This window comes from Aotus nancymaae, unplaced genomic scaffold (assembly GCF_030222135.1).
Source record: "Aotus nancymaae isolate 86718 unplaced genomic scaffold, 86718_ANA_hifiasm-v0.15.2.pri h1tg000007l, whole genome shotgun sequence".
Classification (NCBI taxonomy): domain Eukaryota; kingdom Metazoa; phylum Chordata; class Mammalia; order Primates; family Aotidae; genus Aotus; species Aotus nancymaae.
In genome coordinates, this window is record NW_026988418.1 from 36,355,899 (window position 1) to 36,427,987 (window position 72,089).

At 34.4% G+C, this 72,089-nt stretch overlaps 2 long non-coding RNA genes across 4 annotated transcripts; one reads left to right on the forward strand and one right to left on the reverse strand.

Moving 5' to 3' along the window:
* The first annotated feature begins 8,680 nt into the window (after positions 1 to 8,680).
* Positions 8,681 to 37,483, forward strand: LOC105710464 (uncharacterized). Of its 3 annotated transcripts, none has more exons than XR_010341213.1 (6): positions 8,681 to 8,979; positions 25,195 to 25,591; positions 28,289 to 28,498; positions 29,785 to 29,885; positions 32,317 to 32,406; positions 34,247 to 37,483. It is a non-coding gene; the product is annotated as an uncharacterized LOC105710464 (long non-coding RNA). The 3 variants fall into 3 exon arrangements; XR_002478025.2 differs by having other exon boundaries at positions 25,195 to 25,378; XR_002478026.2 differs by lacking the exon at positions 32,317 to 32,406.
* LOC135273417 (uncharacterized) lies at positions 20,458 to 41,733 on the reverse strand. The gene is made up of 3 exons (XR_010341214.1): positions 41,662 to 41,733; positions 25,482 to 25,610; positions 20,458 to 20,522 (listed from the first exon to the last, which is right to left on the reverse strand). It is a non-coding gene; the product is annotated as an uncharacterized LOC135273417 (long non-coding RNA).
* Positions 41,734 to 72,089: the final 30,356 nt, after the last annotated feature.

The window sequence follows — 72,089 nt, forward strand, 5'->3', positions numbered from 1 at the left end:
GATAAAGTTCTATTTCTTGAGCTGGGTATTATATAAATAAATGTTGACTTTGTAGAAATCTATCAACTAAACACTTTTAATGTATACATCCTTAGGTATGCTCCACATTAGTCCCTAAAAAAGAGATCTATAAAGAAAAAATGAATACAGAATGGATCATCAATATGCATTGTTTTAAGTGCAGAATAATTTTAATACATATATGGTTAAAACTGTATATTCAACAATGTCATAATCTTAGTTTTAATGGTTCTGAAATGGCTATATTCTCAATTAATCTTTTCCTGAAGTTTTTCAGTCCTGTTATAATTTTTCTCTTTTTTCAGTCCTGTTTCAATTTGTATTCCATTTCTTTTTCCAAATATGGCAAAAAATAAGAAAAAAAATGTAGTATAACTGCAGCTAAATTTTTAACAAAACATCACCACTTCTGTGATTAAAATACACTCTTATTTATATATTTTTAAGTACCAATTAGCACTATTGCCTTTCCATTTCAACTTTGCCAACAATATCGATGATTTTGGAAATGGCTCAAGGAAACTTTATGTGATAAAGAGTAGTTGCTCTATGTGGTTGGCTCTGAATACATTTTTCCCATTCCCTTTTGAAAGCTTCACTAACAAGATATAAATTCTCTATTTTCGACATCTTACTGGCTAGTGTTGTGTTTTTGTTACTGAATATACTACATTTTATACATGATGTAACACATTCAGTACTAGTGTTAATTTTCTAATATTGAGTATTTTCCCTTCACTTTCCTGTGTTTTAAATAAATGTACTGTATTCTGGAAATCAATATTTTTATGCTGTCTTACAATCTATGATGATCACAAATCTGAAATTTGAATAGACATCTTTTAGATCTTGGTCATTTTCAGACAATAAAGCATGTTAGCAATCATTTGTCTTTACAAACTATTTTGTCTATAGCAAAATTGAGATCAAATCAATGGTAGGAAACCTGCTTAAAAATGTCCTGCTCTTGCCGGGCGCGGGGGCTCAAGCCTGTAATCCCAACACTTTGGGAGGCCGAGGTGAGTGGATCACGAGGTCAAGTGATTGAGACCATCCTGGTCAACATGGTGAAACCCCCGTCTCTACTAAAAATAGAATAATTAGCTGGGCATGGTGGCTTACGCCTTTGGTCCCAGCTACTCGGGAGGTTGAGGCAGGAGAATTGCTTGAACCCAGGAGGTGCGGGTTGTGGTGAGCCAAGATCGTGCCATTGCAACTCCAGCCTGGGTAACAAGAGCGAAACTCCATCTAAAAAAAAAAAAAAAAGTCCTGCTCTTCACACTAATTTGAACGTATCATCAGTTTTTACTAACAGATTTAATGTGATGGTAAAGAAAGATATTAAAAGACAAGATAAATTGAAATGTGTACATTAGCAGATGTTTGTTTATCAAATTGCCAGTAATTTCTAAAATTAAATTACTTATTTTCAAATAATTCCAAGAGATGCATATTATTTCTTTTAAATAATTAGAAATAATTTTTTTTAGCAGGGTGTGGTATCTCACGCCTGTAATCCCAGCACTTTGGGAGGCTGAGACAGGCATATCACCTGAGGTCGGGAGTTCGAGACCAGCCTGACCAACATGGAGAAATCCCATCTCTACTAAAAATATGATAAATTAGCTGGGAGTGGTGGCACCTGCCTGTTATCCCAGCTACTTGGGAGGCTAAGGTAGGAGAATCCCTTGATCCTGGGAGGCGGAGATTGTGGTGAGCCAAGATTGAGCCATTGCACTCCAGTCTGGGCAACAAGAGCAAACTCTGTCTCAAAAAAATTGTTTTTGACTGACAAATTATGATTATATACATCTATGGCATAAAATGTGATTTTACTACATGTATACAACGTGGAATGAATAAATCAAGCTAACCAAAACATATATCACCTTGTTTACCTTTGACTTTTTTATGGTGAGACATTTGAAATTTACTCTGGGTTATTTTGAAATATATAGCACATTATTATAGTACACTATAGTACTCTGCTGTGAAATATATCTCAAAATCTGTTTCACCTGTTACACCTTTTTTTCAACAACTTCTCTTCCTTTATTGATAATCCCCCAGCCTTGGCTAACAATCATTCTACTTTATACTTCTATGAGTTTATTAGATTCCACAAATAAATGAGATTATGCAATATTTGTCTTTCTGTTCTTATCTTATACTTAGCATAATGTCCTCCAGATTCTTTCATTTCATCACAATTGATAAAATATTTCCCTTTCTTAAGGCTGAATAGTATCCTAGCATGTATATGCATCACATTTTCTTTTTTATTGAGATAGTCTTGCTCTGTCGCCAGGCGCCAGCCTGAAGTGCAGTGGTGCAATCTCGGCTCACTGCAACCTCCACTTCCTGGGTTCAAGCAATTCTCCTGCCTCGGCCTCCTGAGTAGCTGGAACTACAGGCATATTTTTGTATTTCAGTAGAGATGGGGTTTCACCATGTTGGTCAGGATGGTCTCGATCTCTTGACCTCATGATCTGCCTGCCTTGGCCTCCCAGAGTGCTGGGATTACAGGCGTGAGCCACTGCGTCAGACCTATGCATCACATTTTTAATCCATTTATTCACTGATGGACACTTAAGTTGATTCTATATTTTGAGTCATGTGAATAATGCTGTAATGAACATGGGAAATCAAATATACCTTCAACCTAAGATATCAGTTCCTTTAGATAGGTGTCCAAAAGTGGAATTACTGGAACATAGGGTACTTTTGCTTTCACTTTTTTGAGAAAGCTTCATATCATTTTTCATAATGACTTATTCATTTATATTGTCACCAACAATATATGAGAGTTTTTCTCATATCCTCTCCAATATTTGTTATCTTTCATCTTTTGGATAACGGCCATTCTAACAGGTATGAAGTTATAGCTTGTGAATTTAGTTTGCATTTCCTGAATGATTAGTGATGCAAAGCACTTTTTTATGTAACTATTTGACAATTATATGTCTTCTTTTGAGAAATGTCTGTCCAGATTTTTTGCCATTTTTCAATTTTTTTCTTACTATTGAGATTTTTCAGTTCCTGTGATAAGCTGTTCTTGTGTTGCTCTAAAGAAATAACTGAAACTCAGTAATTTATATTAAAAAAAGTTTAATTGGCTCATGGTTCTGCAGGCTAGACAGGAAATACAGTACTATAAATTTAACAAAATATAAATATGAATTTATATAATATAAATTTATCTAGTTTTAGCATATATACCTTTAGGAACAGAAAGATTCCCATTCTTAGTAATTTCAAGAAAGAAACTTGGATTGGAGGAATGTAGAAGAATTCAGGATCTAATCCAGTGACAGGTAGATAACAGGTGTTATAACTTTTCTTTAGAAACATATTTTTTTTCTCCATAGTCATCCTGATTGCTACCAAAGATAATCAGAGTAAGACAAATTTGTTTGTAAAATTAGTTTAGTCTCATCAATTTTTTTCTTATTTACATAAGTGCAGTCAGAATAGCAATTTGCCACATCATAATTTTAGTTAAAATCTCCTTGAGGATAGGCAGCAAAACCAAGACAGAATTCAGATTTTACCCACCATCATGAGGATTCTGTACCTGCTAGGAAGTGATAATTACTTACTATAAGGCTGTGAAATATGAAAATGTTTCTATGAACATTCTCAAATATGATATATGTATCGAAGCTTTGGTAATATAATCAATGTTTTTAATTTTATTCTATTATAAAGAAAGGGTAAATTTTTATTGAACATACACAAATAACTAAATTGCCATTAAAATAAAGTATACTCATGAATAGTTTCCAGGTTGGGGAGAAATAAAGTAAAATGTACACGTTTTCACATTTGCTCATAAAAGTTTACTTTACCAAATTGCTATTAAACTATGGAAAGTTTAAGAGAAAATGTCTTTTATTTCCTAAATGTGGAAAACAGAACATCTAAGTGAAAAACTAAAATGTTTCTAATAAAAGTTATGAAACACTGTTTTTATTAGATACTTAATATCTTGTGATTAATTTTCCCTGTTCTATCTTGATTAGTAATTTAATGAATTCATCGGTTTCATCATTAGAGTTCTGAAACATATTTATTTAGTTCATTAATATTAAAGTTATTGGAAACCTGTATTTTTAAGAGCACTTCTTAGAGTCTTTTTCCATGAATCTGGTTGCAAGTGCTTTCAAAGAACTATCAAAAGAGTATGCAGCAGAGACAGAATAGTCATGGTTAAGAATGTGATAAAAGTTTATTATAACCAAAAACTGACAAGGAAATTTGACTATTTTTGTGACATAAAAAATAGTGAACAAAATTATGACTAGTAACTATAAGATTTTTAGAAATTTTATGCAATTTTTGAACATTCATTTTTAACTTACCCATAAATCTAAGTGAAAGACCTAACATCATCTATTACTTGACAATGATTTACATATTACTCAACATCTAAAATAAGCCATTTTTGTTTTGTTTTGTTTTGTTTTGTTTTTCTGGAGGGAGTCTTGCTCTGTCACCAGGCCGGAGTGTAGTCGCAAGATCTCGGCTCACTGCTATCTCCACCTCCCAGGTGCAAGCTATTCTCCTGCCTCAGCCTCCTGAGTAGCTGAGATTACAGGTGCCCACCACCATACTGGGCTAAGTTTTGTATTTTTAGTAGAGATGGGTTTTCACCCTGTTGGCCAGGCTCATCTCGATCTCCTGACCTCGTAATCTGCCTGCCTTGGCCTCACAAAGGGCTGAAATTAAAGGTGTGAGCCACTGCACCGGCCTACAACAAGCCTATTTTAGCAGAGTATCTCTATTTTAGAAAACTTTGAGAAGGTCCAAGGCTTCCTGGATTTTCCTTTTGGGAAGAAATCCCAAAGTTACTTTAAGGTCAAGAATACTTAATTGAGAATTTTATTCTGAGGAATTTCACTAAATATGTCAAAGAGTTCAAAACATATGATCAAAATAGGATTCACAGGTCACTGTGATATAACAGTAATGCCGTTAACCAGAGTGATAATCAAAGACTTGAAAAAGAATAATATGCTACATAGATGTAACAAACAAACAAAAAACCACAAAAGTTTAATTCTTTTTTTTTTAAGGATTTATGGATGTTTTTTCTTTTTTTTTCTTTTTAATTGCATTTTAGGTTTTGGGGTACATGTGAAGAACATGCAAGATTGTTGCATAGGTACACACATGGCAGTGTGATTTGCTGCCTTCCTCCCCATCACCTATATCTGGCATTTCTCCCCATGCTATCTCTCCCCAACTCCCCACACCCCACTGTCCCTCCCCTATTTTCCCCCAACAGACCCCAGTGTGTGATGCTCCCCTCCCTGTGTCCATGTGTTCTCATTGTTCAACACCCACCTATGAGTGAGAACATGCGGTGTTTGATTTTCTGTTCTTGTGTCAGTTTGCTGAGAATGATGGTTTCCAGGTTCATCCATGTCCCTACAAAGTATAATTCTTTAAAAGCTTATTTTTTTCTAAGTAATCAAAAACTCTAATAAACAAAAGAAGAAATTGCCTGTATAAAATGTAAAATATATGTTTCCTTGACCAGTTACAAAAAATGTAAAGAAAAACTTTCTGAAGTGTAATTGTTTCTCCTAATAAAAAATCCATTTAGATAACCTGGAAGTCAAACTTGATGAAATGTACTTGAATTTAATCAAGACACAGGAGCAGTTTGTGTCCCATGTTATGAATGTCCATAATAGAAGAATGAATGTAAACACAAAAACTAGTACCTTGAACAGAGGAATACATGGCTTTTATAACACCAGAGGAAGATTTCTAGTTACATGAAACAACAAATCAACAAAAATCAAGAGTAAAAAATAAAATTATTCTGAAGGGAAAATTTTTTCCAGTCCATTAAAAAAGAACATTTTAGTGTCAGGCCCTAACTACAGAGTTGGAACTGAAGAAAATAGTTACAGTAGCTGACAAAAAAAAGTTGAAACATCACTCCAAACCAAGAAAATATGTGTACCCTTGAGGAGAGGAGGACCTGAGACAATGATGCATGACTCACAAATTACATGCTGTGAGATATGGCAAAGGTTGAACTTCTAAGATATGAAGCTGAGAAGTTTCAAGAGCAAAACCTTACCTTGATAAACAAAATCATCATTCCAAATGAAGAAAATAACACTTCTGACCAGGAACTGGGGAGACTAAATGGAGACTGTAAAAGAGAAGAAAAAAAAAATGCTGGTTTAGAAGATGGTTGAACAATTAAAGAAACTGATTTCAGAATTAAATCAAAACCTCTTGCAAAATTTACTAAGAGCAAATCTATAATTTAAGGAAACCTTGTTGTTCTAACACAAACCTCTAGTTTTATATTAGTGTATTCTTAACATTAAAGCTCAATATTAAAAAAAACTTATAGACTTCCCTCCTAATTATACTCAGCTTGATCAAACACAACATTTTTTTCATAAATTCATCCTTCACAAACCTTTCATGACTTAGACCATTCACAACATACTTAGATCCTATGCTTTGTCCTATATTTCCTCCTTCTTTAATAACCAGTCATTTTACATTTGAACAAAATGTACTTTCTTTTTCCCTTGTCATTTCCAGAAAAAAGGAAAATAGATTTACTTTTTACATTTTAACTTTCATTAACCCAAATGCATCTTCATACTTACAACTCACTCTCTCTCTTTCTCTCTCTCTCTCGATAGAGTGAGTTACATATAAAGTAAGTTATTTGTATCTTGTTTCTATTTCTTTTCTAAGTTTACTTTTTGAAATGGCTTTTAAATAATGATATGGTTTAGGTGTGTCCCCACTCAAACTTCATCCTGATTTTCTCTCATGTTGTGGTAGGGAGCCAGTGGGAGGTAATTGAATCATGGGGGCAGGCCTCTCCCATGCTATTCTTGTGATAGTGAATAAGTCTCAGGAGATATAATGGTTATAAAAAGGGGAATTTGCCTGCACGAGTGCTTCTCTTTTTGCCTGCTGCCATCCATGTAAGATGTGACTTGCTCCTCCTTGCCTTCTACCATGATTTTGAGGCTTCCCCAACCATGTGAAACTGTAAGTCAAATTAAACCTCTTCCTTTTGTAAATTGCCAAAGCTCAGGTGTGTTGTTATCAGCAGCATGAAAATGGACTAATACAGTAAATTGTTACCAATACAGTGGGGCACTGCTGAAAAGATACCCAAATATGTGAAGGCAACTTTGAAACTGTGTAACAAGCAGAGGTTGGAACATTTTGGAGGGTTCAGGAGACAGGAAAATGTGGGAAAGTTTGGAACTTCCTAGAGACTTGTTGAATGGCTTTAACCAAAAGCCTGATAGCAATATGGACAATAAAGTCAAGGCTGAGGTGTTCTTAAATGGAAATGAAGGACTTGTTAGGAACTGAAACACAGGTGACCCTTGTTATGTTTTGGCAAAGAGACTGGAGGCATTTTGCTCTTTCCCTGGAGATTTGTGGAACTTTGAACTTGAGACAGATGATTTAAGGTATCTGGCAGAAGAAATTTGTAAGTAGCAAAGTATTCATGAGGTGACTTTTCTACTGTTAAAGGAATTCAGATTTAGAGGGAAGCAGAACATAAAAGTTTGGAAAATTTGCAGCCTGACAATGGAATTGAAAAGAGAATCTCATTTTCTGAGAAATTCAAGCCAGTGGCAGAAATTTGCATAAGTAATGGGGAACTGAATGTTAATCTCAAAGACAACCGGAAAAATGTCTCCAGGACATGTCAAAGGTCTTCATGGAAGCCCCTCGCATCACAGGGCCAGACACCTAGGAGGAAAACGTGTTTTTGTGGGTCAGGCCTAGGGTCTCCCTGCTGTGCGCACACTAGGGACTTGGTGCTCTGCCTCCCAGCCACTCCAGCCATGTCTGAAAGTGGGCAATGTAGAGCTTGAGCCGTGACTTCAGAGGATGCAAGCCTCAAGCCTTGGCAGCTTCCAAATGTGGTTGAATATGAAGGTATACGGAAGTCAATAACTGAGGTTTGGGAACCTCTGTCAAGATTTCAGAGGATGTATAGAAATGCCTGGAAGTCCAGGCAGAAGGTTCCTGCAAGGGTAGGCTCTCATGGAGAACCTCTGCTAGGGTAGTGCAGAGGGAAATGTGGGGTCAGAACCCCCACAGAGTCCCTACTGGGGCATGACTTAGTGAAGCTGTGAGAAAAGGGACATCATCCTCTAGATTTCCAAATGTTAGATCCGCTGACACCTTGCATCATGCACATGGAAAAGTCACAGACACTAAATGCCAGCCTGTGAAAGCAGCCAGGAGGGAGGCTCTACTCTGCAAACCCATGGGGGCATAGCTGTCCAAGACCATGGGAAACTATCTCTTGCATCAGCATGACCTGCATTTGAGACATGAAGTCAAAGGTGATCATTTTGGAACTTTAAGATATGACTGCCCTGCTAGACTTTGGACTTGCATGGGGCCTGTAAGCCCCTTTGTTTTGGCCAAATTCTCCCATTTGGAATGGCTGTATTTACCCAATGCCTGTATATGAACTGTATCTATAAAGTAACTAACCTGCTTTTGATTTTACAGGCTTATAGGCAAAAGGGACTTGCCATGTCTTGAATGAGACTTTGGACTGTTGACTTTTGAGTTAATATTAAATGAGTTAAGACATTGGGGGACTATCGGGCACACATAACTTGTTATGAAATGTGAGGACATGAGAGTTTGGAGGGTCCAGGGGATGCATGACATGGTTTGACTCTGTGACCCCACCCAAATCTGATCTTGAATTCCTATGTGTTGTGAGAGGGACCTGGTGGGAGGTAATTATGGGGGCAGGTATTTCCCGTGCTGTTCTCATGATAGTGACTAAGTCTCATGAGATATGATGATTGTAAAAAGTGGAGTTTGCCTGCACAAGTGCTCCTCTCTTTTCCTGCTACCATTCATGAAAATGTTACCTGCTCCTCCTTGCCTTCTGCAATGATCATGAGGCTTCCTCAGCCATGTGGAACTGTAAGTTCAATTAAACCTTTTTCTTTTGTAAATTCCCCAGTCTTGGGTATGTCTTTATCAGCAGCATGAAGATAGACTAATACAAATAATCTCAAATTTAGAATTTTTAAAAAAAATTTTTAATAGAGAACACATTTTTATGTATTTCTTATAGTTTTTCTTATTAAAAGGTATATCTTAATTTTTGGTACTCTTTTAATACAGAATTATATACCATTTATAATTTCAACTCTTAGTAACCTACTTTCTAGTGATAACCTAGAAAATAAGAAATTTTAAACTGATTTGCTACAAACTGGTATTTTCTACATGGTAATCTTCTAGGTGTTTTTAATTTTGAGAAACATCATTTGCCCTACCATGATTTTATGAGTATCAATAGACCTGAACGTATTTACTCTTCTGTAAAATTTAAGAAACCAAAAACAAACTTATGTTTATATTCATTAGTAGTTCAATGTTTTTTCTTATTTGAAAATAAACCAGACATTTATTTGAGTATCTATCACTTATATAAATTTAAAATTTCAAATTGCGTGCAAAGCTTATTTTTAAAATTTATCCCACTTATATTAACCTAATGTATTTACTTTTATGAATTGTACCAAGATTACTTATAAAAACTGAGACAGAAAAAGCTAGTCATCATTTCAAGTTATGTTCTTGTTACCCACTTTTAGAGCATGTAAATATCAGATGTTCACTTACATAAGCTAAATATGTGAGTATTTTGTCAATAACTGAGAAGAAGATGTAACTGTTTTAAGTAAACCAAAAATGATAATCTTATTATTCAAATAGTTACACAAACAAAGATCACTTTTTTTAAGTACTAATTCATGATACTGGTAAACCTGGTATTTTATTTCAGACGGAAGAGGAATTTAACCACACACTTCTCAACATTTACAGAAACATATCCTAAATGTGAGTTTTTAAATATTAGGGCTGATATAAAAAGCAGTATATTTTCTTTGTAAATGTAAATTAAATATGACGTAGGAAGCCATTTTGGTTTCAGGATGAAATTTGCTTTTTTAAAAAATACTTGAAGAAAAAAATCAAAAGAAAAATATAATCATGTATTCAATTAATATTTATTAAACTCCTACTAAGAGACAGGCACAGAACTAGACACTGAGAAAAAGTTTGAGGAAACGTAAGCAAAGTATCTGCTTCATGCTTCCGTACTTTAGGAAAATGAAAAATTTAGTTAAGTTGCTATAGCACATATGTCTCAATATCTACATTGGATAGATAGTGAAAAATTACACTTTCATAGTACATTTAAAAAATAAAAGAAAGAAAGAAAAGAACAAGTCTTTAAATATCAATATTGGGGGCCGAGTGGAAAGTAGCAATGGCTGACTGTGACCACCGGTCGGGAGTCATAGAGAAAGCTAGCCTTCAGGAAAATTTAAGGCAACTATCAACTAAATTAAAGCCTCCAAGGTCATAATTTTTGGTAATCATATAAAAAAATGGATGAATTTTAGAAGTATTAAAAAATCCAAATAAAGAAAAAATTGATTTTTGCATACAAGTAAAAGCAGTTTATAAGCCTTGAAGAAAAATTATCCCAAATCATCTTTGTATAATGCTTAAAAAATATATGGCAAACCCACAACTTGGTTATTTCATTGATTTTGTTCCCAATAAATTGTTGTGAAATGCCTAGACTTTATAATTGAAATACAGTTGAAGATTACTCTTGATAGGGCTACTGTTTTCTTCCGTCCTGCCTTAAACAATTTCAGTATTACAAGCTTCAAGCCATTTTACAATGAGGCAAAAGACAACACCTAAACACATAGGACACAGGCAGAGGTCTTGGTTTTTTATAATAAATTTGAGTTACCACAGACCTGACCTCATTTTCTTAAAATTGCTTGATAATGTGAGAAAAAGAAAAAGAAAAAACTTGTAAAAGTTTACGGCTTTTTTCTTTATGACTTCTAACCATACACTGTGCAAGAATAGCATCATGTATGGTTGATGTGTTCCATTTCAGAGATATCTTTTTCACCCTTCTTACATGTGAAGTGATACAAGCTCTCTCTAATATCCCAGGAAACGTTGGTATGAAAATTTGCCTGTCGAGCAAATCTGCTTTAACCTTGATTCATGAAAAATATATGGAGAGATAAATGCATATTTGTTTAGTTCGTGAGCAGAGAATCCACTACATTGGATGACCGAAGTCGTGATATAATAGCAGAATAGATGATTGAGTAAATAATATATAAATATATGAGAAATAAAGATTTCAAAATATTATATAGATGTTTTATTACATAAACTTTTTAGAATGATACTTGTAACATCCAGTGCATGTACATTTTAGTTCCATGCACTGGGTGGTACATTGCAGAATGTAGGTTTTGTATCCTGGCTGATCAGGTACTAAGTAGCACATGCACAGAATGGTACAATGCAGTATATAGATTTTGTATCCTGGCCGGCCTTTTTGCATCCTGGTTGGCCTTTTTGCATCCTGGCTGGCCATGTACTAAATAGCACGTGCACTGAATGGAAAAATGTAGTGCATAGGTAGGTATTATATCCTGGCTGGCCTAGTTTGCAATCTTTCATCAATTGTCTACTTGAAAAGTTTTATCTACCTCATTTTCTCATTTGTAAAATGAGGGTAAGTCCTGTTTCAGAAGCGGAACATAGAAAAAACATGTAACAGAAAATTACTGTCATTTTAACTTAGAACCTAGTAAATGTTTGTACTGGATTTTTCCCTTCATAAAAAAAATAAATTCTCACAAAATAAAATTATATATCATAACTATTATGAAGATTCACTGAAGAAAATTTCATGTGTTGTATATTTTAGATCAATAAACCACATTCCCTATCACCCCAGAATCTTTCTGTACCTGTTAAAGCCCTGTAAATAGCAGACATGGAAGGACTTGTACTGACTAGATACACAGAATACGGAGCAAATCAAATGTATTTAAACAGTAAATTATCATATTATTATAAATAAAAATTTACATTGCATGTCACTTGAATATATATTTTTCAACATTTACAAATGCTGTTGCTTAGTATACTTAAAAGCTGCATAATTGTTTTTATTTGAATTTCAATCCCTTGAGTTTGAGTGTGAAGACTTTAATATTAATTAGTCAGAGATTAAGCTGAATATGTGTTAAGTCTCAATGTTCTATCTTTCTAACCATGTCAGTCATGGTCTTGTGATGTTACACAGAAAATCTCTTTAAGCAGAAAAGCCAAGTGGAATTCAATAAGAGAAACCATGGCAACAAACATAATAAAAATTTTGATTCTCTTTGCTCAGGATGTTCAGTGAAGGCTCAGACCAATGAATGTACGTAATGTTGGGTTTAAAGTACTGGGTTCACAAAGACCTACAAAAGATTGACTTATTTGAAGTTGCATGGGATGGGATAGATACAGGGAGACAAACTAAAAGAGATATTATAATTTCATTCACTGTCACTTAAAAGTAGAATGATTTGTATGTGTTCTTGTGGTTGATATATATAAAAACTATTATACATCATATCAAACTAAGTAAAAAAATAAGTACAGATACAGATTAGGTTCTCAACATGTATTTAGTGACATAGCTACAGAGGGTGAAAAGTGGGGTAAAACAAAATACAGCTTGCTATTAGGTTCCAAAGGAAATGAAGACTGACTCATATCCAGAGTGATTATGGAAGGCTTTGCAGAGGACATTGAATTTGTTTGATAGTGAAGACTGGCTACTCTTTTAAAAGATAGTTGGAGGAGAAAAATATAACTCTTCCAGATTATATTTTATATTTTCAGAGAAAGATCCATTTCCCCGTTGGTCTCTTCTAGAAAATTCTTATTTCACATTGTAACTTGAATATCACACACACACACACACACACAGGCATGCATGTACAAACAGACACACGCACTTATGGCACCAGTGTATTCTGCAAAACTGAAGTGCCTTGTTTTTTTCAAGAGTTAAAAACAAAGCATATTCAATTGATGATTTTTTTTAAAAAGACTTTTAGTCTCATGTTTAAGATGCAGATTCTGTGACCCCATAGAACTCATTTGAATATAGGCTTCAGGCTTTGTAACATGATAAGTATGAGACATTGAACTAGTTCTGTAATTATTATGTAAAACAGTTTCCTCATCTGTAATATGGGATTGTTTTAAGGGTTACATGAAAAAAGAATATAAAACTTTTAGTGCTGCATTTGGCACATGGGTAACAATATATAAATCTGAGTTCATGCTATTATTTCTTGTAATTATATCAGAAGAAAACATCTTTCTATATTTTCCAATCTATGTTTGGAATGTTTCCTTAATGTTTGGAATTTTATTTGGTTAGTAATATTCCATGTTAAAAGTATGAAGCAAGCATTGTAAAATGGAAGCAGGTATCTAGAAGGAGATAATTCTATATCCTCTGTGAAATAGCTGATTAAAATTAGGATTGAAAGACGTGTGTGCACACGAGTGTGGCTGTGAGTGTGTGTGTGTGTGTGTGTAGAAAGGGACGGAGAGAGAGAGACAGATACAATGATAACCAAATTTTATGTTATTAAAACCTGAACATACTGAATATTAGTTTCTTTATTCCTTCCTTCAAAAAATAATCATAGGTCCTATTATTATGCAAATTAGCACCTTAATCTAAACAACATCTCTTAGATATTTTATTCAGTTATAAAGTACAAAAATACCCAAAGAATATAATAAAATATGGGTAGTACTTTTAAAACCTAGTTTTTTTTTTAAAAATAAAATTATTTCTATTGTAGTAGAAACATCTAGGCAACTGCATTTGATCTACTGAAACAAGTTAAAGTCTCATGATAAGTGAACTATTTTTTAGGCCTTAGAATGGGTTTATGACTATTTTCTTGGACCTAAATTTTTAAGGGAATATCTATTTGCCCTCATTGTATCTAGAATTAAGCAAAGAACTTAGCAGGGGTTCAATAAATATGGGAACAAAATTAAGGTGTAAAGAAAACAATACTTCAAAACATGAATCTTATAGATTTTCATTTTTGTAGTGCAAGTCACATTTCTGGCAACCATTTTTATATTATGACTCTATAAAGAGACAGGAGGGCTAACACTATCACACAAAAAATAGAAATAATATAGGCAGTATTTTCCAGACAGTTAAAGAAAGACTTTCTGATTGATAACGAGTTGTAGGAAGAAGAGCTGGTTTTTAAAGTGAAAATGATCCAACTCTTTGATTTGCTTCTGCATCTAACCTTCAAATACTTCAGGGTGATGGAAGAGAAGGGACAGAAGTAGAGAGTAGAACACCTTTTGTCTGGCTTTCTGCTTGGCAATATTTGACAAAGAATTTTTTTTAATTTTTAATTTTGCGTTTTCTACATTCAATAGAATTACTTGGGCATTTGTTTTTTAAAAAATAAATTTCTAGGTTCTATTCTTACCATACTAGATCAGAAGGTATTACCTTTACTATATCTGTAGATGATTCGGATGCACTGTCTCTGTTTGGGAACAAACAGTCAAATAAGATATTAAATAATGTGCAAAAGGATTGCTCTCTTTGAATCTTTGCTGATCACTGTCAGTTACACGTTACATGGATTATGGGCATGGATATCAGAAGTCATTGTACTTCTAAACATGTTTACTTTGTTTTTTCTAAAAAAATAAGAGAATGTGAATATTTAATTTTTAAAATAACAAATGCAACAATTGACAAATGCAACTTTAGTTCTTAGAACTTTATATTAGAACCTACTCTAAATGAAATATATATTTGGTAACTTACAAATTGATATATATTTTACACAATATATATGAATCTTTAAGCTGTGTTCTGACAGTCATTTGTGTAAAATAGATGTATTTTTGATGAAATAATTCTATGGCAAAAGATTTTGAGGAAATACCACAGACCAATCCACCTTCTGCATAGTCCTATTGCAAATGAGCGTAGCACAGTCTCTGTGATTTCCTTCACTTAACAAAACAAACAAAAACTTTAAAAATATGTATGAATTTCTTTTTTATCTTCATGCCAATAAAATTTTATTTTAAGTAGTCTCAAATTTTGTCCACAACACACTTTCAGATATACTGGCTTAGAACAATCATTTTCAAACCATGTTCGAAAGAACATTAGGACTCTGTGAGGCATTTCTTTGGTTTTCAGGGCAGAAAGTACAATCACTATCTTCATATTTAATTTATATCTGATCTGTCACCTTAGACTATGTCTCAATACCACCACAGAAGTTGAAGTTCTAAGGCATAAAATATTTCCCGGCAGGGTTTCCAAATTCCAAGTTTAAAAAGCACTGGGCAGAAGATGAAAGCTAGAAATCTGAGTGCTAATTTCAGCTCTGCCACCGACTGTGCAATCTGCAATAACTAACTTATTTTCCTTGTGATTTTGTATATTTATAAGTAAGCTAAGAAAAGGACTGTTATTCCACTATCTTACAAATAAAGTTTATTGACATGTACTGAGTGAATGATTGTGTATGTTAAAGAAATATTACATTTAAAATAAATGATTGCAAAACACTTGATAAAGGAAAACCATTATAGATACACATATTAGGTCATTACATACAAGGAGAGAAATGAGCATGGAAGCATTTTATGATAAGAAAAAACAAGTAAAAATCTGAGATGGTCACATATTTCATAGTTAAAGAAAAAAATATGTATGGGCAACTTTATTTAATGCCTGCCTAAGTAAAACATTAAACGACTTTTTAAAGAGTCATTCATTTACCTAGCTTTTAGATAAAGTACATTTGGCCTTCTAATGGAAAATAATAAAGCTAAAGGTAATCATATGCTACATTTACATAATACATTTATTCTACTGTGCTGGAAGTATTTTTACAACACTGATAGTATTCATCTTTTGATGACACTGCTGTGTGTTATACAAGTACCTGTAACAGTAATAGACGTAAAATATAGACAAGGGAGCAGGGCAGATAATCAAAAGAGAAGAAAGATGTTTATCAATACAAAAAAGGACTAACTTATAGTCATCTTACTTTAGAAACACAGTAAAAAAATTATTTTACAAATTTAAGGTGGCAGATTTTTTTCCCAGCACTTATGTGAACTATGTGTTTAATTTTTGTTTATGTACTCTTGCTCTATGATATAAATATTTTCCATAGTATATTGCTTTTGTAGTCAGCATTTTACGTGTTCATAATTACGTATAAATTTCAAACTATAATCATTGATATTTGGGCTTCTCAAGTCTTTATAAATTAATTGCATTCATTATTTCTGATCATGGTAGATATCTTAAGTTTATACTGTGAATATCCCTCTGATCTGTAAACACACAGCACAAATAAAAAAAATAATGAGATGTTCACGTTCAAAAACCAGGCAAAGGTTTTTATGGGACATTGCAGAAAAGAAAAATATTATAGTAGCAGGTGATGGTGCTTCCAACTTTTGAGCCTCCAGATGTGTCTAGTATACAGTCATATATCCTTTGAGAAGCAAAGTACCAGAGCCACATTTATTGACTGACATCAGAAAATTTTGCGAGGTTCTACTGCCATAAAAATAATTTGATTAAAACTGGTGAAACACTCTCAGGAGGAGATAAGGCTTTTTTTGTTGTTGTTGTTTTTTGTTTTTTTTGAGACGGAGTTTCACCCTGTTGCCCAGGCTGGACAGCAATGGCATGATCGTGGCTCACTGCAACCTCCACCTCCTAGATTCAATTGATTCTCCTGCCTCAGCATCCTAAATAGATGGGATTACAGGCGACTGCCACCACGCCCAGCAATTTTTGTATTTTTAGTGGAGACAGGTTTTACCGTGTTGGCCAGTGGTCTTGAACTGCTGACCTTGTGATCCATCCACCTCAGCCTCCCAAAGTGCTGGGATTACAGGCTTGAGCCACTGTGCCTGGCATTAAGAGCTAAGTTTTAATAAAGCTTTATACTCGGAGAAGGTGGATCAGTGTTTTTCAAACTACAAGTTGCAACCATTACTGGATTTGAAATCAATCTAGACTGACATAGCAAGTATTTTTTATAAAAATAAATTAGAATGTAATAAAGAATATTGCAGTGCATAACAAGTAAACCTGCACGTTTTATTCTTAAAGGTTTCTTTTCCTAATATGTACATACGCACATTAGGAAATGAAAAAATTGAATTTTTTTTCTGTTGATATACATCGAATTATTTGAAAGAAAGTAAATAACAGTAAGTAGAAAACATTTGAAAGAAATCCAGAAAATACAACTTCTTCTAGTAGGGATACCTATGAGATCAACAGTATCACTGTAGGATAAGAATTCTAATTGCTGTCATATATTTGATTCTGGACTGGGAGCCTGGGGAGCCTCAAGGACAGAACATTCATCTTGAAAGTAGCATGGGGAGTGTAGAGGAGAACAAGAAGAAACAAACAAAAATAACACAAGCTCCCACTGAACATTACACTATTAATGAATAAAAATTCAAATTGCAAGAGAAGAGCCAAAACTAAGAAAGATAACAACAAAAAACTGTAACTAAGATGTAATCTGATTTCAATCTGATCAACACAATAGAAGAAGATAAGAATGGTCTTAAAATAAGGATGTTGCAGAAGAATGGTGTGCACTAGAAATGTGGCAGTCCAAACACAGCTCCCAATTCTTATCTCAACTCCAAGCAACAGTCTTTATGAGCCAAGTAGCATATGAGACAATAGGCAGGTAAGTTCAAGAGAGGTTCTAACCTCTAATGGGTTTCCAACAGAAAAATATAATGAAGGTTTTCATCTCCAGATTTTCCCATTTGGCCCTCCTACCCTCTTATTCCCTACTTAACTCTACCACCTCCAGCCACTCCAAGGGAGACTACAATCCAGCTTAGTTAGTTATGAGCCTAGGAGAAGATCAGAAAGTATCAAGTCCTCGAGGACTTGGTACCCAGAGGTGTTTGGAGCTCTGGAATAAGATGTGAATGAACTTTACATCTCCCTAGCCTTCTAGAGTCTAAGAAAGAGCTAGAAAGATATATTGAGTCTTCCATGCTACTGAAGCTTGAAAAATACACAACAATTTTGGAGCAGAGGTGTTTGTTTTACGGGCCAGGCACTATGTCCTAGGCTGTGATAGCAGATATTGTTTTGCTTTTCACCATTTGCTATACTTTAATAACCAATCTTGATCCAAAAAAGCATAAAGCCCTGCAGTCATAGAGAAGGGCAAAGACGAAAGGGAGAGAGAAAAAGAGAAATTGCAAATTGTGAAATAAAGCTTCAGAGGAATGGAAATGACATTATGAACAAATAATAATAATATGTGTATTTTCTGAAATTCAGGAGAAAAATTCACAAAAATAATTATAGAGGAATTAAAGGAAGAGAACAGTTGCTATTGAGACTCAGTTTTGTAACCTATAAAATCTCTGGTGAATGAGAATCACTTTGAAATACAGGATAACATAAATATAGGAGAATCAAAGGCAAAAGATAATAGATTTTGAAGAGTGATCAAGAGACCAATTATATAAACAACAGCTATTCCAGGGAGATATGAAATAGAAGGAAAAGAGGTAATACTTTAACCATGATAGAACATGCTTTGTTGATTTGGAGACAAAGTATGCAGAGGGAAAAATAACTAATTTATCATGTGTCATATGAGATAAAACTAATGCCTACCCTTGTGTGCTCACACATTGGTGAATTATTGAACTCTTCTGACAAACAAAAAATTCTTATATGTTTCCAGCCAAAAGGAACATGTTATCTCTCAGATTATATTCAAATTGATATTGGACTTTTCATCTGTGCCACTGGAAGCTAGAAGATGGTGGAATACCTTCGGCAGAACACTAAACAGCAACATAAGAACCACACTCAGTCAAGAATTCATTCCTTGCTAAGAATAAGAAAAACGATTTCAGATTATGTAATAATTTAGAGAATATATTATTAGTTATTTATTACTATGGAAATAACTTGAGCGCCTACATAAAAGTCATTCACATCCATTCTTATTTTTCTGCCTGAAACATAGAGGCTATAAGAGCTAAGAACTCAATTCATCAGTTTCTCTAGTAGGTAATGATGTTTGTATTACATGGTTCTAACTAATAATATTTAGCAGAAATATGCTGGTGCTGTGTATCAAAAACTATTTTTTCTCTTGTTTCAGGCTTAGAATATAAACTGAAACCCTGAAGAAGTGACCATCTTGGCATCAACACTTTATTCTAAGAATAACAGAGATAAATGATTTAAGGATCTCGGTTTCTTAATGACATTTTTGAGCCCTAAACTATCTTCTAGCAGATATTTTATTGCATGAAATAAATAACCTTTAGTTGTTTAAAATATTTTTCAGAGTTTCTATTTTGTAGGCAAGTATATTGTTAACTTACACAATGCACAGTTTTATAAGTTATGTAGACCTGGAATTGTGCACAAAACAGAACCTAAAACATAGAATTGGAAATGTAAGAGGTAGGTATATTAGGGAATGAGAGTACTGCCACTATAGGCTAGAAAGTTGATGAGTCTTGTTTCACAGTAGTGGGGCGTGTATCCCATTTGACATATGCTGTATCTTGGGATGCAAATCACATACCTTGTGCAGTGAGTAGTGGGATGACTTCAGAATGTTGGAATGTTCTGTTTACTCAAGGGGATGATCATCTGATATAGTAGTGCCTTTGGACTGTGGAAAGCCAAAGCATACAGTAGTAGAGGGCCAGGCCACAAAAGTAAATTTTTCTTAAAAATCTAGTTTCCATGTAAGTGGTTGTTTCATTGGAACTTAATACATCATTAAATTACAAACAACTACAGTTAGATAATAGAAAATATTTTATTATTATACCAGACTCATAAGAATGGGATATTTTACTCAGTATCAAACATTTCTAAAATCTTAATAATTTAATTTTTTTATCACAAAACACCTATAAAAAAATCCAAATACCTTTCAACTGCTTAATGCACTGTTCTATCTATTCAATACTATTCAATGATAAAAAGGAAAAAAATACAGATGCATGAAACAAAATGGATGAATATCCATAGCATTGTGATAGATGAAAGGAGCCAAACTCAAAAGATCACATACTTTATGATTCTCATAAATGACATCCTGAAAAAGACAAAACCTTAGGGAAAGGAAAGAAATCAATAGTTAGAAAGGGCTGGAGGTTGTAATGGGTATTGGCTACACAGTAGCAGTACAAGGAAATTTTTTAATTTAACAGATGTTATAGATTAAATTGTGCCCCTCTTACCAAAAAAAATCATATGTCAAGTCTTAATCCTCAGTACTTATACTGTGACCTTATTTGGAGATAGGGTCTTTTGATTATAGAAGTAATCAAGTTAAAATATGGTCATTAAGTTGGGCTCTAATACAATTGTATTAGTCTGTTCTCACATTGCTAATAAAGGCATACTCAAGACTGGGTAATTTATAAATGAAAGAGGTTTAATTGACTCACAGTTCCACATGGCTGGGGAGGCCTCACACTTATGGCAGAAAGTGAATGAGGAGCACAGTCATGTCCTACAGGGCAGCAGACGAGAGCATGTATAGTGGAACTTTCCTTTATAAAACCATCAGAGCTCATGAGACTTAATCACTATCACAGGAACAGCATTGGAAAGACTCACTCCCATGATTCAATTACCCTCCATCAGGTCTCTCTCTCCCATGACATGTGGGAATTGTGGGAGCTACAGTTCAAGATGAGATTTGGGTGGAGACATAGCCAAACCATATTAACAACGTAACTGCAGATCTAATCTGATAAAAAGAGAAATTTGGTTAGTGGGATATGCAGAGAGGGAAGACAAGATACAGAGACACAGGAAGGAGATGGCCAGATACAAGCCAGCGAGAGAGACCTGGAACAGGTTATTCCTCCAGCCTCAGAAAGAATCAATCCTGCTGTCATTTTGATTTTGAACTTCTACTTTCAAAAGCCATGAGATAATGCAGTTTTGTTGTATTAGGGTTAGGATTAGGGTTAACCACCTAGTATGTAGTTCTTGATTAGGGTAGTCCAAGCAAATTAATACAATGGGACTTTTCCGTATCTTGATTGTGATAATTATTTGAGTGCATGCATTAGAAAAAATTTAAATAACTGTACACAAAGTGTGCATTTACTGTGTGTTTGGTTAAACATGAATGAAAAACACAGTTTACGAAAAATTATTTTTTGTTATCTCAAAAATATGACATTGCAATATAAAAAAGATGGGAAATTTAAAACAATACTTCACAAAGACGATATACAGATCGTCAGCAAGTGCATGAAAAGATGGTCAACATTGTTAGTCATCAAGGAGATTCTAAGTAAAACCACAAGAAGATATCATTGCATATTCATTATAATGGCTAAAATTTAAAAGTTTCACCATACTGAAGTATTGATGAGAATGTGGAGTAACTGAACTCTCTTTCAGCTGTGTGGCTTTTGGGAATGTAAAGTGGTACAATCAATTTGCAAAAGTTTGACAATTTCTTAAAGTCTTTAACATCTGATTACTATAAAATACGAGAAATCCACTTTTATTTACCAAATATCTATGTAACAATCGTACACATTCTGCACATTTACCCCAGAACTTAAAATATAATTAAAAAAGAGGAAAGTGGATAAACAAATGTGATATATTCATACAACAAAGTACTATTTCACAATAAAAAGTGAGGAATTATAGATACATGTGATAACATGAATGCATCCCAAACCATTATGCTAAGAATCCAAACAAAAGAGAGAATATGTGATATGATTTCAGATGTATATGTAATCCAATATGATATGTAGGTAATCTAATAGACCATAAGGACAACATATAGCAAATATATATTGACATAAAGCAAAGCAGTGATTGTCTGGTTCTGGGTGTTATGGCTATTGAGAAGGAAAACTTTTGGAGTGGTGGAAATATTCTATATCTCCTTTGTAGTGTTAGGTGTACAGGTGTATATATGTATACACTTGTTAAATTCACATATAATGAGAATGTGTTTTATAGCATATAAATTATACCTTACTGAATTTTATAAAACGTTTATTACATATAGTGTCCTTTCTTCAATCAAATTTAAATTTGTCAGTTTTCTAATTGTAATGGAAATTAATGTGTTTCCATCATATAGTAAAAGATGTCATAACACAAAGTATAATAGTTGGTAAAGGGGAAAAATTTGCCAGGATCATCCACTTGGGAAATTTCATATGCTAATTAATAAGCTTGTTCTAGACTTCAGATTACTTTTCACAGGCAATTTCTGTAAAGGCCAGTATTGAGTTGTTAAGTAGTCAAGTTTAATATCAGACAAAAACGTATTCAAAGTTTACCTCTAGTACATACCATGTTGGGGGAGGGTGGTTTGGGGAAATTGCCTAACCTTTCTAAACCTATAAATTCATTGTTCTTCATTTGGGTTATTTTATGATATATTAAGTAATAAGTGGAGCACTTTCTCACGATGATTGGCACGTTAGGCTAAATAAATACATACTGTATAGATAAGTCAATGAATGAATAAAATAAAAAATGAATAGTAAATTCATTATAATAAATATGCTCTGACTGCCCCAGTATTTATTTAGCTGGCAGTCTGTGTTAAGTGAATAATACAGGAGGATGAATGACTCCATGATTATAGGAAGACATGATACTTGGTGGTAGAGGTCACAGGGGTTATCGCATGCTTGACTTTAAACATATAGATAAAGTCAGGTAAAAAAAAAACCTTGTCTCTCTCATTTTCCATCTGATATTGATGGATACAATTTTATCTCTTGCACTATGAGCTTGAATATTTTTATTTATTACATCTTAACTGTGTGAGAAAACATTTTAAATGATCTATCTTCAAGGCATGATAAATCAGCACTGGCAGCCAGCCAGCCTGCAGATGTAACAAACCACAGGGCTCAGGCTCCTAGAAAGTCATAAGTGAACAGAATGTAGAGGAGGGGTCAGTCCATAAAAGGGAAGAAAGTTTTTTTATTGGGAAATTGAAACTTAAGCAGGGAAGGGGGTGGGGTACAACCTTATAAGGGGGATAATGAAACTTAGGCAACATCCGGGAAGATTGTAACCACATAGCACTCATCAATGAGGAACTGGGGGAGGGACCTGTGTGATAGGAAATAAATTAGCTGCTGTAACTGCTACACGTGTGCCTGCCTACCAGACACTTGCTCTTGCAAGACTGCCATTAAAAGTCTCCCTTCCTCTGTCCTTTGTGTCTCCCAGTCCATTCTTTGGGTTTGGCTAGGTGAATGTGGGTTTCTCACAACTGGAAACAAGTTGTTTCCTTCTCTCTCTTTAAAATGCGAAATAAGAGCTTAGAAGGACAAAGGGCAATTTCTTGTTGTTCTCCCATACATTTTGTCATGCTGAAGAACTATAGAATTCTCTTATGCAGCTTAGAGACCCTTGGTCATTCTTTTTAAAATCCATACCGTCTACCATTGTGCACTCCCCTGTATAACATAAGTAAAGCTTAAGTAGACATTTGTGAGACTCCTATCATTAGGGCAGAGCAGAGTATTCACCCAAAAAAGTCATATTTTAATGTTTTCCATGTGCATTTATCTTACATCCTAAGTAAGTGACTTTCATTTCTACACAGATTGAGCATCTAAAATGCTCTATACTTTTATCTTAAAAAATATGTTCTTCATTAGAAATCAAACTACATTATAATATTGAGCAAATCTAAAGCCAAAATCAATATCTACATCAAAAATTATTAAGAAAATTTAGACGACTTTGGCTTTTGAAAAAGATGAAATAACAGGAACAAATTTACCAGTCCCCCTAAACAGCTAAAGTATAAAATATGAAAAATGAAACCACAGTTTTAAAGATGTTAGACAGCAAGTAATGAAGGACATTGATACCTGAGAAATTGAAAATGAAAGAGGCAAGTCCTATAGTTTTCTTAGCTACCACCAGGTTAGAGTTCTCAGAATGTAGTGTGGAGAATGGGAATCCTGACAGAACCCAGAAGTTTCTCTAAGTTGAGGAAATGAGACTCAGAGTCTAGGAGAGAAAGGCCAAGTTGGCTAGGGTTTATAGGAAATTGACCAGAGACATTAGTGCTATCAAGGGAAACAGAGAGGGAGAGAGACCCAGAAAGAGATAGAGAGGGAGAGTGAGATTGAGTGTGAGAGAAAAAGAGACAGAAGGAATATCCAATGTCATGCAGAAAGTAGTCCTGAAGGCTTCAGCTGAGTTCTGATAAGTGTATTTATGTGAGGAAACTACCATGTCTATGAACAAAAACACAGAAAAAAAATTGTGAAAACAATTCTTAGAACTCACACAGGGCTAGGAGAAGTAATTCCTGATCTCAACAGACAGAGTGGAAAACCACTTAAGTCATGACATATGAAGTAAGGTACTCTGAATTATTTTGCCTCAGTAATGGAAGAAAATTCTCCATAGACTAAAGGCTGCTATGAACCCTCCTGAGAAAATTTAAAAGCAAGAACTGAAAGTATCAATGTTTTCAATCAACAGACTGCTCAAGAAAAACACTAAAGAGTATTTATAGAAATAAAAAAAAATTCAACAGCAACCAAGCATGGCTATATCTAATAAAAAGTTACCACTCATGGAAAAAAAAGCTGAAAAACAGACCCCATATAAGGAGGAAAAACAACCAATCAAAATTGAACCAGAAATGACACCAGTGAGGGAATTAATAAGAGCAGCCATTATTAGGTACTCAATAGGTTAAAAAAGTAGAAGAAATATGGAGTATGTTAGCAGACACATGGAAGATATTTTAAAAGAGGCACAATGTAACTTCCATAGATGATAACTGCAATGTCTGAGATAAGAAATACACTGGATGGGATTAACAGCAGATTCAACAATGAAAAGTTAAAGGTTGGCGAAGAGCTAGAAGAGAGAATCTCTAAAACGAATGAGAGAAAAAATGCATAGAGCATCAATGAGTGTGTAGTATTATAACACATAAAGTGCAAAGACAAGAATTGCATGAAAAAATAGATGAATTCACATGAAATTTCAAAATTTACCTCTTAATAATTGATAGAAAAGTAGAAATTTTTTTTTAAATGATAGAACTCATAAGGGAAGTGAATTATACTACCAACCAAATTGATCTAATTGATGTTTATAGAACTTTGTGCCCAACAGCAGGTTTTTTATTTTTTGTCTCAATGCGTTTTTTTCAGATACATGTAAAACATTTACCAAAATTGATCATCATCTTGGCCATGAAACAAGTCTCTATGTTACCTGAGAAAATTAGAATCAATGAGAAATTAATACTACAAGATCTCTGGAAATCAATTACAGAAAATCGCATTTCCTGGCGCCGTGGCTCACGCCTGTAATCCAGAACTTTGGGAGACCGAGGTGGGGAGATTACAAGGTCAAAAACTCCAGACCATCCTGGCTACCATGGTGAAATCTTGTCTCTACTAAAAATACAAAAAATTAGCTGGGTGTGGTGGCTTACCTGTAGTCCCAGCTACTCGGGATGCTGAAGCAGGAGAATCACTTGAACCCGGGAGACAGAGGTTGCAGTGAGCCGAGATCGCGCCACTGCACTCCAGTCTGGTGACAAAGGTAGACTCCGTCTCAAAAACTAAAAAAAAAAAAAAAAAAAAAAAAAAAAAACAAACTCTGGAAAATTCCCAAATATTTGTTAGTTTAGCAAGAATGCAGAATTCAAGATAGATAAAAAAGGATCAAAGTATTTCCACGTATCAGCACCAATACTCACAAATTAACATTTTAAATTTTAAATTAAAATATGATTTATAATGGCATTAAAAATAAAATGGTCAGAAATAAATCTGACATGAAGATATTGTTAAGGTATCGATTATCTCCAACTTTATTTCTGTATTCAATCAATATAATACCAATCAAAAGCTCATATGCTTTTTGGTAGAATTTATCAAGCCTTAGTCTAAAATTAATATGGCAATAAAAGGACCTAGAATCACCAAAAACAACTTTGAAGAAAAAAAGCAAGCTTGGATATCAATAATTACTATAAAGCTAAGCCATCATGCATCATCAAGTAGAGATAGACTACTAGGCTCATGGAAAAAAAACTGAGAGTCTAGAAATAGACACACACATATATGGTAATTTGATTTTTAACAAAGGAGTTGTGATGGTTAATTTTACCTTTCAACTTGGCTGTCGTCACTGAGGGCCTAAGTTGGTCAAATATTATTTTGGTCAAAATATTTGACTAAACTATATTTGATCAAGCATTCTTCTGGATGTTTCTGCAAGGGTGTTTTGGGATAAGATTAACACTTAAATTGATGAACATTGAATAAAGTAGTTTCCTCTCCCTGATGCAGATGTGTCTCATTCAAGCAGTTGAAGACGTGAATAGAACAAAAAGGCCAGTCTTCCTTGAGGAAGAGAGAATTCTACAGTAGAACATTATCAGACTCAAACTAAAGCATTGGTTTTCCTGGGTCTCCCGCCTGCTGGTTTACCCTAAACATTTTGAACTTGCTGGCCTCCATAATTACATGAACCAATTCCTTATGGTAAATCTATACACACACACACACACACACACACACACAGACACACACACACTCTCTATTATTTTTGTTTCTTGGAAAACTCTGGAGAATTCTGATTAATATAGGTGCTAAGTCAGTGGAAGCATGATAATCTTTTAAACAGATAGTGATTGAGTTGAATATCCAGTAAAACAAGACTTAATCTATACTTTGCACCATATAAGAATATTAACAAAAAATACATCATAGACCTAAATGTAAACCTAAAACCACAAAAATTCTAGAAAAAATATAAAATAAGTTATCTATAACCTAAGTTAGGCAAAGCTCTCTTTGATATGACACAAAGAGCAAAATAAATAAAACAAAAAATTGATCAATTAGAATTTTGTTAAAATTAATATTTTATGATCTGCAAAAGATACTGTTAAGAGAATGAAAAGACAAGCTTACAATTGAAAAAATCTTGAAAATCTAAGAGTTTAATAAATAATTTCTATCTGGAATATATATAAAACATCAAGACTCAATTATTTAAAAAATCAAACTCCCCAAAATGAACAAAGTATTTTAATGGATGCTTCACCAAGAAGATATCTAGATGGCAAATAAGCAATGAACATATGCTAAACATCATGATTCATTAAAGTAATGCAAATTATAACTACAAAGTTATACAACTACATGTTTATTAGTTTGTCTAAAATTAAAAAACAAGTGTTGCAAGGATGTGGAAGAACTGCTTGTGGGCTTATAAAATGCAACGGTTTGAAAACTCTTATATTCTTAAAACATTAAATATGTAGCTACCATATGACCCAACAATTCTGCTTCTAGGTTTTTACTGCACAAGGGACCTGAAAGCAAAGAGACGCATACAAAATGTTGCACATTAAGGTTCATCACAGGTGTACATGCAATAGCACAAAATTAGAAACAACTTAAATATTAGTCAAGAGGTGAATGCATGAACAAATTTTAGTATAGATCTATAATCTGTAATGGAATGTTGCCCAGCAATAAGTTTTCTTATTCTTTATTGTAACCCTGTCCAACCCACTTAACTCCTCATCCTCAGGACAACCACTGATTTTCTTTCCTGTCAGTACATATTAGTTTCTTGATATGAGCAACAACATGGATAAATCTCAAATTAATTATACTGAAAATGCAGTATGTACATTTTTGGGAGACCTAGCTTTTTTTACTCAAATGATTAATTTAAGATTTATCCATATTGTTGCTCATATCAAGAATTCATCTATTTTTTTTGCTTCTTCTTTCCTTTCTTCTTTACTTCTTTCCTTCTCCATTTTTTTCTGCTTTACTTTCTATCTTGCTTTATTTCTTTTTCCCTCCCTCCCTCCCTCTCTCTCTGTTTCTTTCTTTCTTTCTGTCTTTCTTTCCTTAATTGTGTTACTTAATTTTTTTCTTTTAATTTATGTCTTCCTGCTTTTCTTTCCATTTGGCCTGCTCTGTCTTTTTCGATTTTGTTCAATAGTGAGAAGATGAATACCTGCATATAGTAAGTGCTCCCTTGTTACCTGTCTTGCTAGGATTTAAAATGGAATGTTTAGCAATAAGTATGAAATCATTTTTATGCTTCCATTATGTCGATTGCCATTGCGATGACTATATGGTTTTTAATTGGTTAATACATGAATTATATTAATAAATTATGTGTGTTGTTACCATACATTACCTGGGAAAATCTTCATTTTTTTGCTATATTATTATTTTGCTTTTGTTTCTTTTAACTTACATTTTACAGAGAAATAAAATTACACAAAGTGAAGTACAGAGTGAAATATGGCTAAAAAAGAAAAAGAAAAAAAAACTTGGCCTTATTGAACAGAGTGACAACATCAAGCAATTTATACATAGTTATGTTTGAAATTCCAGGAAGAGAGAAAGAAGAGGAATAGAAATAAAATTGAAAAAATGGATACAGATTTATCGTGAAAACTATACATCTACAAAAGTAAGAAGCTCAAGAATCTTTTTATTGTGTTTACTGAGTATCTCCTGGCTTCAATTAGGTCTTTTTACTCTGGGAAGTTTGATGAGTCAAGATTGTTTTTGCCTGGCCTCCTAGATATTCACTTCATGTCTATGCAGATTGGTATTTGGTCAGAGATCTTAGGAAAAATCTAAAAATCTATGCACATTTCTGGGGCTCTTTCTCTGTATGCTCCTGTAGTTTAGTCTGCCCTACAAAATCTAGGTGCCTTCATCTCCCTAAACTCTGATCTGTGTCTCCTCAAGCCATGAACATTTCTTGGTTCCATGAACTGTGGTCCAGAAATTGCTCCTAGGCAGAAAGCTTGGAAGATTTGAGGACTCCTCTCCTTAGTTTCCTTTCTCTCAGGAATCACAGTCCTGTTCTGCCTATTTTCTAATGTTTGAAAATTCTTATTTTAGGTATCTTTCTTGTCAGTTTGTCCAACTGTTTATAGTGGGAGGATAATTCTAAACCATCTTATTTCCTCATGACTGGAAGAGATATTTAAATTAAACATTTTTTAAACCCTCAGTTTTATAGAATAAATAAGTCTCATGAAATAAACCATAATATTGCAGCCTTCATCATATATTACCACCAACAAGTAACAAATTGAGTTTTTCATTTTTAAAATAACAAATTTTATTTCTCAGTATAATTTAGGAGATTGACTACAATAACAAATAGAAGAATGCATTTTAATATAAAACCATTAGATGGCAATGTATTTTGTAAACATTTATATTATGCTAACTCTGAACACATACAATCGTGCAGCTCCATCTAGGTATAGCTTCCAAAGCCAATATACATAAATAACAGTACTGGTCCCATAAATGATAAATACTGCAGGTTTCAAATATTATTATTTTAGACTTCTACTTTTAATTGCAAATAATTAAAATAACACTTAAAATATAAGTAATTTTAATGGCATCTGCATCACCTATGCATTATCATCAATTAAGAGTTTTATTGTATTCTGGGAAATACACCTGATACATAAAAAGTAGCATGTAATGATCAGCCTTTGAGTTCTAAAAATGTGCATGAATAATGAAACATAATGCGGAAATTCTGTCTCAAAATGACCCAATTACTGGGCTTTGCAAGTTATGTCCTTATGTGAAAACATTCCAGAAAAGATTTTAAGAAGACACTATTAATACAAGTGTGGAGTTCCTTTTGATCTGTGAGAATGGTCAATCATAATTTTGTCCCTTCTATTATACTTCCAACTTACTGCTGAATGGCTCACTCCACAGATATGTTATCAGCAATTCTGGTGTTAGAAATGTTAAAAAGACTTAAAATCTCAGTGATGGATTAGATGCAGAAGCTTGGAGGAAAGAAATGCATAATGAAGGTAAGAACTTTAATAAAAACATTAGCCTTTGGAAATCAATGCTTTTATCAATATACTTATTTGAAAGCGTGAAGATAATGCTAACATCTACTGGATTTTACTATGGCACCGATGCCATTGGAAGTGCTGTATACACAACAACATATTTATTCTTTGCAACAGACAACCCTATTAGCAAGACAATATTATTATCTCCATTTTACACTAGAAGAAACTGAAGAACTAGGATGTTAAGTAATTCACCAAACATCTCAGCTGGTAACTGAAGAACTGGGATGTTAAGTAGCTCAGCAAACATCTCCAGGGCCATAAATTGAGCCTCACAACTTAACAGTTATCCTGTATTGAAAGTATAATGGCAGCATTATTAACTACTGTTACAACTCAGGGGTCATAAAATTATTCTGTCCAGCTCTATCCAATAACAGATGAGGGCATGTTAGCAACGCAGAATATTATAACTGGTCTTACCAGCATTTTCAGATGAAAGTCCTGGGCATAGGCCAAAGCTGTTACCAGTAGGCAGATAAGGCCCTGGAGCCAAGGTCACATCCTGGAGCTTCCAACTGACCCTGATTTACTGGAGCCTCTTCTTCCTTGACTCCAATATTCCTTTCCTTTACATTTTCCTACCCTAGGTTTTTTTCCTTGACCCCTCAGAGATTCTATTCTCATTTTCTTTCACTATAAAAATTTTTGGATTGTGAAACAAAATCCCAAACATTAGCACCTGAAAAACAGGTTTTAGTTTCTGTTGTGCTGAATCTTCAAATGCTTCCTTAGGGTAATGAGAGATAATGATGCAATCCATGCTGGAAGTGTAATCTATGTGAGAAGACGTCCCTTCTACAATGAGTTTAACTGTTCATTCAATTATAATGCCTATTATAATGAATCCTCAGTGCCTAGAAGTTTCTGACAGGTAGTAGTAACTCAATAAATATTTGTTGAATTTATGAATGAATAAATGATTATACAATACAGGTAAAGGTGGAAAGAGAACATAGTTAAATTTCCATATTAAATCATGTTGACTGTTCATTTCTTGGCTAGACAAGTTGTAATCTATGTATTTGAAACTTCTTTCACTTTCTTTCCTTACATAAATATCTTCCATAACAAATTAGTTCCTTAGCCCACCTTCTCAATCCATTACTTTGTGTAGAACCGGAATACTCAATTGATTTTTCTTACACTGTAACTTTAAGGTAGTGTTTACTGAAAATAAAGAGGAAAGATCAACCATGTGTTTTATACTGTCTTTGAAAACATAAAATTACAAATGTTAATAGCATCACACTTAATCATATCTTAATAGCATCACACTTAATTCCAAGTAAGACATAAGAACCTCCGGAGGAAAATTAAGATATCACATGACCAAATTTCCCTAACATACCAATTCAACACTTGCATAACTCTTTGAAGACAACTAAGATTTAGTTTCCCTGACATTTGCAGTCACTTAACTGAAGAATAACTCTGAAATATTTTGTGGCTAAAGGCAGATGATGCGAAATCATTGCTCTCAGCCGAACTGTGTCCACCTTTGAACACCGAAGTTTATGGAAGTCTGATTGCCAGACTTTGAGAATATGCATTCACTAAAAATAAATATAGGTTCCAGTATCCTGGTAGAAATAATCCATCATATTTTACTTCAATGACACTTTGAGACCTGCAGTTTTACATTCTTTTATAGCCTTTTACTCCCAAGCCTGTAAAATAACTATACTTCTTGAATGAATGCTATCTGTATTTTAAACATTGTACTCTCTGAAAGATATGTGGTTAAACTTACCTTACCATTTTCTCTTGAGATTTTTATTTTACACTAGAACTTATGTGCTACCTCTGACAACTTGTTAAAAATTGCAAGCCTCTGCAACAGAAAGGAACACAAAATAAGAAGAATCTAAAGATCATTTGCCCTCTTTAAATCTTTCCTTTTATTTATTTATCTATTTATTTATTTCATTTTAAGGCCATTTCTCACCAGAAAACAGGATGACTAACGCTTAAATTAAAGCTGAAGGTTATGTAAGAAAGGGAACATGGTCACTGGCTTGGCATTTTCCTCTGTAGGCAGAGTGTACTCTTTTGGGAAGACTGCCATTTTGGCAACATTAAGTCTGCTTTTGTAGATAATGCAACAGCATATAGGCATAGCTGACCTATTGAAATTGAGATGATTCATTGAGATAATTTTCTATAATGAGACTATTAACTTTTAACAATTACCAAGGACCACGGACCTAGAAAAGAGGATTGAGAACCTACATATAAATAAGGGTGCTTGTTTCACCAGAGGAGGGTAGAGCAATTATAAATGGACTACGTAGAGATTACCATGCAATTAACTATGTCACAAACTTCTATCTTAACACTTGCCTTCTTCTTCTCTGCCTCACTACATGAAAAATTTTGGCAGGAAGCAAGCCATTTGAGCGGTTTAAGTTAAGATACATGGACTTGATGGTGCCCTAGCAATAGTCTGGCTGTGTTTCCTCATAGGTAAAAGGTAGGTATGGAGAAATTTTTAACAACCCAGGTGTTAACTAAATGACAAAAGCATATATGAAGGACACAGTGGTGCTGCTGAAATAAGGATATCCAATAAATCACTCTCGACTATTATTTATTGTATCCAAATATTTGTTTGAAAATGATTTAAATATTACAAGGACGAATTCTGTCAGAAACACTAGGATACTTAAAACGTCTTAGTTTAGTCATGCTAGTTTAAGTTTAGGTATGTTACTGGAAGCAAAAATATTTTTGTTTTTCAGTGATTATTTAACTGTATTCTACTAGAGTTGAAATCATTTTAAGTGGTATAGAAATCTTAATCTAAAAAATGGACAGCTGTCAAATAACTATAGCGTGTTCTCCATATTTATGCCCAATGAGAAGTTAACATAAGAAATGCTTCATTAGTGTGTCCTTGTAGTCATTGTATTAGTTTGCAATCTTTCAATTTGCAGTTATTTGCAGATGTATCATGTGTAATGGGCTCTATTCAGCAAGCTATTTTCTTTATTGGTTGCTTCTCACATGGTCAAGGGCATACTAAACATGTTCTTGGAATGATTCCCTCTTTCAATCACTATGCCAATAATCACTTAGAATACAAGTGGATTCTTTTCATTTAGAACAACCAGGTGGCTGAAGAGAGCCAGTTAATAAGCAATCAGCAAAATCAAAAGCAATAATGAAGCCCTTCAAGGTTTTGTGCTGCATTGCCTGGTACATAATCTCTATTTTGTAAGAAGATAGACAGTGTGCCTAGCAGTTGAATGACTTTGCTGACGCCACATTCCACTCTTTGTGAGTTTATTCAGCTTTGAAGTTCTCACAACCAGGAGAGATCTAACATCTGTGTGAAGACGCTACCTTCTGTTGTAGAAGATGCTCACTGTTGCAAAGTTGGTTTCTCTATTGATATTACAGTTTTCGGTAGTGCCTGTAAATATGTCTTTTTATCTATAAAAAGAAGCAAAAAATATTAACTACAAGAAGTATATTAAATCTATTTAATTTACAAAAAAATGCATTCTGTAATTAGAGGAATTTGACTGAAAGCTATGTTAAGATTTTAGATGTTAACTTACAAAACTTTTCTTGCTCATCACAATCTACTTTGACTAAAAAAAACACAAACAAACAAAAAAAAACTTGATTATGTTCTGTATTACTTTTATATACATTGGAACACTACTTTTCTGATTACATAAGTCAATATTTCTTTTCTATCCTTAATATTACTCTCTTTTGTATGCCACATCCAGTGTCAATCTGAGTAAAATTCAAAGTTTAAATCAGAAAGGATATTTGAAAGCCTTGAGACAATCTTCATTTCTCAAATGTGTGTTTGATGACTTTAGTTTTATTAGATTATGATTATATTCCAGATTGAATAGTAGTATATTTAATGGAAGGGAGAGTGGGTCCTATCAGACCCAGACAACATTCTAAATAAGAAAAGTTTGTTGCCTCTGCTGCTTTATCTTCTTTCATTCCTGTCTCTTTATTTTCCCACCACCCACTCAATATAGAGAGGCAATCAGTGTTCTCATTTTGATTTTATATGAAGTGTTCCAAATCCTTTGATTACTGTTAGTTCTATTTCAAAGGAACACTTCAATAACTGTAGTTTTCTTCTTATTATTTGGACATCGTGTTGTAGTATGTGTATATGTCTTTGGCATCATTGCTGTGCTCCAGAAAATATGCCAGAGCCTCATCTCATAGGAACATGTCAATCTCTGATAATTTCAAGGAATTAGGTTCTTAAAAGTTTAAAGTAAGAGGAGAGCAAGACACTACTGTGTTGGTTCACAAATACGGTCTTTGTTTTCCAGGAAGACTTTATGAAGTGCAGTGGGAGATGAACCCTGTTCTACTGCCTGCTTCCTCTGTGTCACATGATATCACGTATTATAAAAATGTTACCAAATGTAATGCCTATATGACATAGCTGAACTTCTACCCACTCAAATTCTGCTTATCGTTAAGAAATAAAATGCCTGCTTTAAGGACTTCCCTATATAGTCATACCAGCTGAGACTGGTTAGAACGAAGATAGCCAACATATAGCTTCATAAAAACCTCAGGCTTCATTAGAATCTCATTTCTACACTAGAGGACACTCCCATGAGCACCATGACAGTTAAGAATTGCCCTGATAATGACTGGAAGAAGTCATTAAAGGACAAAAAGGAAGATGGCACTATCAGTTCAGAGGAATTCACCACTCGTTTCCAGAAAAGACTTGAATAATTCTTCCCCTCACTTTTAATGTCCAATATCTTCATTAGAGAAACCCTATATTTTAACTCTCTGACCTCTCACTAGTCAAAAAGTTAATTTGCAAGTCATGCTCCCACTCTCCATCCCCTGGTCACGGAACAGAACTTGCTGTGCTTGATGCTCACTTTCAGTTTCACGTATTGGCTCTGCAGCACTGAAGAGGGAAAGATGCTATTTTGGGGTGCCACCAAGTTTATTGGTAAAAAAAAACACTTCACATCTTCTCTATATCTTCTGCCTCATGTTTTATATTTGACAAGTTCTAGATGGGACAATTCAATTTGTTGTTTTGGTCTATTTTCATCACAAATGGCAAAGCCCTAGTATTGTTTTGGTTTTAGCTATAAAGTTTACTCCATTTAGCCTTTAAAGATTCTTATAATGCATTAACTTCCTCAAAAGCATTTTAAAAATATTTCCTTTTCCATAGCTATATAGTTGAATAGCGCTCTAATTCAGATTGACAACTTTGATTCTATGGATTGTGTGTAAATGATGACTATATGTTTTGCTTCCAGTTTAGGCCATTTAAATATCAACAGATATTTAAGATACTGTTAAGATAGAAAGTTCTAATCTTAAAATATTTAACTCGTCCTATAATATTGGCAATTGTATATCAGCGACTGTAATATGTAGCCAAAAGACTCCTATTCATATATATATATATGAAAAAGAAAGCCTAATTAGCTTGAGTAGGACTTAGTTAACAAATCAAGTAAGTTTCTTTCCTAAACAGCTTATTGGCAACTTTAATGTATTTCTAAGACTTGTGAATTTCCCAGATAAGGACATGGCATAAAGCAAATCCCAAAGAACTGAGAAATTGAACTTTCTAAAACTAAAAAAAAAAAAAAAAACCTTTTATGTTTTTTGTGTCTTCCATTGAATTCATTGGAATAATATGATTTTGCTAGAAGAAATGAAAAAAAAATTATCAGGTATTTTGAATAAAAATTTGGGGTTTTGTACTAACAATTCATCTTTCGTATGATGAACTCATTTCATTGAGCAACTATTTAAATAGCAACAATATTCCAAGCAGCCATGAAACAATGTGCATGGCTGATAGCATTAATTTTTAGTGATGTTGTCTTGTTTTCACAGTCATACTTTTTTTATTTGAACAAATTTTTATAAAGCAAAAGTTTTCTTAACCTGTTTTATATTCAGGTAAATATAAGTACTATATTGCTGTATTAGTCATTACTGTTACAAGGCAATTGAAGGGGTGTGGTCTAGGGAATAGACAGACAGTTAATTCAATCTGGAAGTTCCAGATTTGGTTTGCCTGCATCCTAGTGGCAGTGATTGATTTCTGTATACTGCAATGTCAGGACAATGACAAAACTAGTACAGAGTGATGGTATTGAAGATTGGCACCACTATTTTCTATTGCTTATAACTCCTGAAAACTGGCAATTTTGTTGTTAGAACAGGAACAGTGATATAACCAGGGAGGGGAAATTTTATAAGTTTCATACAATGAATCTACTAGCGGGTGAGAAGGGACTGGGCAAACTAAGTTATTTTACTTTTAAATAAGCACAGTTAGGACCCAGATAATCCCTGAACTAGCCTCAGGAATGCTTTAAGACCCAAACTACACATGGAAATGATAGGCACTTTTCTTAACTGTAAAATATTTAAAAACACAGAACTCATCTATTTGAAGATTTTAGAAAGAGTATATCAAAACAGGGGGACTTGTCTACATGGGTACATAATGGTATGGTAATAATAGTCATTAAAAGGAGAGTATTTAATGTATTACTTGCTTTTCATTTTACTGAAAAACAAAAGAAACTAGAAATTACATGAACTTGTTCACAGGCTTCTCTACCAATAAATCCACCAATTTATCTGTGTATCTATGCCCACATTCTCTGCTTCCTCTCATATTTCAATGAGTGAACTGGTCCCCTCATTTCTAAGATTATAAGAATTCACAAGACATAGCAATTGTGTGAAATGTAGTATTTTTACTTAAATGCCTTTTGTCTGTTTCTACCCCCAGTCTATTATTTTATAAACTAGTTGAGACATAAGTGGTTTCTTGGGGGATGATATATTACTTACACATTTTCGATGTAGTACATATGTATGTGTATGTGTGAGGGTGTGTATCTAACTACTTTGTTGGAGTGATTCCTATGGTTTGGAATTGCTGGGGCCAAGTTTATGCAAAAATCTACATTTTTGAGTAAACTTCCCATGACTAGAGTAAGTTTCCCATGTATTTGCAAATTCTTCATATCCTAAAGCTGTACAAACATCAGATAATCAATATTTGTAAGGATTGACAATGTAATTTATAATGACATTACTTTCTCAGCTATTTTGTTAACCATATCATCTTCATATAGCCTATAACTCATTTGTGCTATTCCATTTTCCTCTGTTCCTTTTATTTTCACTTCCCTTGTAATGTTAGTCTCTTTGTACTGATATCTGAAGAATTCATTTATGATTAAAGATGTTAATATTTTGTCTAGAATCGCAAATATGTTTTTTCTCATTCATTTTACTGTGGTGGTTTATTTTTTGGTTATGCAGAAGTCTTATATTGAAATATGAAATATAATCTTGTTCTGTTTTATGGAAAAAAATATCAAACTCTCTACTTATGTATAGATCCTATTTCCTGCTGACTTTGTTTTTAGAATCTCCTCAAAATTTTCTGTTATCTAATTTATTCTATTTCTCTGTTTCTACTATACCATCCCCATCAGCATATGAGCATAATACAATGTCTTCCATCTTAAACTATACATCAACAAAACTTTCTTCAATCCCATTCAACTTACAATCTCTTTCCTAAGCATTTTTCTCAATTTAATAAAAGAAAAAAAATTCAAATGTATTGACTATCCTTTGCCTCTCTGGACTGCCTTCTTAAATTAATCCTTAACCAGGACTTTTTTTTTTTCAGTTATTATACAAACTTACTTTTGTTGAAACTCACCAGTGGTCACCCCATTGCTATTCTAATGTCACCTCTTAGGCTTCAGCTCACTTGACTTTTGATGAGATTTGACACAGGTGATCATTCCCTTCTCTCTGAAATAATCCCACCAATTGGGTTTCATCGTGTTCTCCTAGTTATGTTCCTGTCTCATAGGCTGCTCCGTTCTAATCTCTCTGCTGGATACCTCTCATCTTTCTCAATGGTAAAATTCGTAGTATTCCAGGGAATGACAGATCTCTACTCTTTATTCCTGCTCATTTCCTTAGTAATTTCATTTAATTTATAGTTTTACAGCAATCTTTATGGTCACTATTCTCAAGTAGTATGTGCAGTTCTAATCTTTCATATGAAACCAAAACGCTATCCATAAATGAACAGGTTAAACAACTAGACTTCCTCACAATTTAAAACTTTTGGTCTTTGATAGATCATGTAAGAGAGAATGAAAAGATAACCTATAAAATAGAAGATAAAGCAACATCACATTTGTTTATTTATGACAATGAATTTGCATTCTAAACATGTTAAGGACTCCCAAACAAAAGTCGGCATCAGAAATAAAAAGCAATAAAACATAGGCAACATATTTGGGCAGATATTTTACCAAATAATACATTATATCTGGATAATAAACACATAAAAATACACTTGATTGCATTAGTCATTAGGTAGCAGAATACTAAAACCATTATGAAGTACCACTTCATGTCTATTACAATGGCAAAACAATTTTAAAAATGTAAAAAGCTGAACATTACCAAGTGCTAGAAATAATGTTGAACAACTAGAACCCTTACATTTTGCTGGTGAGACTATAAAATAATGCAGCTCCACCGGGCTCAGTGGCTCACGCCTGTAATCCCAGCACTTTGTGAGGCTGAGGCGGGTGGATCATGAGGTCAGGAGTTCAAGACCAGCCTGGCAAAGATGAAACCCCATCTCTACTAAAAATACAATAATTAGCTGGGCGCTATGGCATGTGCCTGTAATCCCAGCTACTCAGGAAGCTGAAGCAAGAGAATCGCTTGAACCTGGGAGGCAGAGGTTGCAGTGAGCCAAGATCGCACCATTGCACTCCAGCCTGGGTGAAAGCGTGAGACTCAGTCTCAAAAAACAAAACAAAACAAAACAAAAAACAAATGCAGCTCTATTTGAAATATGGCAATTTCTTATAAAGTTAAAAGTATACTTACTATATAACCCAGCAATTTCACTAATTTACCAATAAGAATTTTTTAAAAATTTACAAAAATTATGTGAATGTTTATAGCAGCATTATTCATAATCACCAAAAATTGGAAATGGCCTAAATGTCTATAAACAAATTGGCATATTCATATGCCTTTGCACTTCCATGCTTCAAGCTAAAATCTTCATTGACACCACTTTTTCTTGGGCATTATACGTTTGACTTCTAAACAAAGACCATAGTTTTACATTGAAAATACATCTAGGCTTTTCTTCCCATCTCTAGTTTATTCTACCATCATCTCTTATCTGGACTATAGCAATTAATCCAATCCTGAAAATTTATCAGGCAATGGTAAGAGTAGAAATGGAAGCCATTTATCATATATCTAAGTATGTAAAAGTGTAAATAACATTCCAAAAATGGTTAAAATTTGGCAGCAAAGAGCGAGCCAGGTGTTGACCTTGGGCACCAGGTGTCTGTGTGTAGCCTGTGTCCTTCGCTTACCACCTACTCCCTACCCCCATCATACATCAGGTTTCTCATACAAATACATACCATTTAGCTTGCACATTCAAGTTTAGTTCCAAACCTCTGACAACAACCTCTTTTTGACCACCCCTTGGACTTTGATACATACACCCAGAGGTGGTTAAATAATTTGTGGAGCCCAGTGCAATATTAAAACAGAGCCCTTTGTTTAAAAAGCAGAGTAAAAAAGATACCTATAAAGTTACTAAATATAAACATATTTCCTTTCTTCTGTGGTCTTTTCCCTTGTCATGATGTTTTTTATTGGCTATTTAATGCCATTCTACACACTTATCAGAATGACAAATATATTTAAATAAATATATGTGTGTGTGTATGTATATATATGTCTATATGAAATTCTGTGTTCATGGACATCACAAACTACTTTTCTATGAGTACCAAGAAATGATTTACACACATCTTGCCTATTTCTCCTCTGCTTATGCATAAGTTTGATTGGACTTCACTGAACCTCATCACAAGGCAGAAGTTCAAATATAAAATTATTAAAATGATGATGAATGCATTAAGCCATCTGGGGTAACTTCTCAGTTTGGGGTCCTATGTGACTACAAGGATGTGTGCCCATAAAGCCAGCCTGGCATACACTACGTGTGTTCTGCACTTGGAGAGGCAAACCTGGAGCTGAGTCATGACGGATCAAGATCCAGGGCTCAAGCTTACTAGAGAATAGAAGAGGAGTGGTGGGATCTGGGTTGGTGGGAGTGTATCCTTTATGCTTCATGGATTTCTCACGGAGAAAGGAGCGAGAGTAGAATTCAGGGCAGAAGTTTCTTTTCCAGGCTTAAGGGAAATAGTTTCCTAGGTGGCTTTTGTCTTTCCTTAATTGATATGGTCAGGCTGTGTCCCCACCCATATCTTAACTTGAATTGTCACTCCCGCAATTTCCACATGTCCTGGGAGAGACCCGTGGGTGGCAATTGAATCATGGGGGTGGGTCTTTTTTATGCTGTTCTCGAGATGGTGAGTGAGTCTCACAAGATCTGACGGTTTTAAAAAGGGCAGATCATCTGCACAAGTTCTCTCTTTTCTCTTGTCTGCTGCCATGTGAGATGTGACTTTCACCTTCCACCCTGATTGTGAGGCCTCCCCAGACACATGGAACTGTAAGTCTACTAAACCTCTTTATTTTTGTAAATTGCCCATTCTCGACTATGTCTTTATCAGCAGCATGAAAATGGACTAATATATTAACCCTACTTTTACCCTCATATCATGCATAGTAATCCCCTTTAAATACATGTCAGATCATGACACTCTTCCACATAAAACCATCGATCACATTCCATGTTCCAAACAAAACAAAAACCTTATATTAGGCTACATTGCCCTAGTAACCTGCTCCTCCCTATTTCTTTTTTCACATTACATCCTACTATTATCCTCTCCCTAACTCACTCTACCACAGTTACATTTGCCTCTTCTCTATTCTTTTTTTTTTCTTTTTTTTTTTGAGATGGAGTTTTGCTCTTGTTGCCTAGGCTGGAGTGCAATAGCCCGATCTCGGCTCACTGTAACCTCCACCTCCTGGGTTTAAGTGATTCTCCTGCCTCAGCCTCCTGAGTTGCTGGGATTCCAGGCATGCACCACCACGCCCAGCTAATTTTTTTGTATTTTTAGTAGAGGCTGGGTTTCTCCCTGTTGGTCATGCTGGTCTCTAACTCCCAACCTCAGGTGATCCACCCACCTCAGCCTCTCAAAGTGCTGGGATTACAGGGGTGAGCCACCACACCTGGCTTAAAATATTAAATTAGTCAGATGATCAGTTCAAATTCATGATTTTAGGAAGATAATTTTTCAATATGAACATTAAATGATTGCAGAACATAAGCAAATTGGAGAGACCAAGAAGACTACTGTCAATACTAACAAAGAAAGAGGTAGCAGGAATTTAGTTATGCATTTAAATAACCTCTTTCTTTATTAGTATTGACAGCAGTCTTCTTGATCTCTCCCAATTTGCCTTTGTTCTCCAATCATCTAATGTCCATATTGAAAAATTATCTTCTTAAAATCATAAATTTGAACTGATCATCTGACTAACTTCATATTTTAAATGGCTTTCCACTGGGTGCAGGGAAAAGTCTAAGCCTCTTAACATGAGAAACAAATATGATTATATTCATAGTTGAGTATCTGGCACATATTAAATATTAAATTAGCAAACTGTAAAACATTATTGTTATAGAGAAAACATTTAGTGATGCACCCAAACACTCTCCTCCATGGAACATGGTGTTATTTACTCTACTTACTGTAATAAATTAATGTCTTCCTCCACTTCAAAAAATATTGCTTTTCCTGTATCTTCTCCTTATCATTCCTCTGCTCCCTTCTCTCTGATTTTCCTCTCTTTCACCTTTTTACTCACTTTCTCTTACCTCTATCTTTGCTCACTTACTGGTGTTTGCACAACTGTTTAATAGAAAACTATTCACAGATATGGTAGAGAACACTGTTGAGTAACAAATGTTAAGTGCCAAAAATGCTCAATTGGAATTAAAGGGACTGATAATCAGCAATGCAGATTAGTAGAAACCTGCAGCCTCTGGGTGTGAAAGAAATTGAGCTAGGTGTAAAATCAATCAGATGGTAAGTAAGCTGTCACTATTAATGACAGAAATGGTAACCTTCAGGATTAAGCCCATACTTTCTTGGACTGTTGTTACGTTTTGCTGCCAAACGCTTTGGCTTTGGCCAGTGTATGTGGGCATTAATGGTGGATTACTTGGAGTGACTACAATTATGTAGCTTTCTCACTAGAGATTATACTTTTTCATGTTGCTTTTATCATATTTCACAAATCTCAAAGTTTATCTAAATTGAATGGCAATTAAAATGCATATTTATAATATTTGATAATTGTTCGTGGGCAGAAAAGCCAAAAATACTTGTTTGGAGACCTTGCTAGAAAGGTTTTTCAAATAGCTTAACTTTTAAAAAAACATCAAAAGATTATTGTCTCAATTACTAGTGTTTTAAACTGTCAATTTTATGAGAATAATTGAGATTCATTTTGATAAATATCCTTTAATGACAAATAAATTGCCCTCTACTATGTATTGAAAAGCAACTTGTTTCCTTTATATTAAATTTTTACAGTAAAATATAAATAATTTTTATTTCTTTCAATTTATGGTATCGTTAACATATCTTGTTACATAAAATGGCAATAAGATAAAACACTCCTGCTGCTGCAATCTGTGCTGAAAAGCTTCCTCAAAATATATTGTCTCTGTTCCTATCTGTAGTTTTAGCTATAGGAAGTAGGAATTTTCTCAAAGTGTTTGCTGTATGATGCTAGTACTTGGTGATAACAGACACTAAAAATATAACGTGCGTTTGCTCAGCTCAAATCATAAGCAGCCAGAGCCCTCCAAATAAGAATCATATGCTGTTAAGGCTCATATATGCCTCTCAATATTCTTTGCTTTTTATTATTGGCATTTATTTCCTATTTATACATAAACAAATTCAATAGGAATTGTTTTACCCTATGTTTAATATGATACAGCAATCCAATTCCAAGTATAAATGTGTGCAGCCTTCTAAGAAGCACTTTATAATTTGGATAACTATATCTAATTGGAAGAATAGAAAGTTTTAAGGCACACAAATAACCCAAAGGCTCATTGTTTTTTTAGTCTTGAGAAGGCTATGAGCTATTGTGTAATTTACACTGTCAAAAGACAAAATTATAGCAAATTTAGTTTAAAGATCTAATTGGCTCTTATTAGCGATTCTAGAATTGGGTGACATTCTATAAAATAGAATGGGTGTTCCAATGAGCTGAGCATAGAAGTTTGGCTTTATAGGGAGAAAAAGACTGAAGAAAGCAGAATAGAATAAAAAGGGATAGGCCCTTTCAAAGTTATTTTCCTTCCTTATAGTGTTAATACAGAGGGGACTTTCTTATCATGCCAACTCAGGTAAACTGGTCTCCTTATGTCTGGTTGCTGTGAATCTCCTGTTTTTGTTTTCTTGTTTTGTTTTGTTGGAAAACTGGCCCATTTCCTTTTCCTTTTTGATTTCCAACTTTTAATCAGGGATACATGTGCAGGATGTGCAGGTTTGTTACATAAGTAAATGTGTGGTATGGTGGTTTGCTACACAGATCAACCCATCACTTAGGTATTAAGCCTACCATCCATTTGCTATTCTTCTTGATGGTATCCCACTCCCACCCTCCACCCTTTGACAGGCCCTAGTGTCTGTTGTATTCTCTCATGTGTCCATGTGTTTTCAGTATTCAACTCTCACTTTTAAATGAGAACAGTATTTGGTTTATTGTTCTTGTGTTAGTCTGCTGAGGATAGTGGCTTCCAGCTTCATCCATGTCCCTGCAAAGGACGTGATACCATTCCTTTTTATGGCTGCAGAGTATTCCATGGTATATACGTACCACATTTGCTTGATCCAGTCTATCATTGATGGACCTTTAGGGTGATTCCATGTCTTTGCTATTGTGAATAGTGCTGCAGTGAACATACACATGCATGCATCCTTACAATGGAATGATTTCCATTCCTTTGGGTATGTACCCAGCAATGGAATTGCTGGGTCAAATGGCATTTCTGCCTCTAGGTCTTTTAGGTACCTCCACACTGTCTTCCACAATAGTTGAACTAATTTACATTCCCACAAACAGTGTAAAAGCGTTCCATTTTCTCTACAACTTCACCAGCATCTTTTGTGAAAACTAGCCCATTTCAAAGTTTAGTTTGATTATGTGGCACCTAGCACGAGTGACTCTATTCTGGTTTGGTCTGGTCTGTGGGAAACCAATGCAGAAACCTAGTCTGAAACTATGGGCTCCTACAAACTTTGCTTAACAATTATCCCCTTTTGGTCAGGTTCTCACTTAGAAGAGAGCCTGATCAAAATTTAATGTTTCAGCCCTATCCTCAAGTCACCATCACGCTGGGTTTTAAGTCTCAATTGCATTCTGTGGATAGTGATCACAACCTCTATTTTCAGAGTCGGTAATGGCAAGTAAAGTATCTTTCATTTCACATCTCCCTGCCTAGAGCCTGGGAAGATTCTCTTCCTCTGAGAATTTATGTATATAGATTATGCCTACCTGGATAATACAGGGTGATTTCCCTACTCATTGTCCGTAAACTTAATTGTGTATGCAAACTACCTTTTGTCGTGTAGGATAACAGTTCCAAGAATTGAGTTCTAAGGATATATTTGGGGGATCTTCATTCTGCCTTCCACAGAGGGTATGATGGTGTTATGTTAAATGAGATAATTACAGTCAGGATATTGACCTGAGTCATGCCCCTCTGAAGTATGACTTAAAACAGATGGTGTCTTTAGTGACATAAACAGGCAGGAATCTCAAAGCACCCTTTGTGGCAGGGGTGTGATTTGTAAGAAATTTAACTCCTGGGGAGCAGTGGTATAACAGCAACTTTCTTTTATTCATGTTTTTCATTTTCCACAATTAATTCCTTTGTTCCCTCTGAGGTCCCAGTGTTAAAATCAGGATAATGGGCCGGGCGTGGTGGTTCACGCCTGTAATCCAAGCACTTTGGAGGCCAAGGCGGGTGGATCACCTGAGGTAAGGAGTTCAAGACCAGCCTGACCAACATGGTGAAACCCCGTCTTAAAAAAAAAAAATCAGGATAATGATGCATACTACACTTTAATTTCATGCTTTTGGTCTCTGAAATAGGGACACATTTTATTGTCTTGGTAATGTCATTGCCTCCCAGTACAGACCGTACCCTCTATATCGGTATCAGTATCTGTTAGTGAGAGCACTTTTGGCATTTTAGGTGGGATAAATCTTCCCTGTAAAGGACTGTCTCACACATTGCACAGTGTGTATTGTCCTTGACCCCAACATCCTAACATCTCTGCTCCCCAGTCACCAGACAGCCCAAAACAAGTTCACACATATGAAACTGTTGGCCTATAGGTTATGGATATGGTTTGGGTGTCTGTCCCCTCCAAATCTCATGTTGAAATGCGATTCTCAGTGTTGGAGGTTGGACTGGAGGGAGGCGATTGGATCGTGAGGATAGGTCCCTCATGAACGACTTAGCACCATCTCCTAGGTAATAAGTGATTTCTCGCTCAGTTAGTTCAAGTGAATTCTGGCTTTTTAAAGGTCTGGGACATCCCCACCTTGCTCTCTTGCTCTCTCTCTCACCATGTGATACGCTTACACCCTCTTCACCTTCCACCACAATTATAAACTTCCTGAGGCCTTCACCATAAGCAAATACCATGCTTCCTGTGCAACCTGCTGAACTGTGAGCCAATTAAACCTCATTTCTCAATTACTCAGCCTCAGATACTTCTTTATACAAGAACAAAAACTGACTAGCACAGTTATGTTAACCCTGCTTGAGAATTATTGTTTTGGTATTCAATGCATGTTTCTAAAAGGTGGTAAAATGAAGTATGAGGTTACCAACATTTACTTTCCATTCATTCATTTTTCATTAACTTAACAAACAAGTATTGAGAAACCTCAGCATGACAAATGCCATGCTTCATGCCTGTAGAGGACATGGATGCTCTTATTGGAATATTCTATTTCTATGTTTTCCTCCTCAGATCAGAGGAGAAATTAACACTAATACTCAGATTTCAAGACACTAATGGCACATGTAAATCACTATTCTAAAAGATCATTGACACACATGTGGTCCTCCCTTTTTTATTTTCCATGTCTTATGTCCTCTGGATAACTCCTGGATTGTATTTGTTGTTGTTGTTTTTTCACTTACATATGCCAAGTGACACTTCCTTCAAGTGACAAACTTGTAGCAACATTGGAAGAAAATGGGGGAAAAGGTACTTTGCTTGAGCCTTGAGTTCAATTTACATGTTCTTACAGAAAATTACGAAAATCCTGCACTAAGATAAAGGCACTATTCAGGCTAATTATTTACCTTGTTGTTAATTTGCTTGTGGGCATAAATGCATTGGGGAGTCCACGTGAATAGTGACCAGAGTAAGCCAAAATTATAATCGACCTCATAGTATGATTGTTTCCCTCCTGTAATGCAACACTTGTTACGGTTTGCATGACTTGAAATTTGCCCACCTCCAACCCACCCAGGCTCCGATAAAACAATGCTAACTGTTGAAAAATGAACCACTCTTCACAGACTCCAAAAACTGTGCAGGGAAACATGGAAAGTAATTTAAATTATACAGAGCCCACACATAAAAGGTGACACTGAAATGGGGAAATAAACATTCAAGATAAGCAGAGTAGGTTCCAGAACACTTACCTTATATTCAAGTGGGGATTTCACAAGGAAAGAAAAAGACTGTGGGCTACAAGTGTTGGAGGAACACAGGAAACATTAATGATGGCTTTGCCCAGGTGGTACAACACTGAGATCAGGTGTGCATCTGAGTTTGGTTTAGTGGAGACTGGAGAAACAGGAGGGTAAAAAGTGCTTGGGACCAGACTCTGGGAACCTTATAGCCTTTCAGGGTGACCAAGACATAATGGAAGAGGGTAGAGTTTTCCACAAGAAAAAAGTAGGTAATATGTTGAAGATAGGAGTTCTACTGAAACAAGATAGTATCAAAGGATTGTGATGGAGTTTAAAAAAATCTTATTTCTAAGGGCACTGATATCATCAAAGGAGAAAAACATTCCTTTTTATTCTATTGGTAAAGTTTGGTTCTGTTTGTCATCTCAAGGGTTTCTCCTGTCAGCAGCAGTGGTAGTTATATAAAGGAACTTGAATACACACAGATATATTTTGAAAACTGGAAAATTTAACTTAAAGTACATTTTAGCTTTGGAGTGCCCTTGGGGATGGAAGTGAATTGCTTAGGAGATGAATAATGGGATTCATTACTATGACCCATTGAAACCCAAGGTATTCCCTTGCTGTTGAGCAGCTTAGAGACTGAGGAGAGTAATGCAGTCTCGCTTAAGTGATTTCTTATCCTGCCACTGAAGCTATCAACCAATGGGTATTTTCTCCCTACAGATAGAGGTGTATCTATGTTCATTGATGTAGGGGACAGATGCATATTCCTTGCGTATTCAAATGAGCTTGTTTTAGCTCTTTTTAGTTCCTGTGACACCAAAAAGTGTTTATTTATCTTACATACTGTAAAAATAGACTTCATCAATATTCTACAATATAAACAACTACCTACATATTTTGCTTTTGTTACTGTGTCCAAATAGTCATATAAATGGTAGATTTAAATCTAATGTTAGAGTGTCAATTGAGACACACTTCTTTTTTTTTTTTTTTTTTTCAGACGAAGTCTCACTCTGCCATCCAGGCTGAAGTGCAGTGGTGTGATCTCGGCTCACTGCAACCTCTGTTTCCTGGGGTTTAAGCAATTCTTCTGCCTCAGCCTCCTGAATAGCTGGGATTACAGGTAAGCATCATCACACTCAGCTAATTTTTGTGTTTTTAGTAGAGACGGGGTTTCATCATGTTGGCCAGGCAGGTCTCGAACTTCTGACCTCGGGTGATCCACCCACCTTGGCCTCCCAAAATGCTGGCATTATAGGCGTGAGCCACCATGTCCAGCCCAAGACACATTTTTTATATTTTTTACCTTTTTATACAGTAGATCTTATCCACAAGGGTGTTCCAAAACCCCCAAGGAATGCTTAAAACCTAGACTAGTACCAGACCAGTTGCAGTCAATCAGAACACGTTTTTGTTCATGTATTCCACCCACAAATTTTCTATTTTAACTAAGCACTTATGATGCACCTGTGGCAGTAACGTTTTCAGTTTGTGATGTGATAGCAAAACTAGCACGAATGTCTTTTTCCTTTCGCAATTTGACAAAGAGAAGATTTGTTCCTATAGCAAATCTTAGCAACCTCAGTATACGATTCTTTTTCTTTCTATATTAAGAAAACTTTCACCTTTTCACTTAAAGGAGCACTTTATGGCTTCTCTTTGGCATATCTGAGTTGCCATCACCACCGCTCTTGAGCTTTGAGACCATTATTGAGTAAATTAAGGGTTACTTGAGCACAAGCCCTGCAATACTGCCACAGTGAATCTGATAACCAAGATGGCTAGTAAGGACTAATGCGTGGAGAGCTGTAGACAGCGTGGAGATGCTGGACAAAGGAATGATGCATGGCCCAGGTGAGATTTCATCATGCTATCTAGAGTGTGTACAATTTAAAACTTATGAACTGTTTATTCCTGGAATTTTTCATGTAATATTCCGAAACCTCAGAAAGTGAAAGCTTTCTTGGATAAGGGCAACTACTGTACAGTCAGAACTTGAATAACCACGTTTTGGTTCAACGTCATTTCTTTATAACGTTGATGAGAAAAAAAAATGATTCCCAGTAGACCTACTGTCTGCATGGAGTTTACACATTCACCTCATGTCTACATGGGTTTTCTCGGGGCACTTCAAAGCTGTGTGCGACAGCTGAATTGGCACATCTAAAGGATCTCAGTGTGAGTGAATGTGGAGTGCGTGTGAGTGCACCCTGAGGTGGAATGGCAGCCTGTCTGGCGTGGGTTCCCACCTGATTTCCCAAGATGCTGGGATGAGCTTTGGCAATCTGAGACTCTGGAATACTTAGGTAAGTAAATATCTTGCTTGTTTTTATTAATCCTTGTTAAATATATGTACAGCTCACATTTATTTGAATGTTTAATATCAGAAGTGTTTTTATCCTTATGTAAAAGTTTGGTGACCATTTGTGATCAGATACATGCCATAGGAAGTTAACTCTTGTTTATATCAGTTAGCCGATGGTGAATTGGTTTCATCGTAGTTGTTTTGCTTAAAGTGGCAGTTTCCAAGACAACATTAACGGAGAACTTACTGGACATGCAAAATAAAATTAACTGTACAAAATATAAATTCAAAACTATGAGGCCACATTTTCTTTATAATACAGAAGATTCAGACAGATTGTTTCTACAGCAATTTGTATCAAAAATTGAAAAAAAATTATAATCTAACAAATTTTTCCAGATAAAAGAGAAGGAAGCTTCATATGCATTTTTTTTATTTACTTTTTAATTAATGAGGCTAGTGTAACACTGTTACAAACATCAAACCAGTAAGATGGAATAAATTTTTTAAAAACTGTAGGCCAATCTTATTTATAAATATATGTAAAGATGAAATGGGACTCAACAATCCGTATTCAGGAAAACCCTGATAAGGGACAATTGTCACACTTAACACAAAGGATATTGTGACCTCATGTTATTAAAGTGACTTGTTCAAACCCTATTTATTGTCAAAATCCAGATTAGAACCTAAATATGCTACTTTCCAGTCTTAAGATTTTCAAACAAGCTACCTGTATTAGTCTGTTTTCACACTGCTGATAAAGACATACCTGAGTCTGGGAAGAAAAAGAGGTTTAATTGGACTTAACAGTTCCACCTGGCTCAGGAGGCCTCAGAATCATGGTTAAAGGAGAAAGGCACATCTTACATGGTGGCAGGAAGAGACAAATGAGGAGGGAGCAAAAGTTGAAACTCCTGATAAACCCATCAGATCTATCACTATCTCACTATCATGAGAATAGCCTGGTAAAGAACGGCACCCACGATTCAATTACCTCCCCCTTCTTCCCTCCTACAACACGTGGGCATTCTGAGAGATACAATTCAAGTTGAGATTTGGATGGGGACACAGCCAAACCATATCACCACCTTTTTCTATTTTATGATTGGGTCGGTTAGGATAATATCTGCTATTTTTGAATATTTTTCCAGACAAATTTAAAAAATGATAATTTTTAAATAAAATTATATAAGAGAAATTTATTCAAAATAACATTATGGTTGTTTTTCACCCTAAATAATATAGATTTAAACAAATTCTACATGGGTTATTGGAACATAGCCAGATGTTCCAAGACATAATGAATATTTTACGAACATTATGGGGGAAAATTTAAATATTCAGTAATATAAGCTTAAAAGGAAGAAGACAACCAGGCACTTTGTTGCCTGAAGGCAAAAGAATTGATTGTATGTCCCTTTAAAATCTCTTGCAGTCCCTTATACAATAATAAATTCCCCTGCAGAGTATAACTTGAGTATATAAAAATGTTCAAAAATGATATGATAAAGCAAATGAAAATGTAGTAATAGACCTTTTAAGCGATATTATGCACTGTCTCCTGAATACTAGCATTCTGTGATATGTAGGATTTGCTTATGAAATCTATCTGAGAAACAGAACGCAACATGACAAAGTGTTGAGTTCTCAGGGTAAAGGCAATATTCTTTCTCTTGAAATATAATGAAGACTACACTTCATTAAAGTGTAATTGTCAACTTGGGGAAACTATACAGCTTTGCTATGTCAGAATAACCCAAACGAATAGAACAGAACATGAATTTTAAAAAATCTTGGGACAGAAGCATGTATATTTAATAAGATGTCTTCTACCATGACTTTTTCAGAATGAAAAAATATTAAATATGAACATGGTAGATATTACTCATTGTGTTTTTCTACCAATCTGTCCACCCTTACCTCAATAGCCTCATTGTCCCTCATCCTCACTTCAAATATAAAATAAACGTAGCTGTTAGATGTCAGTGTCATAGTGAAGATTGTATAAAATCTTAAATTCTTTTCAGCTCTGAAATAACAGCCTGACCAGTGCATTCTGAGCTGAAACCTCATAAATTCTTAAATGTAGTTTTCAATGGCAAATGTTCTGAAACCTTCCTAATACAGACTCATGCCACAAAAAAGAAAAAACAAGAAGAAACATATATCCTAATTCTTTTGATAGAACATGTCAAAAGGTTGTTCTTTATTTTTAATGTCTTGGTGAACTGAATAATCGGACACTTTTAAATACTCTCAAATTTGCACATTTCAAAGTTTTAGGAATTGTCTTCTGGAAATTACTGTCCATTATATACACCTTCATTAAGATGTCACTAATCATTCTTTGAAACCTGCAAATATTGATTAGAAATAATTTTTGTGTATTTCTTTAAGACATGTCACTGGTAAAATACAAAGCAATGTAGATGAAATGATTTTAGTACAGAGTCTCCAACTTCCATTGGTTCCACTTATGATTTTTTTGACTCTAGTACTGTGTGAAAGCAATACACTTTCAGTAAGAACCATATTTCAAGTACCAAAAAAAAAAATTCTATTTTTCACTTTCAATAAATGTCAATAAATTACATGAGATTTTAACAATCATAAAGTTCGCTTTGTGTTTCATAATTTTGTTCAACTGCAGACTAGTGTAAGTGTTCCGGGCCTGTTTTACAAAGGCTAGTCTAAGCTATGATGTTTAGTATGCTAGGTGTATTAGACACATTTTCAACACGATATTTTCAACTTACAATATGTTTATCTGAATGTAAGCCTATTGTAAATCAAGGAGCATCTGTATTTATTTAATTGAAGTATCACAAATAAAGTTCTACAGAAATGGTCCTAAGGATTATCACATCCACCCACTAATTTTTCAAATCAATTAAAGCACTAGATTAACTAATTTTCCATAATCACTTCAAAATTTGGTGGTAGAGCTGGAACTGGTATTATATCCTTTAAATATTTATTATTTACTATGTATATAGCACTTTTATATATTATTTAAGTCTCTTATCAATGCTAAATGTTAGAGTGATTATTAACATTTCCATTTGGCAGATGAGGAGAATGTGACATTGGCTTAGGCAATCTGACCAGTTTGGAAATATAGTATGACATGTGTAATTTATAGATCATGTAAAGGATATCTCCTTGAGTTTTTTGCTTCAGTGTTTTTCTGGTGACCTACTGAAGCAGGCCAAGTCTCACTAACGCAGGTCCCTCTAACAACTGTTTCAGCACTGAGTGGTTAACTTAAATATTAAAAGCTGATAGAGTCAGTGCCCTTTTACAAACACTGGGTAACAAAAGTCCAACAAGAGTTTTTCCCAGGCCTTTCCTGGTCCTTGAAGCATTACAAGATAATGAAGAATTCTTAACAGGACCTGTTTGGGATTAAATAAATTTACTGGGAGTCTGAAGGAACTCCCCAGACCTTCATGATTTTGCAGGAGACAAGATAAGGGTAATCACTCAAGCATCTGGAACCATTTAGATTAAGTAAATTTACTGAGGCTCCAGAGGAAGGTCTTCGGGACCCGTATGTATCTTAGTTACAAATTAGAAGAATTTAATCACTTATGTATTTAGATGAATGCACACCTAATATGTACACATATAGCTTAGTAGATATATACACTCTGGTAAACGTTGTAATTTTGAGTTGGTCTGGTGATAATTTCCATGCCTTCTCCTTGTACCTGGGTACAGAAATAAACTCCCTTTTTCCCCAGTTCATCTGCATCTTGTTATTGGGCTGCGAGAATAAGCAGCCCAATCCTCAATTTGATCGGGGACACTACTACGCTGGCAAGCATATTTTTTCCTAAAATTTCTAAATACGTTTGCTGGATCACTGTGCTGCTTTGCTCAAAGACAGGCTGTTTTGTTTAGAGATAAACAGCATTGTGTATATCATCTTTATTTAAATAACCTGAAGTGTTAAACATGTTTATGTGAAACATAACATGTGAACATTTAAACATGTTTACTCATTATGTTTTTCTTTTTCTTCCAATCTGTCCACTTTTTGATAAATAAGTGACATTTTTTGAATGAATTCACCAATGAGGATGATACAATACAAAACCAAAAGAATGTAAGATGTGTCTATTTGCAAACAACATCCGTCTCTCAGAGTGTTTTTTTAGTATACTGAGGTGTCTACAAATCATTCTGCATAGGGCTGATGATTACTATGACCTTCTTGATCTTCTTAGAGTGTAAAGGATATTAGTGAGAAAAAGGTCAACAGCCATTTTGGCTTGGAGTCAATGTCAGCAAAAGGCAGAGAAAGGAAGCGACTGACCAAATCTTCAGGGTAAGTGAATACATTTTCTGTTGTTAGTTCACATGCTCGTTTACTACTCTAATTCAGTAGTTCTTAAACTTGAGGAGGTATCAGAATCACCTGGAGGATTTGTTTAAATACCATCTTCTGGGTCCCAATTCCAGAGTTTCTGATATGGTAGGTCTGAGTGGGGCCTGAGGATTTACAATTCTACATTTCCAGGTAATGCTGGTATTGTTGCTTTAGGTACCACTCTTTCAGAATCCCTGACTTAATTGCTTACTTGCTCAATCAAATTGTTGAATGACATTAAACATGAATGTAGCAAGCAATAAGTGGTTTCTGCTTTTCCTGGTTGCCTCTTCTGAGTGACATCTTTGAACCAGGTGTTTGATAATTCAAATTCTAAATTTTGCAACTACAGCTATAAGATCTATAACCATACGATCTGTGCTCTTTACTGAATCATATGTTTATTTTTGAAAAACAGATAATATCATTAGAGCTTAACATTTTGTAGCAATTTAGTGAAAGAATAAGAGAAATTAAATTTGACATAGAATTTTGTCTGAGAATAAGGAATTGTTATGGCCAATATGCATCTATTTCTCACAGTTCTGGAGGCTCAGAAGTCTAAGATCAAGGTGTCCACAGAATCACTCTCTGATGTGGGTCCTCTTTCGGTTTGCCATAACCTCTTTCTTGATGTATCTTCACATAGTGGCTATATGTGAAGGGATGGCAAGCTCCCTGATCTCTTCTTATAAGAGTGCTAATTCTCTCTTCTGGAGAATTCACCCTCATGACCTCATTTAAACCTAATTACCTCATAGAGGCCCGACCTCCAAATGCCATCGAATTGAAAATTAAAGCATCAACATATAAATTTTGGGGAAACAAAATTCAGTCCATAGCACCTTATCTCCAATTTCTCACATTATTACAACTTAGATTGATATGATACATTTGTTACAATATTTCTATATGATTATCAACTAAACTTCATAATTTATTAATTTATTTAGTTTTCATATAATATTCTTTTCTTATACCAAGATCCCATACATGACATCACATTAAATTTAGTCGTCATGACTCATTAGGTTCCTCTTGGCTCTGACAGTTTCTCAGAAATCTGTTATTTTCATGACCTTGACGGTTTTATGAGGCATATTGTATTTTGTAGAATGTTCCTCAACTGCAGTTTAAGGGTTCTTTGTATATTTTGGATACCGGTCCTTTATCAGATATTTAATTTACAAAGATTTTTCTCCCAATCTATGCTCTTTTTCAAAAAATGTTGTTGTGTTTTATTTTGAGATAGGTTCCCCTATGTTGCCAGGCTGGAGATCAATTGATATTAATAGGCGTGCTCATTGTGCATTATAGCCTGGAACTCCCAGCCTCAAGTGATCCTTCGGCCTCAGCCTCCCCAGAAGCTGAGATGACAGGTACATGCTACCAGGTAGAAATTAGAAGTTTTAAAAATAAGTCCAATTTATCAAATTTCTTCTGTCATGGACCATGTTTTTGGTGCTGTATCTAAAAAGTCATCAACATAATTAAGGTCACTTATATTTTCCCGTATGCTATTTTTGAGGAGTCTTGTAGTTTTGTATTTTCCATTTATGTGTATGTTCTATTTTGACTTAAATTTTGTGTAGGGTGAAAACTCTGTGAGTAGGTGTATTGTTTTTTGTCCTCTTCTTCTTACCCTTCTCTCTTCTCCTCCTCCTCTTCTTCTTCCTCTTCTGTTCCTCTTCTTTTCTTCTTCTCCTTCTTTGCCTTCTTCCCCTTCTTCTTCTTCTCCTGTTTTCTCTCCTCTTATTCCTTCTACTTCTTTTCCTCCTCCTCCTTCTATTTCTCCTTCTTCTTTACACGCGAATGTCCGATTTTTTCTAACACCATTTTCTAGCACCTTATCAAGACTAGCATTTCCACATTTAAATTCAATGGAGCCTTTATCAAAAATCAGTTGACTACATTTGTATGGGTCTGGTGGGTCTGTTTCCAGGCTTTTTGCTCTTTCAGGAATGGCTATTCTTTCATCAATACCATGCTGTCCTGTTTACTGCAGTTTTATGGTAAGTCTTGAAATCTAGTAGAGTCGGTCATCTAACTTTGTTATTCAGTATTGTGCTGGCTCTCCTAGTTTTTTTGTCTCTTTAATATAAATTTTAAAATCAGTTTGTTGATATCTACAAAATAGTTTGCTGCGCTTTTAATAGAGATTGTGTTGAATCTAGAGACAAACATGAATAACTGACATGTTAACAGGTACAATTCATGAACATAAATATATTTCTAGTTATTTAATTTTAAAATAAATTTTAATCATGTTTTATAGTTTTCCAATACAGATATTGTACATATTTTGTTAGATTTATACTTAAGTATTACATTTTTGTGTAATATTATAAAATAATCATTTTTATTTCAAATTCTGATGATTTTTGGCTTGTATATAAAGCAAAATTGACTACTGTGAACTGATTTTGCCTCCTATGACCTTCCTATAATCACTCGTTACTTCCAGAAATTTTTGTAGAATCTTTTGGATAGACTCTGCAGACAGTGATATAATCTCTGAATGAAGACAATTTTATTTCTTCAGGAACAGTCTACATACAGTTTGTTTTTAATGTTAGTGAACTTGCTAGGACTTCCTTGTATAGGAATGGTGAGATAGCATATTTTTGCCTTGTTCCTGATCTTAGGTGGAATATATCCAGCCTTTCATGATTAAGTATGGTATTATCTATACTTTTTTTTTCGTAGATTTTCTTTATGAAGTTGAAGATTTCCTCTTTGAGTATTAATTTGCTAAGAATTGTTATCATGGAAGGGTGTTGAATTTTTTCAAAAGCTTTTTTGTGTCATTATGATATTTCTTTTTTACCTGTCTGAGAAGTAGATTAAATGTACTACATTGATTGACTTTCTAACATTGAATCAGACTTGCATACCTGAAAAAAAAATTGACTTGAAGACATCTTTTACCTCAGTCTTTCCCACTTGAATGTCCCAAATAAATGTTAGAAGAGTCACTTTGTTAAATTCCCTAACTTAAAAGCCACTGGGCTTTGATTTCTACTTCTCTTTTCCTGAGAGGTCCTCAAACCCAAATTTTAACTTACCTAAAACTAGAAAATTACCTCAGAACAAAATAAATGTTTAACTGTTCAATTCTCAATTATGCATCCAGATTTCTGCTTTACTTAAGATTTCTAGCACAAAAAAAAAGTTTAAAAATTCTTTAAGGTTGAATTTTCCTAATGTGTACTACAGTTTTATTTTTCCCAGCAGAACATTTGATCTGAATAACTTTACCTAGCATATTTCCCCTCAATATTGGTGGTTTTATTTTAAATTAATGCATTTAGAGAGTGACATTTTTATTTTCAAAAATAAATAAAAATAGGCCGGGTGCAGTGGCTCACGCCTGTAATCCCAGCACTTTGGGAGGCCGAGGCGGGTGGATCACGAGGTCAAGAGATCGAGACCATCCTGGTCAACATGGTGAAACCCCATCTCTACTAAAAATACAAAAAATTAGCTGGGCATGGTGGCGTGTGCCTGTAATCCCAGCTACTCAGGAGGCTGAGGCAGGAGAATTGCCTTAACCCAGGAGGTGGAGGTTGAGGTGAGCCGAGATCGCACCATTGCACTCCAGCCTGGGTAACAAGAGCGAAACTCCGTCTCAAAAAAAAAATAAAATCAATAATAAATAAATAAATAAATAAATAAATAAATAAATAAATAAAAATAAAAGATAAATTGAATCCACCAGTAGTCTCATGTTCCCATTACTTAAATATAGCATTATTATTTTTCCTTTTTTCATCCTAGTATCTTTTCCTCCCTAAGGGTTGTTTTACACAGTTGTGATCAGTTTTCACATCATATTGTATTTGAAATACATTTCTTGCTACTTCTTTTTCATAAACTTCATTTTATATGGCTGCTTGATGACTGGGAGCAGGCCTTTTGCATCTACCCTGATGTTGAACACAGATATACATATTAGACATTCAGTAATATTGTTAACTTGAATGAAAGTACAGGCATTTTAAGGAGGAAAGCTTTTTTGGATATTTATTTAGTTCTTTCTGCCATACCACCTAATATAATAATGTAGTCAAAGACTGACATTTCATAAACAATTGCTAAATTGTCTGGTGGGTGGCTCACAACTGTAATCCCAGCGCTTTGGGAGGCTGAGGAGGACAGATCACTTGAGGCCAAGAGTTTGAGACCAGCCTGGCCAACATGGTGAAACCCTGTCTCTACTGAAAGTACAAAAATTAGTTGGGTATGGTGGCAGGAACCTGTAATCCCAGCTACTCGGGAAGCTGAGGCAGGAGGATTGCTTGAACCCAGGAGGCAGAGGTTGCAGTGAGCAGAGATCACACCACTGCACTCCAGTCTGGACAACACAGCAAGACTCCATCTCAAAAAAATTCTAAAAAATTTTAAAAAATAAAAAAATAAAATAAAACAATTGCTAAATTAAATGCTGTGAGTAGAGTCATTTTACTGAGAACCACAATAGAGAAGGTCGTGTGGTATATGTAAATGCATTCTAGTCATACAGATCTTTGTTGTAGTCTAGGAGAATAACAGAGAATATAAGGGATATTCACATCTTAACTATCTGCCCTTACCTTTGCCTTCATATTTTAGTTTTCAATACAGTAGCCAGAATTATCCTTTTAAAAGTTCAATTTGATCATGTAGTTCTTCTCTTTATACCCTACAATAATTTTCCATCTCAGAGTAAAAGTCAGATTCCTTAGAGTGGTTTATCTGGCTGCCTTAGTCAGCTCAGGCTGTCGGAGAAGAATACCATACACTAAGTGGCTTAAACAAATGACATTTATTTCTCACAGTTATGCAGGCTTGGAAGCCACAAATCAAAATGCTGGCTGGCTGGCATGGTGGCTCACGCCTGTAATCCCAGCATTTTGGGAGGCAAAGGCGGGCGAATCATTTGAGGTCAGGAGTTCGAGACCAGCCTGGCCAACATGGTGAAACCCTGTCTCTACTAAAAATACAAAAAGTAGCTGGGTGTGGTGGGTCATGCCTGTAATCCCAACTACTCAGGAGACTGAGGCATAAGAATCACTTGAACCCAGGAAGCAGAGGCTGCAGTGAGCCCAGAGATAGTTCCTGGGTGATAGAGAGAGACTGTCTCAATAAAACAAAAAATAGATGCTGGCTGATTCAGTTTTTTGTAAGTACTCTCTTCCTGGCTTGCAGATAGCCATATTCTTGCTGTATTCTCATGTCATTTCTCTTTTCTTTTCTTATAAGGGCATTAATCCCATCATGAGGGCTCCGTCCTCAAGAGCTAATTACTTCCCAAAGCCTCACATCTCAAACTATCATCATATTGGGGATTGAGGATAACATGAGGACCTTGCCATGTAAAATTCTGTGGGACATATTCAGTCCATAGCAAAGGCATTATGTCATCTAGTTATGTTGCCTCTCTGACCTCTTCTTCCACTGTATTTTCATGGCTCTGGTTTCCACCCACATGGGCCTATCCCCATTCCTTGAACACAGTTTTATCTCAGAAATTTGGCATTTGCTATTCCCTCAACCTGGAAACATCTTCGCCCACATATCCTATTTTCTCACTTGCTCAAATCCTTCATGTCTCTGTTCAAATAGTCTCCCTTCTGAGGTGTCTTCCCTCTCTTCAAATGCCTTTAATACTTCATTGCTTCCTTAGCCCTCAAAACAACTTGATATTGTATATATTTATTTCCCATATTGAATTAGCTTTTTCCAAACTAAATATAAGCTTCTTGAGTGTTAGACATTTATCTGTCTTGTTCACTAATATGAACTTCATCACCTAGCAGCTGAAATATTGAACTGCTCAGTAAATATTTGTTAAAGATATAACGAATGAATGCTGAATATTATGTCTACCATGTAGTCAGTGTTTTTATTGCACCACAGTTCTCCTTAATATGTAGGTCACCTTTCCAAAATATTATTAGCACAATGTTATAGAAAATAAAATAAAGAGATTAAGGACCTTGCTCAAGGCAACACTAAAAAATATTAATAGTGATAACAATTAGCAAGTGTAATCTTCATACCATGGACTTTCTTTCCAATGCTCAAATTCTTTTCTTTATATCATGCTGAGATATAAATTAAATGCAAAGAATTTAACAATGTTCTGATAATTTTACAATCTAATTTAATGTTGGATTTTGGTTTTTATTTGTCATTGTTATAAAGGAAAGACCTGTGGCTAAAGATCTCGAAATCCACACAGTATATCATAGTAGAAGATAAAAATCTTTGAAATTCAAAAGAAGAGAACTTCTCTGCAATTCAGTTTGCTTCTGTGTAACATTGGGATAACAATATCTTGCTGAGATGAAGCCACTATAGTCTGACTTTTCAGGCCTCAACCTTGACATTTGCTGTTTAGCAGTAAGGTGTGCTTCCTATTCTGATATGCATGCCTTAAGGTTCATTGATAAAGAAGTATTCCCTCCCACAAACATTGACTTCGAATGAATTGGTCAACCTGTATGATGCTGGAATTCATGGGAAATATCTCAGAAATAAAATGACTAATACGACCAAAACTTTAAAAGGTGTTATTCTAAATTTATGTCACATCTTTAGTGGACTATCACTTTCTGCTCTGCCTCTCTAATAATCTAGATATATTGATTTTTTTTTTCCTAAGAGAATTAACAAATCTTAGCTTAGGGCTAGATTTAGTTTTAAAACTATTCTCACAGTACTGATGGACTGAAAAAAATGGTTTACAATAAAATAATTTGTAGTTATTTCTAAATGATGATATCATGACTGACTTGGCTGGCTGTAAGGTTATGGCTTGCAGTTTAGTTGGTAGTAAAAACAGGTTCTTGATGTTCCTGCCACACAGGTGTTGAATATAATATATTACTAGATCCTGAATTTGGCTCAATTTGATTTAATTAAAAACTATTTGTTAAGTATTTAATATTTGTCAGGTATTACTTTTTAGTTGCCTTTAGAATCATGTGGTAGTAGAATGGAAGAGAGGAATGTTGACTGATCCACACAGAAATCAAATCGAATCAAAGCGTTAGTCCCATTTGCACTCATATTGTAACTAATGAGAACCCAAAACGTTGATTACAACTCTTGACTAAGCTTAGAGGGATGCCCAAACTCCATCACTCAGGCTATTTGGCTTTATGCAATTACTATAAATTATTGACACACATCAATAAGCGTACAAAGTTATCACTAGCCTATAAGGATATTCAAAGTTTGGGGTAAAAAGCAGAGGACTTAATTCAGCTGCCAAAATAAAAATCTTAAAATTGTTGAACTGGAGAACAAAGTGTGTTGTTTGAAATTCCATTATTAAAACCATATGATCTCAAAGTGTTCACATATCTTTCTACTTAATTTGACTTCTTTTTATTTAGATTATCTTGATCGATTCTGCACCCTCTTGGGAGAGGATCTAAGCATTTGATAAGCAGAATGAGAAATTCAATTTTCGCTAGGGTAAATTTTTCTTCAATTTGACATTTATCCTCAACTGAATATTTTCACTGAATTGGAGAGTCCATTATCCATATATTTTTTCAAATTATCCATAACTCCATAGTTATCTTTTACTGTTCACAAAATAGTTTTCAAAGCTTACACAACTAGCACAGAAGTTTTCTCCAGGAAGTTAACTTGTGTAACTCTGAGTATCTTCATATTTATAATAGATATAATATTGAGATTATCATACTTTTAAAGGCAAAATAAGATAATATATAGAAGGAAGTAATTTATAAAAATAAAAATGTCTTACAAAATTAAATGTATGCTCCATGGATGGGGTACTATGTGAATTTTTATACAACTCTAGTAATTAGATGATTATATGGTTATGACAATAGATAGTTTTGGTTATTCAGAGTTAAAAATTAATGTTATAAAATATCAAAGGTTATAGGAGTGAACCATGGGAAAGAAATAATTCCCAAAGACAGCCAAAGAATCATAGGATATAAAATAACTTGCCCAAGGTCACATGCTATTTATTCATTCATTCATCATCAGCTAGCCAGCCAAAAAAAACATTTATTAAATACAAGAAATGCAATGGTGATCAAGATATGCCCCATGTTTTCAAGGAGGTTACAGGATCCAGGAAAGAATTATTCCCAGAAAATAACCTTGCCTTTTCAAACCACAGCTATTAAATATTAACAACAACAACAACAACAACAGAAAACCCTGAGGTTCTGAAACAGAGAGAGATGAGATACCACATACTGAAGCCTTCAATCTCGTTAGACGTATACACTAAATCTAGTCATTCTAGACAGCTAAATTATGGTTCCCTACTATTAAGATAATATGATAATAAAATTTTCTTTATTCATTTGGAGACCAGTTTATTTAATGAAAACGACACCCTCTCTTCAATGAATTAGGAAAACCTCAAGAGGCGCATGCCTTTGAATCATTGATCTCTTTAACATCCATTTTTTTTCTTGAAAGCACTAAATGACACTGTTCTTGTACACAAAGATGAATAAGATATATTCTTGTCCCAAACTATTCAAAATCTAATGGAAAATAAGTGTAATACACAATAGTAATAGAATGTGATATATGCAATCACATATGCTTAGCACGGGTGAATTCTACTTTAAAAAGACAGGAAATGCTTCTTATAAATGAAAAACCACGTTTAGAATAAAGTTGCCAATAAACTTTTCTGTTCATTCTGTTCTATATTCTATTCTACTTTTAATTCGCAATTAATTTGATGAGGTAAGACTATATTGTGGCATTTATTCAATAAAAATTGATTGAATGTCCACCATTAGACAGACTCTGTGATAGTCACTAGGGATATAACAAAGGAAAAGGACAGCTTGTGGCTTGAAAAACCCAGTATAGCAAGGAGGTCAGACAAGAAACAAATTCATTCAAGTACAATTTGGGCCCTTACTACAGGTTCGAGGCTTTGCAGGCAGAGCAGCAAGAAAATAAAGCAAAAATGTTGATTTTTGTGATGGAGTTTATATGCATTTTTATTTACTTATTTATTAGGGACAAGGTCTCACTCTGTCTCCCAGGCAGGAGTGCAGAGGTGGGATTTCTGCTCACTGCAGCCTTGACCCCCATACTCAAGCGATTGTTCTACCTCAGCTTCCTGAGTAGATGGGACTACAAGCATGTACCACCATGCCAACACACCCAGCTATTTTTTTAAATTTTTTTTGTGGAGATAAGGACTAGCTATGTTGTCCAAGCTGGTCTTAAACTCCTGAGCTCAAGCTATTCTCCTCCCTTGGCCACTCAAAAAGCTGGGATTACAGGTGTGAGCCACTGCACCTGGCCAAGGAGCTTACATTCTCATAAAAGGACACAATAAATAACTATAAATAAGAAACAGACTATTTAATATAAGATGATGAGGGGGTTATTGGAAAAACATATTTTTGATATTCATGATTTGCTATGACATCACAGCGGAGTAACTATCAGATGGAAGAAACTGTTGATAATCATAGGTTCCCTGAGATGAATTTTGAAAGCCAAATAAGAACTATATAAGAGTTAAATGAGGGAAAGGGCTTGTTAAGGAGGGAGTGTACATTGATTAAATAGTCAAAAGAAAACTAAATAACCTAAAATTTGTTGAAGTGGTACTTAACTGACAACTTTCAAAAGATCAGTTTACTTGTAGTACAATAAAGTCTTTGAAATTTTTAATTTTATTATTACTGTTGATTTAAAAGCCTTGACAAAATGAATGTTGTTGTGAAAATACATATTAACAAAGTTTACAAAAGAAAATGAACTATACAAAAGTAAGAAATAATAGCACATAACTTGCTCTAACCCTATGCACTTTTAAAGATGTTATTTACTAAATCAAGGGATTTTCACAGGTAGTGAATATACTACTAAACTTCTTGAAGTATAGAGAAAAATGAAAAGCGCCAAAGCATTAGGAGGAAACTAAAACTTTAGCATATAAAATTCATTACAGGGAGGTAAGAATATTGCAATATCAGAAAATTAACAAAATAACATTGAGATTGAAACATATTTCCAAAATATAATCTTTTTTAGCAATTTTATATTGCTTATATTATGATATTAGAGTATCAGAGAAAAAGTAATATGTTATTTTTGTTAGGTAACAAGAAGGCATTTGAAAAATAAATAACTGTATTTTTATACTTTTTTCTGAGATATAAATATTCCATTGCATAAATATGCCCCGGTTTGTTTATCTGTTCTCATGGTGATGCATCATGCTTGATTTTTTTAAACTTTTTTTCCATTATTAATATTGCTACTATAAGCAATTGAATGTAAGTCATTTTGTAGACTTAAATTTTTGTTTCTATTGAATCAACATCTAGGAGTAGACACCTAGGAGTAGACTTTCTGGGCCATAGGATAATTTATTTTTAACTGCATAGGAAATTGTCAATCTTTCCGTCTGTTTGTACTATTTTAACTCCTACCAGCTTTGTATGACATTCCATCACACCACATCCTTGCCAACAATTAATATAATCAGTTTTTTAATTTAGCCATTCCAGTGGGTCTACAGTAGTAAAACTGTGATTTTTGTTTGCTTTTCTCTGAAAATTAAATGGTGTATATAGCTTTTTTATGTGGTTATTTCTTTGTGAAGTGTTATTAATCTTTTGCTTATATTTATTATTTTCAAAATAAACTCTCAGCCGCATCCAAAGTTTGTCCTGGTTTGTTTGCCCTCTCTTCAGTTATACAAGATACCATTTATACGAAGTTCTTGATTTCTTTGCACCAGAACTCAGAATTTACCAGTTAATACTGGAAGGCACATCTGTTCCTTAAATCAGTTATGTAAACTTCACTGACTACAAATGAAGGATCCTCTTCTCTTTTTCTATTTATAAATGCTTGGATGTTGTAATATAACCATCTTTATAAGAAGTATGCATATTAATTGTATTTTGACATATATTTAAATCTCACAAAGAAGAAAGTTGCCATAACTGTCTCCTTAGTATGGCATGCTAAACCAATAAACATTGTGAAAATTGTACAGTTCACATATTTATTTTGATAATAGAGTTCACTGTATAAACCAGTAAGTTAACTTCCTATTAAATCTTTGTCCATTCCTTGTATATTTTTAATGACAACTAATTTCTAATTTCTGATCTAGGTCAGTTGTTCTATCATGTATCTTGCTTTATCCTGCAGCCTTTGTCTTACCAAAAAAAGTGCTTTCATGGGATTATCATAATAAACTACACACAAACATAGATAGTTAACTGTTTTAATACCATGAGACGGAATGAAGTCGACATATTTTTCAGAGGTCATTTTACATTACATCTTTAGGTAAGACAAAAGGAACTCTGCATAACTTATATGGCTGCCTAAACTAAGTATCTACATCCCACATACTCTTGTATTTTTTAACATCTTATGTGCAAGTATGTAATTGTCAAGTATTAGGAGGACTGAGTACCCATATTATTTGTGCTTCTATGTTTGTTTTTGTTTTTTTTATACATGCTATTCTGGTATATTAAATGATATCACATTTTACTATATTGTATTTGAATGATAATTTAACCACTCAAATTTTTATTTTTATATCTTGGAGTAGTGTCTAGCAGGAAATATGTTCACCCTACAGCTCTGTAAGGTAGATATTACCCATTAAAGAAGACGATAAGACTTGGAAAGATCAATTGCTTGCCTAAAGTCACAACTAATTCAGAATTTAAACTATCTGTCCATTAAGTCCACAATATTTAGACAATTTTGGTGCTGGCAATCTTAATGGAGTGCATTAACTGAAGTTATGTTTCAACACCAATGAGATCTAAATTAGTTTGTTAAAAATTATGCTAAACTATATATAGAAAAGAGTTACAAGTCTTGGAGTTCCATTTCAATTTGAACAATGATCCTTAAATACTCCTTTATGATTTTTCCCCAATCAAAACTGTTAACTGATAGGAAAAAAATAACCTTCCCATTATTTTAGTTGCAGAATTCTCTAACTCAAGGTAATGTACTACATTGACATTCATTTTATTTTTTTAAAAATTATTTTGCATATATCAGGCAGATAAATTTAAAACTTGATACTTCATAAAGAATGAATGAAATTATGAGAGAAAAGGGAAAAAGGAAGCACTTTGTAGGCAAGACAAAGTCAGTGATAGAGTCGTTTGTTCTAGGAAGACAGTGAGAGTGGAAAAGAAGAAACAGTGACAGTTTCCAAAAGCGTCAGTGTTAACAACAAAATCTTAACAAGCATTCCCATTATAACATGAACAGAACTTAAGAATCAAGAGCAGAGGCCGGGCGCGGTGGCTCAAGCCTGTAATCCCAGCACTTTGGGAGGCCGAGGCGGGAGGATCACAAGGTCAAGAGATCGAGACCATCCTGGTCAACATGGTGAAACTCCGTCTCTACTAATACAAAAAAAAAAAAAAAAAAAAATAGCTGGGCGTGGTGGCGCGTGCCTGTAATCCCAGCTACTCAGGAGGCTGAGGCAGGAGAATTGCCTGAACCCAGGAGGCGGAGGTTGCGGTGAGCCGAGATCGCGCCATTGCACTCCAGCCTGGGTAACAAGAGCAAAACTCCGTCTCAAAAAAAAAAAAAAAAAAAGAATCGAGCAGCAATAAGTAAATAAGGGGCAGCTGCCTAGAGATATTCGATTTGCCACACCAGATGCACTGACTACATTTCCCCTTCTTCCCAACCTCACCTGGTGCCCCAACAGATTTTCCCTTCCTGTCACTACCTGAGCAGGAGGCTGATGCTATAGGATTGCATCCATGGGCTTCCTTAACTGCTGACTTCCATCTGAGTGTGCCCAGTCGGAGGCATTACTGTATATAGGGTGGTAAGAGGAGAGTGATGTCAGGGATTGAACTCCTCCCACCATCTTTCTGCTAGATTTCCATAGGTTGACTGAATGAGATTCATCAGTTGCTTACTCCTTCATCACCAACCATAGCCAGTCTACTTTGTGGAGGCCCCTGGGGTTTTGCCAGATAAATGTGACTAGTCACAAGACCAGACCCGGACTTGTCCACTACATCTGGTATCAGAAGAACACCACACCAGGGAATATGGAACCTGGCTTCCAGAGCAGCTACTGGAGGAATTAGGCAACTAAACCAGTAATAACAAAAGTAATTTCCCATGTAGAGAAACTTGAGAGGCAGTTAAATGAAGGATACATTTCTGTTCCCTTTCTCCCTTGGATGGACTGTTTCAAGGCATGGTTGCTAGTTTTAGTAAGTCTATAGAATTCCTCCAAGACCGAGAAACTGTACTGAATAATTATTCCTGTTGATTGGCTCATTGTGAAAGAGTGACAGCAAGTAAAATATCAATGTATTTCTTTCCATCCTTAGAACTTCACATCCATTTTGAATCTGTCTCTGCTTTTATAAGATTACACACCACACATAAAGAATTAGCACTTAATCCTTGCTTGAGTTTCCATTTATTAAGGAATGTAAGCTAATATATGTGTAAATATATATATGTTTTATATTATATATTTTATGTAATTATATATAATATATATCTTACATATATAAAATATACATAGAAATAACAGATATATATTCTACTTTCACTCATAATTTTCAATTTTTATTTTAGTTATTAAAAAAATTTCAACACCTATACTATCTTTTTCTCTACTTTGTAAGGTGACCCTTCTCTTCAACTCTTCTAACTTCCCCTCCCAAATTCTGTCAACTGAATTATTATTTTTTGCATTGTGAATGCTAATGATGTCATTTTTCTGAAACCATAATTTTAAATTTTATGTGTATTTTCTGTAGTTCATTTATGAAATTTAATATCAGTAAGTATTGTTTATATCATAGTGGATATGCAAATACTGTACTTTGTAGAGCCAGGAATATTAGTTATTAATACATTGTTACTAATATTAATTTTATTATGTCACTTATCTGGGATCTTAATTACTTTATATTTGCTAATAGTATCGGAAATATACACATAAACACACATATGTATATGAATACATGTATATATTACACTTTGCTATAGTCTCACTTATCAATAAATATTTTCCTCACTACTCTCTTTCAGGCTTTTGCATCCTCCTACATCAAATTAAATGAGGTAATATCTAGGTCTATTGGATAGTGGCATCCTAGATCTTGACTCTTTGTCTTCTTCAGTTAGTTATCTTTTTTTCTGGAATTGACCAAATTTATCATCCATTCCTGTTATATACTCTCAAGAAAGTAGAAATAGATGGACATGTCATCAAGCTAATAACCACTCTGAAAACAATTTGGCAGTTTTGTAAAAATTTAGGCATACATCAAGTTTCCTCAAGAAATGAGGTATGTTCATACAAGGACTTGCACCTGAATGTTTATAGCAGCTTTTTCATAGTAGCCCCAAACGGAAAACAACTCATATCTCCAGCAGTTAAATAGACATATACACATGGCATAACCATAAAAGAGAATATTACTACATAAGAAAGATGAAGTGAACTCTGTATACAACACATAATATGAAAGAATATCAAAATAATTATACTGAATAAAATGTCAATAGTCATTAGTAATGTCAATAAAATGTCATTAGTAAAAATATTATAATAAATAAAAAATAATTAATAAATTTACTAATTTATTAATAATGCTGCAATATATGAAAAGCAAAAAATACACTAAATGCTTCCAATTATTAAAAAAAAACACAGGAATGCAAACTAATGCATAGTGACAAAAAACACCCTTGGTTGCCTAAAAATGGAGGCAAGGATAGAAAGGTATATGGAGAAGGGAATGAGGAAAGGTTGAAAGGGGTATGAAGAGACTTGAATTTTATTGCTCCCAATATGAATTAGCCAACATGGATCACTTGGGTTACATAAAACTGAGATAGTGGAAGTCAATTTTTAAGTCCTCTTGAAATTGTTTTAGGGCAGCACTGAAATGTCAAAATATAAAATTTAACTCACAAATTAAGCTAATAAATGTGGCAATTGGATACTAACAATAATGATAAAAATAAAACTCTGTATTTCGGGCATTGTGTTAATAACTTAGTATATACTGTCCCATGTAGTCATCTCATAAAATAGGGCTATGAGGTAGGTATTTATTTCCCTAATTTAATGAGGAAGAAACTGGAGCTTCAAGAAATTACATAGTTCAAGTATTATATTTACATCAGTACAGTACAAAAGACCTTATTTTATGTGATTCTAGTAATTATGGAGCTACATTATTTGCATGCATTTACTATGATGTGCTTTTTGCAATGTTATTTTAAGAGCTTTATAAAATAGATGGGATTTTATCTAGGTTGCTTCTACAAAGATCTGCAAGCAGTGAGAATCAGTGCCAATCTCCTTTTAAGTATCAATAGATATATACAGCTGATTGAACAATGAAGTCACCTTTATCAAGCTCCCCATTCTCTTGGTTTTGAAGATACTCATCCAGTGTAGTGCTGCATGAGATTTCATTTAATTAACTTCAGGCTTTTAAAAAAATGTTTACAGATCTCTTGTTCATCTTCTATCACAGTTGGAAGACTGGAGTGTTTCTCCTAGAAATACTTCATGTATATGTCATGGAACTCTAATGACCACACATATTTAAATCTATCTGATATATTTATTTTCAGTCTTATGAGTTAATATATTTTAGTTGAACTCTAGTTCATACGACTAAAATGACTATTGGCTTGCAATATACCTGTGTAGATACAAATAGAATGAGATAAATTAAAATATGAAAAAATGAAGAAAACTAGTTAATTTGCAATGCCAAATCAATAGCTTGCTGTTTTATTACATAATATGGTGACAGAACTGTTTTGACTGAATAATTTATCTCAAAAGGAATATTCAACTTGTTTCAGAGAACACACTCCGAAGAACAGTTAAAAGATAAAAGGTTAATGGAATCTGGCTGCCAAGAAAACAGAACACTATTTTTCTTAGAAGAAAAGAACTCTTGCCCAGTTCTTATACTTTTTAAATTAATGAGCTATGGAAATAAGTCAGGAAACTATTTCTAGAATCCAGGAAATTAAAAATATAATTAAAAGTACATATTATCATGCTATAGCAAGGTATTGTATCGGTCTTCAAAAAGTGATTCTTTCAAATCTCTACGTATCTATATACAATCAAATAAACTTGAGGAACTGAGGCATAACAGAGCTCAGAAGAGAAATACATTTTGAGATTTCTAAAGCCCATGATACACATCTCCCCACATGCACATACCTAGGCACACAATCACACACACACAAAACTACTTACATATGTTTTTCTGAAGGTATGGGAAAAATACTGGCCATTAGAACTGTAAGAAATTTTTATGGTCTTTTTAAAAATTTGACCAGAAATGGAGAGAAGTTGTATACTACATCAAATTTGATAGTAGGTGTAGTAAAAATATATATCCTCTAACAAAACCTCATAAAAATAAAACGCAGAATTTTCCAGGTAATATTTTATCTTGGATTGCTTTATTTTCAAAATTTTGATTCTTTTATTTCTTGATTCAGATACCCACTGTATCTCTAATTTGTGCTTTTCGATTTATAAAATCTTTCTGACTCTGCTTATAAGAGTAAGCACTATTTTTGTGACCTACTGTTTTTAACACCACTGATTTTAAGTGTAGTGTCCTAACATTTTTTTTTTTTTTTTTTTTGAGATGGAGTCTCAGTCTGTCGCCCAGGCTGAAATGCAGTGGTGAGGTCTCAGCTCACTGTAACCTCTGCCTCCTGGATTCAAGTGATTCTCCTACTTCAGCCTCACCAGTAGCTGGGATTACAGGTGCACACCATTGCGCTTGCTAATTTTTTATTTTTCATAGAGACAGGTCTCACCATGTTGCCCAAGCTGATCTCAAACTCCTGACCTCAAAGGATCCACCAGCCTCAGCCTCCCAAAGTGCTAGGATTATAAGCATGAGCAACTGCACCTGGCCACCTGACACTTTTGAAAAAGGCAAAAATGTTAATCCAGATGAAACCATTCCATTCATCCTATGCTGATAAGTTTTCTTTTAAATAAACATAGAAATTGGTCCTCCTGGTCTTAAAACTTGAGAAAATTACAATTGTCTTATCTGAGTTCCTTTCTCAGGAAACCAACCATCAGGCCTTCCAGATAATATCAAGGAAATGAAATTTACCAGATCACTGCATCTGAACAATGGGACACCATGCCACTTCCCATTATGATTGGCTAACTGACCACCTGCTTCCTGTTGACAAACTTATCTTCCTCATCCCTTCCTAATTCCTCTTTTCCTACACATGGTCACATTTCTTACCTGCTATATGAAACTTTAATTTTAGTCCATCAGGGTGATGGATTTGAGACTGATCTTTCACCTCCTTGTCTACAGTGCCCAAATAATACCTTTTTCTCTGGCAATGCTCTTTGTCTCAATGACCGGCTTTCTATGCTGTGAGTGGCAGGACTTAAGACAAAATCTCTGGAGTTTCAGTAACACCACTTCAGGTCTATTGATTCAGAATATGCATTTTGTTGGACTTCCTGAATGATTCCTAGACACATTAAAGTCTGAGAACTGTTGTTTTAATCTACAAACATTTAATTCTGTATTTCTTTACCATTATATGTTTGCTTAAATATTTTTCTCTCCTATGTAAAGAATAAGTCCCTTTGCCTGTAGAAGGAATATTGAAATTATTGATCACCACTGCTTACTGCTTTTTTGTACACAGCAGGATTTATTAAACTCTTACTGAATGTATACAGTGTACTAGTTATCTTTGCTGGACAAGATTCATCTTTAAATGTCCTCATTAAAATAATTTTTTTTTCATTTAATTTTTCCTTAGGAATATAAACTTGTTCCTCTGATATGCTTTCACTGGTCTGTTACCTCTAGAAACTCAAGCAGATTATAACCACACTTAATCCAAAAGTAATAGTGATTGCAGTCATGGTGGCATGGGATCAATAACAAAGAAAGAGGTAGTTTATGGTAGCGTTGTAATGTTATTGGAAGGCAAATTATAATTTTAAATTCATGCTCAACCCCAATTATCTCCATGACCTTAGAAACATTATTTATTATTTGCACACATTAAGCCTTCCCTTTTTATTTTTACAGATATAGTATAGGAATACAAAAAGCAATCTCAAATAATAGTGTAAAAATTGCATCCGGAGTAGTTGTGAAAAATGCTGGTCTCAGTGGTAGTCAGTTTTCAAAAACCAGAATAAAGAACTCAAGCCCTTCAGAAGGAACTCAATCAGAGCAGAGTGTTTCTCATTCTTCATCTGTTTTTGCTTAGGATATGCAAACTGCGGTTTGGAAATTGAACTGGATGAAAATTAAGAAGAAAACAACAAGCACACTTAGCACCCAGAGATTGAGTTCTAATATCATTCTTAAAAAAAAAGAAACAAGTACTCCTAAAAGAAATGACTACTTCTATTACAAGAGAAGGAAATATTCAAGATGAGCCCAGAGCATCTTGGACAAGAGTTGCTAGAAGGTAAGGGCCTGGAAAAAAAAACAAAAACAAAAGCAAAAAAAAAAAAAAAAAACAAGAAAACAAAACAAATCTAAACCAAACCAAGATCAAAGCCAAAACAAACAACAAAAACTCACTACATTGATAGAGGTATGTCACAGAGTTACAAGAACCAACTGAAAGAGCTTGTAATAGCCAAACTTAGAATAATTTGAGCAACAAAATAGAGTAAGTGGTGCTGGATTATAACTTAGAGTATCTAACGAATATCACTAAATCAAC